This window comes from Brachycentrus maculatus, unplaced genomic scaffold (genome assembly GCF_059751285.1).
Source record: "Brachycentrus maculatus isolate JH-2025_06_01 unplaced genomic scaffold, ASM5975128v1 h1tg001484l, whole genome shotgun sequence".
In the NCBI taxonomy this organism is placed as follows: Eukaryota; Metazoa; Arthropoda; class Insecta; order Trichoptera; family Brachycentridae; genus Brachycentrus; species Brachycentrus maculatus.
The window spans coordinates 10,001-68,249 of record NW_028282121.1 but is presented as its reverse complement, the minus strand read 5'-3'; the positions used below and the strand labels follow the sequence as shown (position 1 = coordinate 68,249).

The 58,249-nt window shown below is 31.3% G+C and overlaps 1 protein-coding gene across 1 annotated transcript; it reads left to right on the top strand.

Moving 5' to 3' along the window:
* Positions 1-23,727: 23,727 nt before the first annotated feature.
* Positions 23,728-49,464, top strand: LOC148298954 (uncharacterized; the record flags this gene model as incomplete). Its single annotated transcript, XM_088276494.1, has 4 exons — positions 23,728-24,638; positions 41,595-41,763; positions 45,563-45,793; positions 49,342-49,464. Coding segments are annotated over 4 exons (1,434 nt in total), but the record flags the coding sequence as incomplete, so codon positions are not given.
* Positions 49,465-58,249: the final 8,785 nt, after the last annotated feature.

The following is a 58,249-nucleotide window of genomic DNA, read 5'->3' as shown; positions in this document are numbered from 1 at the left end:
TTGTAGAGAATGCGAGCAACTGACTTAGGCACTTCTTTGAAAATACTATATTCTCACTTATTATATATATATATATATATATATATATATATATATATATATATATATATATATATAATATATATATATATATATATATATATATATATATATATATATATATATATATATATATATATATATATATATATATATATATATATATATATATATATATATATATATATATATATATATATATATATATATATATATATATATATATACACTTGGTACACGTGCAACACATTCACCACTATACCTATGATTGACAACCACACTATTAAAATACATTGAACTTCTAGAAATATATTAAATAATCTCATGGCAGAGTACATGTGAATTCACAATAGTTTTTTTATATTGGATCGAAGAAAGCTTTTATTAAGCAGAAACAATTTTATTTGTATGCGAGGTCTGAATTCCGGATTATTTTTATGTACTCGGAAATGCCTGAAACTATGTTGAAATATAAAATGTAAATAAACTTCCGAAGTGGAGAAAAAACAGATTTGTGAATAAGTATTTGGACACACTCAAAATGGTCTATTTTGTTTTTAGTCTGGCTTTGCCCTAAAATTTTTAGACGTCATACACATATGATCAACCTCATGACTTTCTATGATTGATTTCACAGCAGATTGATTTTGCAGCCATCAATAACTTTGAATTAAAACGACACAGTTCACTGGTTTTTGTGTCGAATACACAATTTAACATCCGTTTGTAAATACACAGACTCTTTATATCTTTAATATTTTAAAAACATAATTTTTAATTAAAATGACACAATCTAACACATTGTCTGATTGAAACACATAGACACTCTGTCGCTTGTTAAGTCTACTGTTAAGTTGAAATCGTAATCGAAAGTTGAAAGTAAATTGGAAACTGAACGTTGTTGTATGCTACAATATCGTTTATCAGGGATGGTCAAACTTTTGATGGCAACTTGTTTTTTATATTTAAATATTATAAATTATAGGTAACATATACTATCTACAAAACGTTTTATTAAGTAATCTTACAACACATGTAAGTAAGTATTTTAAGTAATTTAGGTTTATATTTTTAAGTATACATACGAGTAGAAACATATTTAGTCAGTTGGACTTTCGTTTAGATACAAAATAAAGATTTCATTAATTGATTTGGCAGTCACTTTGTGGTAAAATCTATACATTTTTTATTTAAGCTTTAGTTAAGTTTTACATAAAAATTAGTACCAAGTAAAATTTCAGTGGAAAATTACTAAACGATGGAAAACTAATAAACGGTGTTTGAAAATGATGCGGAATGCATCGAAACACGTGTCACAGTAGATTTTAAGAAATAGTGGTATTTACTAAGTAAAACACTAATTAAAAATGAAAATTAATAAATATACCACAAAGTGAATTTCGAATCAATTCATGAAAGTATTTTTTATGTTGTATCAGAAACCACTTTGAAAACATGACGTTGGATATTTTTCCCAAACTTTTTATATTATACATATCGTAGTCGTACAGGAGAAAGTGACCAACAATCATAACGTAAAATGTTCAGGAGGGCCATTTAAGTCACTTTTGCTTGGCAAGAAAATAAACACCAATGAAGGTAGTCATTTCTAACAAGTCAATATATTATACTTCCGAGTTTAAAACCATTTGGGATTTTTTCAGGGCAATATTAAGCTAGTAAGATATCACATAGTCAATGATCACGTTTCTGTTAAACAATGCACTTGGTCACTTTCTCCTGTATGACTATGATATACGTATGAGTTGAACAAACGGTCGACGAGGAAAAGCCACTCGGTCCACTAGTCGACCGCGGTTGACGCTTTGACCACCCCTGACGTATGTAGTGTATAATGTAGCCCGAAGTACCAGGCTGGCAACAGAGGGATGGAGGTTGAACGTTGGTACACAAAAGACCGAAGTGTATATGGTATTTCCATTAAACTTCATACTCGACTTGAAATAGTATTGTATCAATAAGTCAAAATAATTTTAGTAACAACCACCTTCTGCCAAAGACACAAAATATTAGTTAAATGTGGACTTTCATATTGTTTTCATCTTCGTTAACATAAATGTGGAATTGTTTAATTGGCTTTATTTTTATTAATGTAACTATTTTTGTGAATGTAATGTTTTGTTTACTATTGTTAATGTAACTTTTGTTTATTATTTACTTTTTTAAATGTAAAGCTGTACAATTCCCTAACAAATAAAATAAAATAAATTTATTAAAAACTTTCCCAAAAGCCTGCTTATAAATATTCTGACGCTACTGTATACTTGACTGTACAAAAAACATTCATTTATTGATTTGACAGTCACTTTGTGGTAAAATCTATCCATTATGAAATTAGGTTTGACTTGGTTAATACCAATATTTCTTACAATCTATTCTGACACATTTTTCGATGCATTTTGCATCAGTTTCAAACACCACATGTGAAGCCTAATCTAATGAGTTTTGTCAAATATAAGAAAAAACATGGATTGACTATTTTTTTTTAATATTCAAGATTTTTCTTTTTTACTTAATTTTTTTAAATATCTCTTTGTGTTCTTAATTTAATTTTTTATGATTATAATATAAAGGGCTTAAAAAATCCGTCGATACGCCCTTTCGCCGCCTCGCCAGCATCTATTTCATTTAAGGTTTACAAAGTTTGCCCCATTATCCGTAAATATGTATTCTTCTCACCCTTAAACGCTTCCGCCGGAAACCATCCCCTGCGAACATCAACACAAACTTCGGATGAGTAATGTGGCCTGTTACCTATATTATTATTTCTTCCCTGACAATAATCTGTCATCTCCGAATTTCCCTGCTCGTCACCCCTCACCCCTCACGAACCACCCCTTGAAACTGACAATCTGACGGATTGGGGCAATTTTTAAGGCGGTATCGAGTGAGCGACATTAAAACTTGTTGTTGGCAGAACTGGGTTAATAGTTCGAGGTAGTTTAATCGAGGGTTGGTACTTATGCAAAACTGATTTCGAAGTTTTATTTTTTTATTTATTTATTGAACGGCTAATGCCTTTAACACAATACATATATCGTAGTCGTACAGAAGAAAGTGACCAACTGACAAAACGAAAAATGTTTAGGAGGGCCGTTCAAGTCACTTTTGCTTGGCAACAAAATAAACATCAAGGCAGTTAGTCATTTTTAACAAGTCAATATATTATACTTCCAAGTTTAAAATCCTTTGGGATGTTTTTCAGGGCAATAATATTAAGTTAGTAAGACATCAAATAGTCAATGATCACGTTCTTGTAAAAAATGCACTTGGTCACTTTCTCCAGCATGACTACGTTATGCAATATATAATATAAAAATACACTAATGAATACACTGATAGAGAAACAAAAAGTCTTTACACTATGTTTAAATTTATCTATTACCTACAACATGGAGAAGAAATGCTTAGAAAGTACAAACTTCAAGGTGGATAACAATATATTAAATAAATATATACTGTCAAATGTTGACAAAAACTTGATTAACCCCAGTTTGGATGTATAAATAGTTCATGCCGCTTCGCTGTAGGTGCAGGCAGAGTGGAAGGAATATATATATATATATATATATATATATATATATATATATATATATATATATATATATATATATATATATATATATATATATATATATATATATATATATATATATATATATATATATATATATATATATATATATATATATATATATATATATATATATATATATATATATATATATATATATATATATATATATATATATATATATATATATATATATATATATATATATATAAGAGGGTTACGTACTGTAATTGGCTGATTTAAGCGATCAATGCATACGCTGAGCAACATTCACCATTCTTGTCATGTTTGACAAACACATAATTTAAGAATTTTAGAGGAGTCTCAGCTTGATGTGAGACATGTATATCTCTTCCCTTTTTTATGAAAGAAGATGGAAGTCTGAGCATCCCAGACTTCCATCTTCTTCCATAAAAATGGGCAGAACGATCAATTTTTCATATCAAATTGAGACGCCTTCAAAATTGACATCTTATCTGTAAGATGAATAATCCAGTGTACGATATAATAAAAAATACCGATATTGTCGAATTTAAGAAAATTATACAAATGAGAAAATTAATGATTAAAGAAAACACTTCGTTTTTTACCACTTGAGTTTTATTATAGACTACATGTTTCAGAAGTTAAACTTCCATCATTCAGGTCTGTATAATATGTTATTATACAGACCTGAATGATGGAAGTTTAACTTCTGAAACATGTAGTCTATAATAAAACTCAAGTGGTAAAAAACGAAGTGTTTTCTTTAATCATTGTAACATGTCTTACCACAAAGTTAATCCCGAAACAATGAATAAAATGAGAAAATTATTTACAATAAAAAAATGTGGAACACATCTTAATTTGTAGGCTTATTGTTACTAAGCAATATCATCCAACCAATTAAAAATACTACCTCTTTAAATAAATCATCAATTTGTCTGTGTTTTTTTGGCAGAGTTTGAATTCAAGCCATTAAAATGTTGAAAAGACACATTTTCACGGAAGTTTTGTTGTTGAAAGTGGCGTGGCTCAGATGGTACACAATAGCAATGATGTGCGCAGACCAGACACTACAAACAGACGTTAGGAGCTTTATAGGATTAATCGCTTTAGTTCGAGACGTTTCGCCTTCTCGAGGAATTCCTTGGAAACAGGATAGAGTACTGTAGACGCTAGTGGAGGCAGGTCTCTCTGGACCAGCAACCAAGATTACAACATAACTCTTAAGATACTTTACTACTACTAATACCATCACGCCGTTTCCCCGCAGGGGCAGGCAGAGAGAATAGAACGCCGCACCATTCTGTCCTTTGCAAATATTCTTCGCCTCTTCCACGTTCATGCATCTCCTCATACATACCCGCCGATTGTTACGACTAATCTGACCACTTTCAAGTATTTGGCATACTTGATCGTGCCATGTTTTTCTCGATCTTCCTCTGCTTCTTTTCCCAATAACATTCACCTCATAAATTTGTTTTACCGTTATTTCTTCACTCATTAGTTCTACATGTCCAAACCATCTCAACACACCTTTCTTGATTTTATCGATAATACTTATCTCAGCTTTGCATTCCTTCCTTATTTCACTATTCACACATCTATCATACATCGTTTTGTCGCACATTCTTCTGAGAAATCGCATTTCGACTGTATTCAGTCTACTTTCATCCTTCTTTTGCCAACTCCATGTTTCATTTCCATACATTAGACAACCTACTACTACCATCACGCCGTTTCCCCGCAGGGGTAGGCAGAGAGGATGGAACACCACACTCTTCTGTTCTGACATACACTCCTCGCCTCCTTCACATCCATACATCTAGTCATACATGCCCTCCGATTACGCAGACTTTTGACACCGCCAGATTTTAGGTTCTGATTGATCTGATCGTGCCAAGTCTTTTTCGGTCGTCCTCTTTCTGTTTTCCCTCTCACATTCGCCACATATATTTTCTTAGTAATTTTCTCGTTATCCATTCGGTCCACATGTCCATATCACCGCAAATAAATTTTTAGGATACTTTATATACATACTACATAACCAGGATATTTTTATACACTTAAATAACTAGGTTATTTTCAAACAAAAAATTAAAGATATATTCCCAAGTCATTGAAATTCATTCAAACCCTCATCCACACCTTATGGTGCATAGGGCACTGCATCATATTAATTTAGTGTTATCTTGATCTTTAAATACAGAAAGAAAAGGTGATCAGCCTTACGCTTCAGGTACCAGTCAAGGGTCAATTTAATAAATATTAGCCTATATTTAACTGAAAAATCACTAATATTTATTTTGACCCTCTTGGGAATTGAACCCGGGACCTCCAGCATGGTAGCCTAATGCACTAACCACTGCACTATAGAGGCGGACAGATAAATTTTGCACTGATTAAAAATGAAGTCTAAAAATAAAGACAGCACAGCCTCCGCGAAAGCCTGAAAACGGCTGAAAATCCTGAAAATTGGCGCGATTCACCACCGTCCCCAATATCCGTCAAATAAAATTCAAAATAGCACCGGAAATGGGTACCTACCCTCTGTTGTCGGCATTAGCGACGTCAGAGCAATGGCGACCAGGGCTGAAATATCGGCCTGAAAATAAAGGGGGACTTTTAAAATTAGACCCACTCAAGGTGCCTTCAGAATTCCACCATTAGCCTCCCGTTCGCAGGTTCTATACATCAAATAAAAAGCTGAGATTCTTAATTTATAGCCTAATTATATTAAGTGTTTTTTTAAGTCATGCCTCGCAGGCGAAACCTCTTGAAGCCCGCCATCGAAATTTTAAGAGTATTTTAATTTTGTTCATTTTCTTTTTTAAAAAAATTATGTGATTTTTAAATTATAAATAAACAATAAAACACTTATTTTTTACTACTTGAGTATTTTACTTTTTATCTATATATATATATATATATATATATATATATATATATATATATATATATATATATATATATATATATATATATATATAAATATATATATATATATATATATGTATATATATATATATATATATATATATATATATATATATATATATATATATACATATATATACATATATATATATATATATATATATATATATATATATATATATATATATATATATATATATATATATATATATATATATATATACATATATATATATATATATATATATGTATATATATATATATATATATACATACATATATATATATATATATATATATATATATATATATATATATATATATATATTTATATATATATATATATATATATATATAATATGTATATATATATATATATATATATATATATATATATATATATATATATATATATATATATATATATATATATATATATATATATATATATATATATAAATATATATATATATATATATATATATATATATATATATATATATATTTATATATATATATATATATATAAATATATATATATTTATATATATATATATATATATATATATATATATATATATATATATATATATATATATATAAAAAATCATAGTTTCAATGTGTTTATAAGATTAACTATTTAGAAAAGCATATTTTCAATTCATGTTTTATCAGATTTTAAATGTTAATGTATTTAAAAAAAAATTATGTTGTTTTCTTGTTCTTCATACTGGACTTAAGAGCTTGAATTGTATGTAAAATATTTAATGTTCACGGTATATAAATGTTATACATATATTTTTTTAACTTCGCGACTCGTCGGTCTGAAGGGATCGCTAAGGAAAACTTAATTTACAAGTCGACATCTGCCCAATAAATAGTGGCCCTTAAAAGCTAAGCACGTTATTTAAGATGGCTCTCACTCTTAACGTTACTCGTCCATTATGTGACCGATAATTTTTATTGTAAGCTTTGAAATATGGGCTTTTGAAAGGAGCTGCATTAATTATTTATTTTGCTTATTATGTATCTGCAAGGTTTATAGGTACTTAGTGGATTTTTGTTTAATTTCATTAATTCGGCAGTCACTTTGTGGAAAAATCTATCCATTTTCACAGTAGATTTTAAGAAATAGTGGTATTTACTAAGTAAAACATTAATTGAAAATGGATTTTTGTTTACCCTAGCTAAAACGTGTTTTTAAAAAAAAAAATATTAGTCTGTGAGATCCGAATCCTGGATTATAATCACATATATGAGATACGCCAGAAAATATCATTTTATTTTTATTATTTAAGCTTATACTTTGACCAGTTAATTTATTTACAACATTTTGAATGTGTCCATGTACACATCGCTCACTCCTTTAAAGAACGTCATAAATCAATAATCGTCAATTTTCAGCTGTGCATGTTTTCGGAATGCCCAGAAATTGTACTTTATCCCAGCAAAAGAGGCATATTTTTAACTTTATATTTACCCGCTACAGGGCAGAAAATGTTGTTTTTACATTTTGAGGAAAAGGTTTTGTGTAATTATTTTTTTAAATAAAATAAATATTTTTCAAATGGAGAAAAAACCTTCAGGTTTTACCTAAAAAGATCCGTTGCATAGAAAATAGTTCAATAAGTGGCTTGATATTTATTTTTAATACATTGTGTTATATTTTTAAACTTTAAAAACGTTCTCCTGAAAAATAAAGTTTTTTTTTATTTATGACTTTCTTGAAATGAGTGAGCGACATGACCATAGACATACTCAAAATGTTCTAAACATCACTTGTATTTATATTGACCCCCCCTGTGAATCGAACCCGGGACCTAAGCATGGTAGCCAAACAATCAATTACATTACTTAAACAAACATCGAGCATATTTTAGTATTATGATTAATCTCTCTCAAGGTGAAACTGCTGTCACTAAATAGATGAATTTAGCAGTCACAAGTCCTGTTTTGATTTATCCTTATAAAAATACCCTTATATAAACGCTTCTCGGTAGATTCAAACTATGAACGAATCTTATTTTACACTATATGCTTAATCCAAAGGTTCTCAAAAGGTGTAGTACTGCTCCCCGATGGGTGGTGAAGGGATCTCGAGAAGCTGGTAATGGTCAGCACGCTTGGCTACCATACTAGAGGTCCCGGGTTCGATTCCGAGGGGCTGTCAAATAAATATAAGTGTAATTAAAATGTTAATTTAAATGTTATTTCTTTTACTACTACTACTACTACCATCACGCCGTTTCCCTGCAGGAGTAGGCAGAAAGGATGGAACGTCACACTCTTCTGTCCTGACACACACTCCTCGCCTCCTTCACATCCATACATCTAGTCATACATGCCCTCCGATAACGCAGACTTTTGACACCGCGTATTTTAGGTTCTGATTGATCTGATCGTGCCAAGTCTTTTTCGGTCGTCCTCGTTCTGTTTTCACTCTCACATTCGCCACAAAGTGCAAACCATGGCAAACTATTTTGTTTTAAAATCACTATAAATATTTTATTATAACTTAAATGTAATGTCTACCGGTTTCGAAACTAACCGCTTCTTTATCAAGATAAATTAATACTAAACCGGAACTGAAAAACACTATTTTTTAATTATAAAATGGAAAAATCACAAAGTTAGTGCTTCAAATACAAATTATATATTTATATAATAGATTTTTCCACTCAAATATCAATTCAGTATTACCCTGCACTGGTACCTGAAGCGGAGGGCTTTCTTTCCTTCATGTGTTAACGATCAAGATAAAATACTGCGTTTATATAAAATATTAAAAAATAATAATAATAATTACATTACCAACAAACATAAACAATAAATAATAAGTGTAAGTCCCTCTCCAAGTACAAGAGCTTAGTCTCTTTATTGCAGAGAACTGCGTTATGAATTTTAAGATTGTAAAAGTAGAAATGTCCAGAAAATTATTTAAAATTATAAATGAACTTTTGTAACCATGAAATAAAATAATATAATAAAATACGATACAGTGCCCTATGCACCATCTGGTGTAGGTGAAGGATTGATTATGACCTATTATAATGATGAATTTCTCCGTTGAAAATTGGTTTGGTGTCACTGTGAGTCGTTTTAAACACTATTTTATGTATTGTATTTTTAATCTTCAATATTAGAATTTTTTATTTTTTATATTAGTTATTGTAACTGCAGACACTTGGTAGAATTCAATTTTAAATTGTTGGGTAGTATATACAAAATCACACGAGTTTATTGCATTTAATTCTGTTTTTATTTACATACGTATGATAATATGTGACACGTTTCGTGTTATTAGAGTGTTCGATAATGTCTTAATAAGACGAAACGAGTCACATATCATCATAAATATGTTCATAAAAGTAGAATTCAATGCAATAACCTTGTTTAATTTTGAATATAGTTCCTAAAAGGTTTATTATTTTTGACATCTCATCAATGTTGAAAAGAATATGAAAGTCTGGGCATGTACGAATTGACAAAATATTCAAGCTGGAGGTGCCTGACTCAGAAAAACTTTGAGAAGCCGCGAGTTGACACTATGCCTCCGCTTTAGAGCAACAATTCATCTTTATAATGTTTCAGCAACACCCTGTGACGTCACTTTGCAACTGGGCGAGCGCAAATCCGAAATAATAACGCCATAAATATCCCATATTTATGCGAAATGTCCGATGTTGATAACCATTGTGTATGACAATGGGAGATTTTCGTCTGGGAACATAAATCTTCGCGCGAATCCGCTCTGGATCATGATTTCATCCGATTTTATCCGTTCGGTCCGTTTAAGTCAGGGGTTGGCAACCTTATGCGTAACGCATTATTATTAATTTTAAATATTATTATTCCAACATTTTGAGTGTGTCCAAATACTTGTTCACAAAATCTGGATTATCTCCAATTACAGGAGTTATTTTCATATTATTTTTTGACATCTCATCAAAGATGAAGAAAAATATGGAAGTCTGGGCATTTACGGGGCTTACGACCGTCATAGGCTGGTTTAAGTGATCACTTTACACACGTGTAACATTCACCAATTCTACCCATTATTGACAACCACACTACTCAAATTCTTGGAAGTTCTATATATATGAACCAATTTAGAAACTTTGTTCTTGAATCACTAGAACTTCACTAGAGACATCTATTGGTGAGATGTAAAGAAGCTTTTTTATTAAGCAGAAACTCTTATATTATTATTCCTTTCATTATTTTTTTACATAATAGATACTAATCACTCATTTCACTCTCATAAATTAACACTATTACAGCTTGTTCCATATAAAGGCCAAATTATGAATTATCTTGAAAATTTAGAAATCCAAAAAAACCTAAATTCTAATTATAATTTATTATATAATATATTGTTTAAAAATTCTTCACCTTTGCTTTCCATTTTTCCTTTGTTTTCAAACTCCGTTCCTTGACTAACCCCTTCCCCTTACTTTCCCCTCTCCTTATTTATAGAACAATTTTATATTTTATATTTTAGTTACTATACAGACCTGAATGATGGAAGTTTAACTTCTGAAACATGTGGTCTATAATAAAACTCAAGTGGTAAAAAACGAAGTGTTTTCTTTAATCATTATTATTCCTTGTTTATTTTTATACGAAATCTTAACATAGGTGTTGAAACATGTGGAGTTCTGTGTATTTACAAGGCTTACGACTTGTTATAGGCTGGTTTATGATATGAGATCACATTATATCCGTGTAACATTCACCATACCCATGATCGACATAAATTAGAATGAATTCATGAAAATTTAAATGTATTCTTTTTCCTGTATGTTAGGATGTCAAAATGAATACACATTTTTAAGTATTTTTAGAAAATATCAAAATTCATGTTCAATACCATTTTTTTTGTATTTATATAATATTATTGTTATATTAAACCATATCCGCTCTCTAGGTGGGGCATATGGAGTCCACAAACTGTCTCCAGGCTTTTCTGTCGGCTGCCAGCTTCCTTGCATCCTTCCAAGTCAGATCCGCGTCCTGAAGTTCTGACGAGAACTGATTTATAAAAAAATTTAATTTATTTTCTCATATTTTAATCCTATTTGTTTACCGTCTTTCTTGATTTGGCATTTTGTAGAATAATAATAAATAATAAAACCCTTACCGCACCCCAATGGTGCATAGGGCACTGCTTCATATAAACGCATTGTTATCTCGATCGATTACACACGAAGGAAAGGTGATCAGCCCTCCACTTCAGGTACCAGTCCAGTGTAATATTGAATAAATATTAGAGTGAAAAAATCACTTACATTTATTAAACCCCCCTGGGAATCGAACCCGGGACCTCCAGAACGGTAAGCGAGCATGCTGACCATTACACTACGGAGGCGGACAATGTGTAGAATAAACATAAAGATTTAACTACAAAAAATAAAACACTCGTAAAGATCACTTTTGAATTTATTAATGTCAACACTACTAGTTTCTAAACCTTGAAACGTTCTCATCAACATATGAAAATATAAACTCAGTTCGAAAACAAAAGCCCTGTTAACGTCCTGACTTCCAAATTCCTCTTCCTCTATATTGAGATATCAATATGACGTTAGATGATCACTCACTACCATAATCGATAACTCGTAAAAACGGTTTACGAAAAACGGTTTGTGACCCCTGACTTTGATTTTGTCAACCGTTCCATTATATACCTTTGTGGCTAGTTACATTAATTTATTGCTCTAGATATTTTACATGTTATTTGATATTAAAACGCAGGTGTTAGCCATGATATTATAAAAGAGACTGGAGAATATACTGGCAGTGATCACTGGAGTCCTGATTCCAACCCTTGTGTATGGAAGTGAAGCATTTAGTAAAAAAGGGTAAAAGTATTTTCATGAATGTTTTTCGCAGATACTTTGTGGCACATTTTATCAACTATAGTTATTTTTTGGAGTTGTTACGTAATGCACATTAAAAATAACATTTAGGAGTTTTTAAATCATATTTTTAAATCATATTTTTTAAATCATATTTTTATATGGTGTACGGAGTGTGTGGATGCTTTTGGTAAGGGATTGTAATTAACTATGAGTATTTAAATGTTTTAAAATTTAGTACATAAACCCTGATGACAAGGTACTTGTTGAAACCGGTTGGATAAAGTATACCAATAAAAATTGGTTAAAACAACGTTGTTTTATTTTATAAAGTTTATAAAATGTGCCACAAAGTATCTGCAAAAAACATTCACGAAACATATAAAGATGGTTTCGAGGATGTATGTTGTACATATGAAAATAAGCTGGCAATGAGTGAGAGTAAGTCAATGGTAAAATAGTATTTGAAACAGAGGAAGATGTAACAAAATGCACAATTTTTATACCTCTGAAGCATGTCTTTAGGGGTTGAAAAAGAAGATAAAGACATGAGATAAATATAATGTAATGAATATAATAAATGGAGCTTTGAACAGAGTGATTGGAAATAAATACGTGTTCATGGAAGCAAGCTCATTTGGAATCATATACATATAAATATAAACATACTTCATGTTGAAAAGTTTAACAGGAAATAAAATGTTTTAGAATTTAATAAACCATGATGATGACAAGGTTATTGTCGAAACCGATTGGTCAATGTGTAGGTACTTATAATAAAAAAGTGGTTAAAACAAAGTAGTTTTGACCATTGCTGACAATTCGTCGGCAGTTCTCGTCAGAACTTCGCGACGCGGATCTGACTTGGGAGGATGCAAGGGAGCTGGCAGCCGACAGAAAAGCCTGGAGACAGTTTGTGGACTCCATATGCTCCACCTAGGGAGCGGATATGGTTATTATTTATTATTATTAGTTTAATTTTATAAAGGATAAAAGTTCACTGAATGCAGCCGTAATGCGATCTTTCAGTGGGTCTAAATCATGTATGATAGATGTTTGAATATTGATAAGGGAAGAATATGAGGTTGAGATAAGCATTATCGGAAAGATAAGTAAAGTGATCACTTATATATACTTGTAATAATCACCATGCTACCTTTGATTGACAGTATAAAAATATTACCAATGAAAATAACTGGGCATGCATTATCGACAAAATTGAGAAAGGTGCGTTGAGATTGTTTAGGCATGTGAATCAATGAGTGAGAAACAAATTTATGATGCAGAGGAAGACCGAAGAAAACATGGCTCATTAAGGTATTTGAAGTAGTAAATGATAAGTATTTAGTATAATTGAGAGTGGTCATGTCAAGAGTCGGGTTACTCGGCGGGTATGTATGAGAAGATGCATGCAAATATTATTTGCAAAAACAGAGTGGTGTGGCGTTTAATCCTCTTTGCCTACCCCTGCGGGAAAACGGTGTGATGATTAACACATTTGATATTAAAATGGTGAGGTTTTACATGAAAATAAATATTTCATTATAAATGACGTCAGAAAAACAAAATAAATACTATTTTTAAACAAATTTATACAGTGAATGTGGTTAGTTATACTAGCAGAGGAAGACCTAGGAAAACTTGGGATGTATTTCAAATGGGCGTGGTTAGGTCAGGAGTCCTAATAATTGGCGGGTATGTATAAGGTGATATATGTCAGACTAAAATAACCCGCTAGGCCGATACAAGTTGACCCGAAGGGCTGTTTATTATTTTGAAGTTCAACCCAAAAGCTAACTATTATTCTTTCACAACCATTCACTCGTAAATAAATAAAACCGAATTTATATGACTACAAACGTTATTTGATTAAAACAGAATTTATATGCCTCGTTCATCCCCCTTCAACTTGCAAGGGTTGAAAGCGAAACATACTTAAAGGGTATTAAATAAATGTCCGCTGTTTTTAATCTAAAACCCACCACGAAAATTTCATTCGGGTTGGAATTAAACAAGAAGATTTGTCATTTATTAAAGAGATATACAACTCGCAAAATAAATATACCAATAAAAATAAATCCCTTATGTTGAATCTTTCCAAATAACACATAAGTATGTATATATATTTCATTCAAACCCTTATCCGCACCCCAATGATGCATAGGGCACTGCATTATATAAACACAATGTTATGTTGATCGTTAACACACGAAGGAAAGGTGATCAGCCCTCCGCTTCAGGTACCAGTCCATTGTAATATTGAATAAATATTAGGGTGAAAAAATCACTTATATTTATTTTACCCCCTTTGGGAATCGAACCCGGGACCTCCAGAACGGTAGCCGAGCGTGCTGACCATAACACTACGGAGGCGGACAGATGTATTTATATATATATGTATAAATATATATATATATATATATATATATATATATATATATATATATATATATATATATATATATATATATATATATATATATATATATATATATATATATATATATATATATATATATATATATATATATATATATATATATATATATATATATATATATATATATATATATATATATATATATATATATATATATATATATATATATATATATATATATATATATATATATATATATATATATTATTATAACCCTTATCCGCAGCTAATGGTGCATAGGGCACTGCATCAAATTGACGCAGTGAAATACTTACATGAAGGCAAGGTGATCACTCTTGCGCTTCAGGAACCAGTCCAGGGTAATATTAAATAAATATACAGTGTTAAATCACTTATATTTATTTTCACCCCCCCCGTGGGAATCCAACCCGGGACCTCCAGCACGGTAGCTAAACACGCTGACCATTACACCACGGAAGTGGACATGGGGTATTCGCGGAAATTCACCACAGAAGCTCTAAAGCTTAGCAAAATAAATACGGATCCTAACCAGGACCTTGGCAGGACACGGCAGACTGAGGAAACAAACACATGACAAAAATTGGACTTCATGACTCCCTAGTATGCTGATTTCACAAAAGACCTAATATGGTCGCAGTGACATAAGGGATGCAAGATCCCTAGACCTCAAAAAAAATCACTTGAACCTCACTACAGACATCTATTGTGAGATGAAAGAAGCCTTCCTTCTATATTATTCTTCATCTATGTTGAGATGTCGAAAAATAATACGAAAAATAACTACTGTATTTTTTAATAGATTTATATTATCCACTGACACTTCGTGATGGAATTGCATTTTTAATTTATTATTAGATTAAAACCAATATTTTTAGCTTTTCCACTTTTTTATTTGACCAGCGACCGGGTTTCGTCGTTACCGAGATCATCAGACTGGTCCAGTCTGATGATGTCGGTAACGACGAAACCCGGTCGCTGGTCAAATAAAAAAGTAGAAAAGCTAAAAATAGTGGTTTTAATCTAATAATAAAATCACTACTGTAATTGGGGATTATCCAGATTTGTGAACAAGTATTTGGACACACTCAAAATGTCATTAATAAAAGAAGAGATGAAAAATATTTTAGTACATTCATATAATTCCATACAGATGTGAGGCAATATTGAAATTTAAGAACGTGCTGAGTATATCTTGAGGAATTTCCTCGTTAGATTAGGTCACGCGTTTGAGTCATCAATAATTCGTTGATTCACTGCCACCTAGACCAATATTTCATCACACTTGATGGAATTTACCGTATCTATAATGTTGTTCATCGATTTATTCATTGCCTTCTATATCATCAAGCAATAAATAATAACCTTTCCCTCACTGTGAACAAATATGGGCCTGCTGTATTTAATACACTTCAATACGCATGTAAATATGAGAGATTTGTATTACATATTTATTTAGAAACTTAACAGAACATTAACAAAAATACATATTGTTCATTGATTCGGCACTAACTTTGTGGAATGACGTGATTTTTTTAAAATTAAACACTTGAATATACGACTTTGAGTTTTATTTTTATTTACGACTAGTTTCGAAAACGACACATGTTTTCATCTTCTGGTACAAATTAAATAATAATAATAATAAAACCCTTATCCGCACCCCAATGGTGCATAGGGCACTGCGTCATATAAACGCAGTGTTATCTTGATCGTTTACACATGAAGGAAAGGTGATCAGCCCTCCGCTTCAGGTACCAGTCCAGGGTAATATTGAATAAATATGACAGTGAAAAAAATCACATATATTTATTTTACCCCCCTTGGGAATCGAACCCGGGACCTCCAGAACGGTAGCCGAGCGTGCTGACCATTACACTACGGAGGCGGACAAATTAAAACATTAGTTAATTTAATTTGTTAGTTTTAATTTGCACCAGAAGATGAAAACATGTGTCGTTTTCGAAACTAGTCGTAAATAAAAATAAAACTCATTAAAGTGGTATATTTTTTTTAATTTTTTTTATTATTTACGACTAGTTTCGAAAACGACACATGTTTTCATCTTCTGGTACAAATTAAAACATTAGTTAATTTAACTTGTTAGTTTTAATTTGTACCAGAAGATGAAAACATGTGTCGTTTTCGAAACTAGTCGTAAATAAAAATAAAACTCATTAAAGTGGTATATTCAAGTGTTTAATTTTAATAAAACAAAAATACATTTACAATAATGAATAACAAATAAAACAGGTAATTGTAATATTCCAATTACAAAATTTCACTAATGTTAAATGAGTTAAAAGTAAACAGCGAGAATAAAATATAGCAAAAGTTAAGAAGATTAATAGGCAGACTTAATTTAGAGCTTAAGTAAAAATAAAAAATAAAAAAAACATAAACAGTTATAGAATGTGGAAGTTGAGAAGAGCAATAAAGTTAAATAAAATAATATAAAAATGCCTATTGGTGTACACTATGGAGTACCTATTCCTATGGAGTCGGAATAATGAGCGGGTATGTATGAGGAGATGCAGAATGTGTAAGAGGCGAAGAACTTTTTAAAACACAGATTGGTATGGAGTTCTATCCTCTCTGCCTACCCCTGCAAGGAAACGACGTTCTGATCAGTAATATTAGGAAAAGTTTGCTTTTAAAAAAGTCAGGTTTTAAATGAATAAAAAACCTCATTAAAAAATCGTCCTTGAAAAAAATAGCGTTAAAAACAATCCAAAAAGTAAAAACTACTTAACCTAAAAGTTTTAAGGTCTTTCATATAACATCATTAAACTGTCGAAAAAATAAATTTAAAAGAAACTAACCTTCAAAATTTTACGTGGTTTAAAATAACGTCATTAAACCGTTGAAAAAGTTAAATTAAAAGCCACTTAACCTTCAAATTTTTAGGTCGTATATCATGTTCTTGTAACACAAATTTCCTGGATGAAAACCCACCCTTATACACAATCTCCACCGGTGACGCAAGGGTTAATTACTGCCTTCAAATAAATCACAACGAAACGTGATTTTTTTCACTAATTAAGGGATGGCGTAATGAATAGTACAAACGGACTATAGAGAGAATTTATGTATTTAGGTCGTAACCCCCTTAAAGAAAATAGCCTATATAGGGTAGGTTTAGTTGTAAATTTTCATATTTCACTAAGTACCGATAACAAATAGTAATTTCATGTTTTTAGAGTATTTTTTGCAGATAAAAGTATCTGCAAAAAATACTGAAAAAACAAATAATAATAATAATAATTAGTATCACAAAGGTGGCACATATTATAAAAAATTTTAAAAAAATAAAAAGTACCCAGGAAAAAGAGTAATTCAATTATTTTATATACTGTAAACATATATGACATACTATGACATATAATAAAAATTTAAAAAATAAAAAAAATACCCAGGAAAAAAAGTAGTTGATTGATTTGTTTCTTGCAGATACTTTGTGGCACATAATATAAAACTTAAAAATTAAATTTAAACTTTGTTTTTAACCGCTTTTATTTTTAGTAGTTCACTTTAACTGGTTTCGACAAGAACCTTGTCATCTTAAGAGATGGGTTAAGTGAGGGTTGAAGAAGTAAGAAGGGAAGTGTTTTTTTTTACTATTTTACAAAAAAATTCTATGACTTAAATAAGCATATATTTTTCTAATTTTCTTTATTCTTTATTTTAAATCTCAAGTGAAGAGTGCAAGCCTGTAAGGTTCATATGGTCAAAAACATTTTATCAAATGCTAATAGTAAAAAAATAAAAACAACAACATTACACGAACACAAATAATATAAAGAAGAAAAAACAATTATTTGAGTCCAAATTCAGAGTAAAAAAAACAAAAACAAAATAAAATCATATGAATATTTTTGAATACACCAAAATTCCATAAGCGAACCCTATTTTGAATACAAAGCAGCTTAATTTTGTGCTTAAACGCCAGATTGGAGGGTGCATTATTTTTGTATTTAAAATTCAAAGTATCCGTGACTTCCCTTAAGCTTTCAACTTTCCACTCAAAGCTTTCGAGCTTTGACGAGTTTAAAATATGAAGGATTAACTTCACCAAGTCGGCGAAAGTTACCGGTTAAAGAGCACTCAGACACTCGTAATATAATAAACTAACCCTTATTTAGGCATTCACCCCTCAAAACCGATTCAGAATACCAGTTTTATAATTTTCAAAGACACCAACTAAACAAATTGGAGTTGCCTCGAGCTTTGAGGACCTTCGGAAATAATTGAATATGCCGTCATTGCAATTACAGCAAACTTTGAGGAGCTCAACTTTCAACTATGCTGGAAGCATATCTGCTCTACCTATGCTCGTTCAAGACATTTTGTGTACCGAATAGAATATATATTTTTTCAATTTCAAACCCTTATTCGCACCCCAATGGTGCATAGGGCACTACATTATATAACACAGTGTTATCTTGATCGTTAACACACGAAGGAAAGGTTAGCCCTCCGATTCAGGTCGTTCTTAGTCGACTATCACTTGAGAGTAATTGTCCTTGTCTTAGGCAGCTCTAAACAGAGTTTTAACCATTCTGATCCACGTCCAATCTCGTTTATTCCGGAGCCAGGAGATCTGTTTTTTTATTATTGAAAAAAGAGAAATATTTGTGTTTTTATTTTTTTTCGTTTCATTCGAACCCTTATCTACACCCCGATGGTAATGTATCATCCCCATGTATCCCCTCATATCACCCCATCATATAAACGCATTGTTATCTAGATCGTTAACACATGAAGTAAAGGTGATCAGCCCTCCACATCAGGTACCAGTTCAGGGTAATATTGAATAAATATTAGAGTGAAAAAATAACTTATATTTATTAGACGCCCCTCTGTTAATCGAACCTGGGACCTCCAGAACGGTAGCCGAGCGCGCTGACCATTACACTATGGGGGCGGACAAAAAAAGAATATACCCAATCAAATATTCATTAGGTTTTTATTTATCATTTTAATTGGATTTCTAGGGGATGATGAAAAGAAATGATAGTCAAACGAATTTGTGAGGCGAATGTGGTCTGTAATAGAAGCAGAGAAAGACCGAAGAAAACATGGCATGATCAAGTATTTCAAATACTTAAAAAAATGGTAAAAAAGATGAAAATGGTAGAAGACAACACCTTGGTCAGGTGAGGCGTCGTAACAATCGGCGGGTATGTATGAGGAGATGCATGAATGTGGAAGGGGCGAAGATGGTATGCAAAGACAGATTGATGTGACGTTCTATTCTCACTGCCTATTCCTGCGGGGAAGCGGCGTGATGCTTAGTTTATTTGTAACCATATAAGTATTTGCATAAAATCTTAGTAATGTTAGTATACCTGTATAACCACACACCGAGATTTTAGTACACCGGTTTCGAGACCCATCTTTTCGTCAAGACAATGACTACACCAGCATGCAAATAATAGTATAATAATAGGTAATCAATAATACACGCCAAATTTTTCTCGGTTTTCATCTGCTTCTATCACCGACTAAATTCACATTTCGTAGTCGTACAGGAGAAAGGGAACAACTAAAAAAAGGTTCAGAAGGGCCATTGAAGTCACTTTTGCTTGGCAAGAAAATAAACATCAATGCAGTTAGTCATTTTTAAGAAGTCAATATATTATATTTCCAAATTTTAAATCGCTTTGGGATTTTTCAGGGCAATGTTAAGCAAGTAAGATATAATTTCAAATAGTCAATGATCACGTTTTTTTTTTTTTAATACACTTGGTCACTTTCTTCTGTATGACTACGATATGATTAGCAGAGTAAAAAATCTTTTGATATTATTTTGTTATTTTGTTATTCAGTACTTGTAATGATGTTCTGAAACCGTTTAGTTGAGGAATCACCTCCCGTGCGTGATTCTTCGCGATCCGACATCTCTGGGGGTCGAACAGATAACGGTCGAGGAATCAACCCCACAGGAAGGGCGGTTCTCTAAGGGCTGTAAAACCGAGAACAAGTTTAGTAGATAAGGGTGGATGCTAAATTCGGGCAGATATCGCAGAGAAATGCCTCGAGATAACTGAATATAGCGAGATAGCGGGGTGGCGCTTCCGGTTAAGGACAATAATGACACAAAACTTTGAAGATGACGTCATGACGTGTAAATGCTACTCCTTTGTGCGTAACGGCCGATTTGCACAGCTCATTAGCGTAAAGTTAAAGAAAGCACATTTTAAACCACTAAGTTTCTTTTCATAATTCAATTTTCATCTCTTTGAAAAAATGGTTTTGGCAACATATCGTTAAAAGTTACCACATTTTTCACGGTTTTCTTAATTTCACTTCCTATATACACTATAAGCTTTCTTTACGTCCATACATCTAGTCATACATTTTCTCTGGTTACGTAGATTTTTGACTTTGTCATATTTTACGTTCACTTTTTCCAAATATACATTATTTGTAAATTATAAATAAAACACTGGTTTTTTACCACTTGAGTGCAATATTTCACTAGTTTTGGAAGTTATGGATGCTTCCATGTTCTGGTATAAATATAAACGTTTTATACTTATACCTGTAGATGGAAGCATGTGTATTTTCCGAAAGTAGTTGTAAAAAAATATTGTATAATTGATAAGAAAAACAAGTGTTTTGTAAATAATTAAATCATGTTTTACCAAAATGTGAATGCCGAAACAATAAATAACTTACAACATTTTGAGTGTGTCCAAATACTTGTTCACAAAATCTGGATTATCTCCAATTACAGGAGTTATTAAAAAAATAATAATAAATAACTTAATTCCTAGCATTGGAAGAATTTAAGAATAAAAAATTAAAATATTTCATAAACTTTATAAAATTAAACAACTTTGTTTTAATAACTTTTTATTTTATTATTAGTACACCTTAACCTACCGGTTTCGACAAGAGTCTTGTCATCATCAGGGTTTATTAAATTCTAAAACATTAAAATACTCATGGTTAATTACATTCCCTTACCAACAACTTCTCACACACTCCGTACACCATATTAAAATATAATTTAAAAAATATGATTTAAAAATATGATTTAAAAAAGTCCTAAATATTATATTTATTGTGCATTGCGCAGCGAATACGTCAACTCTGAATGACAACTTGTGAGCTTCCTATCTTTCCTCATCTCGCCATTCGAACGTCTATTATACAATTATTTTTTGACATCTCATCAAAGATGAAGAAGAATATGGAAGTCTGGGCATTTACGGGGCTGACGACCGTCATAGGCTGGTTTAAGTGATCACTTTACACACGTGTACCATTCACCAATTCTACCCATTATTGACAACCACACTACTCAAATTCTTGGAAGTTCTATATATATGAACCAATTTAGAAACCTTGTTCTTTGAATCACTAGAACTTCACTAGATACATCTATTGGTGAGATGTAAAGAAGTTCTTTACTAAGCAGAAACTCTTATATTAGTATGTGAGGTCCAAATCCTGGATTTCAATCACACACATGAGAAACGCCAGAAAATACCATTTTCATTTTTATTACTTAAGCTTAGTATTTACTACTATTTATTACTATTAGTTAGTTATTTACTTTCTATTAAATAATATCTAAAATAAAATATAAAAAATACTTAATAATGTAAAAAATAACGAGATTTTTGTCCTGAATCATCGTCGTTACCCCGCGTAATGAACAGAGCAGTTCGCTGAAGCGTGAATAGATTTCCAGTCCAAGTTTTTCCCTTATAACTTAGTTTCAATTCCTTGTAAATTGTAGGGTGTAGAGCCTTTACACGGACCACGGTTCCTTGTTTGTTCCCAACCTATCTCCCGTGCTCTCCATACCTCCTCCGAGGATGCGAATACAGGGCATAATTTATGTTTTTCCCCGAATACTTGTTACAAAATTTTACTGCCGCGTCGCTTTTCTTCGGTTCTTTTATTGTAGTTTTATTGTTATTACTGCTTTAACACAACATCCGAGCCATTTACTAGAAAATTATTCAAGTTTTTATCTTCTGCAATCTAGACTTTTGTCTTGTGTCGTGTCGTTTGAACGAAAACTTCCGTGATGACTTTGAATTAAGAAAAAAATAGATTACCTGTCCTAACGTTCATAGATATTTCGCTCCATATTGGACGTTTGACAAACCAAATTTAAAGGGCAAAATGACAAAAAATGAATTAAATTGAATGAATTTATAATAAAGTAATGGTTTTAAGTAGGATTATGTTTTAAGTAATGGATTTTTTAAAGGGAACAATTAAACAACTACAAATGGGACGTTTTAAAAAATCAATTTGAACGCCTAACAAATCAAATTGGACATGTAAAAACTAATTTGTCGTTTTACAAAAAAATTTGGACGTTATTTTTTATATTGTTAAAAAAGTTAGAATATTAAATATCCGACAATTCATATTCTTCTTCTGCAAACCCTAAAATTTTGTAAATTTAACCCTAGATAACTAAACTATATTTGAAGATACATAGTAACTAATCATTCGTCAGGCGGACTACGCAATAAAAAAACGTGAAAATTATCAAAAGTGTTTATTAAAAATAGTAACTGGTTACATGACACATATGTTTGGTTTATTACGAATGAATGTAAGAGACAATAAATCACTTTTCCGTAAACAAAGCCTGGCGGGTGTGGGGTGCAGGGAAGTAAGTGCACTTCACTTTTTCGGAAAAGGACGTCGTCGGTTGGACGAATGTTTAGTTATCAAGGGTAAAAAAATTCACAAAAATTATATATGTAAAAACTTTGATATGGATCACTAGTATGTTTTTGGTTTGTTGAAAGATTGTGCTGCTTAGCAATCAGTCCGCCAATGTAGATTTATTTTGTACAAAATAAATAAGTACCTAATTTGTTTGTTCGTACTTTAAAAATATATCATCATCTTGTTTGTTATAGGTCACACAAATGCTGTGGATGCAGGAGAAAAACCACCTACAGCGCAGCAGAGGACTACACATCCAATAAGAGGAAGCGAAAAAAATAACACAGAATACGTCTACAACATGTTGCCAACAAAAGAAACAAAAATTCAAAATGTTGAAGAAGAAAAAACGTCCATTATAAAATCTTATGATTTTATTAAATATAATATAAGTAAAATAGTTAAAGGCATTCATAAAATTACACCACCAAACAAATCCCTAGATATCAATAATCAAATTTACAAACTAAACTCTAGTGATGTGAGAGACAAACTGAGTGAACAGGTTAGAAAAGTGTTTTTAAATATTAAAAGTGTTAAAAATAGTAGTGTAGAACGTGAAAAACACAGTGAAAAAGTAAAAACATACAGAGATACATTTATCGATAGACTTTTAGAAGAAATGCGGGCGAAGAAAGCTAAAAATAACGCTAAGATTAGTGATAAGATGTCAAATGTCAAAAATGAAAGCATAAATGATGATTTAAAGGTAGAAATAGAAGGAATGCTCGTTGACGATGGTAAAATATTTATACTAACAGGTGAAAGTAAGAATAAAGACGATGCAAGACGAAATGGTTCAAAAATCAATACTACAGAAAGTATCAACCAGGTCAGAAATCAAACAATTCTGGTCAATGTAACAGATTCATCTTTGAAGATTACAGCCGAAGATGGCGTTGGGGATAAGAGTCATTTTAGCGTTTTAAGTGATGTTAACCAAAACGATGTCGATTTGGACTACCAGGGTGACATGCCCTTTGAGAGGCTGCCGAGAATTGAGATTATAACGGACGAAGTGTTATCGGAGTTGAATGTCAAGCAAATATTGGAGTGCAATCTACCGAGCAACGCAACGATGACAGCATGGCATAAAAATGGACAGGTAATATATGTTCAATTTATTTACAATATTTTGAGTGTGTCCAAATACTTGTTCTCAAATCTGGATTATCTCCAATTATAGGAGTTATTTTCATCTCATTTTTTGACATCTCATCAAAGATAAAGAAGAATATGGGAGTCTGGGCAATTCGTGGCTTACGACCGTCAAAGGCTAATTTAAGTGATCACTTTACACACGTTTAAAAAAAAAAATGCAATTGAGTAGACTCATTAGCATTTAATATAAAAAATTATTTATTTATTTATTTTCCAAAACATATAACATACATAAGTCATATATATTATATAATATTCCCGATGGGTATTTTCTATTTCTCATTTTGGGACATGGGATTAAGGTTAACAAGACTGGAACACAAATCGCTCACTCCTTTCAAGAACGTCATAAATCAAAATTCGTCAATTTTCAGTTGTGCATGTTTTCGTGCACTATGATTTCGTACTATGTTTTCGTACACTTGAATGCCTAGAAAATGTACTATATAACAGCAAAAGAGGCATATTTTAAACTTTATATTTACCCGCTCCAGGGCAGAAAGTGTTGTTTTTGCATTTTGAAGAAAAGGTATTGTTTAATTATTTTTTTAAATAAACTAAACATTTTTCAAATGGAGAAAAAACCATCATGTTTTACTTGAAAAGATCTGTTGCACAATAAAAAGTTCAGTGAGTGGCTTGATATTTATTTTTAACACATTGTATAATATTTTTAAACTTCAAAAACGTTCTCCTGAAAAATCAAGTTTTTTGATTTATGACGTTCTTGAAAGGAGTGAGCGAAATAATAAAGTACCTTTTTTTTTAAATAACCAAAAACAATACATGGCAAAATATAAAAACAATAAACAGGTATAATAAATAGGCAAAAGAAGCGTATGTCAAAGGAATAAATGAGAAAATGGAATTCTGCAAACTAAACGCCAAATCTATAAATAAAAGCTTACTTGTATATTTTCCATCTTAAAATATACTTGCTAGCTAATTAAATCCGTATTATTTTACTTCAAATAACTTCTTTCTACATTTAAGATTATCTACAGCATTAATTCAGACCTTTGTTCTAATTACAACTCCCTGAGAATCCTCGAATATTATCAACTCCACTTTTAACCTTCCTACCCCTTCCTAACAACTTTAATCAAATTTTGCGGTTTCACGTCGATTCCCGGCTCTAACCTTAATTCCATTTCTGATCCTAAATCTCGCTAGCCTAATTGTTTTGATTCGCGGGTCTACAAGAATTTCCGACGCAAAATTCCCCACGAAAGGTAATTTTGAATCAAAATCTGAAATCATCCCTCTTGCGAACAAACTATTGGACCTCCCCGGTAATGACGTCAATATTAGGGCATCAATTTTGATTGCCAAAAATTAAGGTTATTTGTAACAGTTTGTTCCCATTCATCAAATTGTATTATCCACTTTGTTTGATGACCTAAGAACATTAGCACCCTCTAATATATCTTCTTCATCTTCTTACCCTTATCCGCATCCAATGGTGCATAGGGCACTGCAAAGTATTAACGCAGTGCTATGTTTTAAAATCACTTTAAAATATATCTTATAGCGATTTTAAAACAAAGTTACATTTGAATTATTAAATGGAAAAACGCAAAGTTAGTGTTTTAAAATAAATTATTATTATAGAGACGTTTGTGTAGGTACCTTTCGTTGAAAACTTAACATAAAATGTATTCATTATTTATATATATAGAATTAGTTAATGGGTTTTTATTTTTTTACATATTTTTTTTACAACTATTTTTATATATTTAATGTATGAGATGTATAATTCCCAAATAAAACAATTTAAATGGAATTCATTTCTAAATATTAACTAGCTACCCAACACGCCGCTACCCCGCAGGGGTAGGCAGAGAGAATTATTCGCCACACCTATCTGGCTTTCCAGACAGTCTTCGCCTTTTCTACATTCATCATCTACTCATACATACCCGCCGATTATTCCGACTCCTGGCCTGACCATGCCAAAGTATTTGAAATGCTTGATAGTGGTAAGTTTTTCTCGGTCTTTTTCTGCTTCTATAATTTTCAGTTCAAAACTTAAATTTTGTTATTTCCTGAATGTTTTAGGGTGATAATTTTTGGCACATTTTATAAAGTAAATTTTATTTTTGGTACCGTTTTCCTACAGATTTCGACAGGCACCTTATCATCTTCAGAGATGGATAAGTACTACGAATCTATCAAACAGGTCATAAAGATCATTTAACATGTATCCATAAAGGAGGATTGATATGTACTACATAAGGACGTACCCATCCCTGAAGATGACAAGGTGCTTGTTGTTGTGAAATCGGATGGAGAAAAGTACAAACAATAAAATAGGTTTAAAAATAAAATTTCAGCTCTATTTTAAAGATTTTATAAATCGTTGACGAAGTTTGTACTAGGCAATAAAATTTTTAATACAAAAAATCGACCTGAGAAGGAATACCAGTCAGACTCAAGCTTTTTGAAAGTGATCATTTTAGATTTGAGAACTGGCTGCTTTCTGCATAAAATTTTTAAAAGCATTATTCATGTTATAATTAAAATGTAACTTTGTTTCAAAATCACTATAAATAATTTATTATAACTTAATTATAATGTCTCCCGGTTTCGAAGCTAACCGCTTCTTTATCAAGACTGATTAATACTAAAACACTTTCTACTTAAACAAAGTTCAAAATATTTTGACGGTTACGGAAAGAAGGTTGGGTAGATCTAAGTGGCATTTTTTGTGTTGATTGGCAGTCACAGTCAAAAGCGATCAGGGATGATGAGTGATGGGAAACATATTTAATAACGGACTTTTAGCAAAATCATTGACTTGTGTATTTATTAGTTGTAAATTATTATTAATTGCCTTTTTAATTTCTAATATTTCTAAGTAATCTAATTTGAGTCCTTTATCACATGTGTGTAATATATTTAGACCTTTATTTAAATCGAATGAGTGATTATTTTCTATTAAGTGATCGGCAAATTCAGAATAATCACATTTTAATTATAAAATGGAAAATCACAATGTTAGTGCTTCAAATATAAATTACATTATTCATATTTTTCAAGGAAATTGAACCACCCACCATTATCAACGAATGAATCGCAAATGTGTTTCTGTATTTTTCATTTATAAAAAAGTACAATTTAATTATTCCATACAAGTTATGAATTATATTTGCTCGAAAATTGAATCTGCTGCAACGAGGAAAAACGGGTTAAATTAATTTTACGTTTGAATTGTACATTTTCGAACCCCACAGTAATCGAATTAGACCAAACGAGTTTTTAAATGCGTTTCGTATGGTAAACATGAAAAGGTTTTTAATTGGGGTAAACTAACTTTTGTATCTTAATTTTAAAAATACATACCATGAATATTGCGATTTTTATCTTTATATGCCTTAATATCAAATAAGCATTAACAAATTTATATTTTAAATTAGAGTTGGCCGAGATTAAGAAGATTTGAGATCTAACATATCGTAAAATCTTAATTCATGTACAATATATGGATTTGTCTTTCTTGATTTTTACTCATTTCCACCAATAATTTACATCTATAAGCCATTTTAATTTTTAATGTCAAATGTTTCATACAACACTTTAACTAACTTCATGATCTTAAAAATTGTAACTACTAGCAAAAATACCCAACGGTCACTTGGTCACTTTTGCTTGGAAAAAAAAAAACATCAATGCAGTTTGTCATTTTTACCAAGATATATGTATATATATAAATATATACATAAATATATATATATATATATATATATATATATATATATATATATATATATATATATATATATATATATATTAATATATATATATATATATATATATATATATATATATATATATATATATATATATATATATATATATATATATATATATATATATATATATATATATATAAATATATATTTGTATATATATATATATATATATATATATATATATATATATATATATATATATATATATATATATATATATATAAATATAAATATATATTTATATATATATAATAATAATAAAACCCTAACCGCACCCCAATGGTGCATAGGGCACTGCTTCATATAAACGCAGTGTTATCTCGATCGATTACACATGAAGGAAAGGTGATCAGCCCTCCACTTCAGGTACCAGTCCAGTGTAATACTGAATAAATATTAGAGTGAAAAAATCACAAATATTTATCATATATTTATCACTTATTATTTATCACTTATATTTATACTTATCTTGGTAAAAATGACTGTGTGTGTATGTGTTATAGAATAAATATTAACTGTCGTTTCATAAGGTAGTAATATTTTGCTTTCAAGTATGAAAAAATAATCTTAAATGTGTTGTTCAGTTATCAAAGAATACACTTGCCGGGTCTAATCCAGGATAGATATCACAGCGACTTGAGCGCCGGATTATTTTTAAATGAATTTTTAATTTTCAATTCTTCCCGTTTTCCCTAGTGACCGTCGAACCTGGAACCGGGTAGTGAGCCTGTCAGGAGAGTTTGCCTCTCTCTGGATTCACAGGGACGTGTTCATTTTACAAAGCGATACAAGGAGGGAATATTATTTTTAAAACATTAATCATAGCGCGAAATTGGATTTTTCAATATTCCATTATGGAGTTATCGAAAAAGAAATATATATACGGCTTTCCCTTTGCAAAAGCTTTTCGAACTGAAGGTACTGGCCTTTTTTGCATTCAACGGTAATAACCATAAGATTTAATATAAAAAAATAAAAAAAACTAAAGATGCAATCAAATAAACAATTTATTGTGGTTAATATTTGAAGCAATAGCTTTGTGGTTTTCCATTTTTTAATTAAAATATAACTTTGTTTTATAGTGATTTTAAAACAAAGTTATATTTAATTTATAAAATAATTTATTATTTATAAATACAGGGTTTTAGATTTAATTGGACTTTTTACCAATCAAATTGGACGTTTAACAAAACAAATCGCTCACTCCTTTCAACAACGTCATACATAAAAAATCATCAATTTTCAATTGTGCATATTTTCGGAATGCCTAGAAATTCTTCTATATCCCAGCGAAAGCGCCATATTTTTTCATGAAATTTACCCGCTACAGGGCAGAAAGTGTTGTTCTTACATCTTGAAGGAAATATATTGTTTAAATTTTTTTTTAAATATACTTAATATTTTTCAAATGTAGAAAAAAACTTTCAGGTTTTACCTAAAAAGATCTGTTGCACAGTAAAAAATTTAAAAAGTGGCTTGATATTTATTTTCAATACATTTGATTATAATCTCAAACTTTTAAAACGATCTCCTGAATAATCAAGTTTTTTGATTTATGATGTTGTTGAAAGGAGTGAGCGAAATGTACTCAAGATTTATATAAAGTATATATTGTATATATTTACAAGTATATATTGACATATTCATATATATATATATATATATATATATATATATATATATATATATATATATATATATATATATATATATATATATATATATGTATATATATATATATATATATATATATATATAAATATATATATATAAATATATATATATATGTATATATATATATGTATATATATATATATATATATATATATATATATATATATATATATATATATATATATATATATATATATATATATATATATATATATATATATATATATATATATATATTTATTTATATATATATATATATATATATATATATATATATATATATATATATATATATATATATATATATATATATATATATATATATATATATATATAAATATAATTATGGCAAAAAGAGTTATGGAAAAAAGGTAGAAGAATCAAGGGAATGATAATATAATGAACTGTTAAGAATCCAAGAAAAGATAGTTATGTGTAATTTTTTTGAAGATCATCATAGATGTCGCATTTTTCTCAATAAGAGGTAATTCATTCACAGCATGTCCCCTTGGACAGAAAATAAATTATAGTTTGGTAAAGGCATCAATTTCTAGATTGCCTCGGAATCCCGGAGGTTCGGGGAATTCACTCAGATTGGTATCTGCGGGCCAGGGGAACGCGAAAAAGTGTAAGAAACTCGATGAAACTAATTAAAACTTTTCGAGAGAAACTTCAGCGCAAACGTATCCAGTAACATTCAATAAAATCAGACCGTAACATATGAAAGTTCCCACATCATAACGCTTTTCTGCAGATATGAAACTTACTTGTAAAAATGCAACAAACCACACAAAAATATAATTTAAATTTGAAGCACTAACTTTGTGATTTTCCATTTTATAATTAAAATGTAACTTTGTTTTAAAATCACTATAAATATTGTATTATAACTGAATTATAATGTCTACCGGTTTCGAAGCTAACCGCTTCTTTATCAAGACTGATTAATACTAAGATAAGATAATATAAGACTGATTTATCAGTATTGATAAAGAAGCGGTTAGCTTCGAAACCGGTAGACATTATAATTAAGTTATAATAAAATATTTAAAGTGATTTTAAAACAAAGATACATTTTAATGACAAAAAAATCATTTCGTGAATGTTTTGTAAACTTTAATATATGTTGTGCCATATTTTATAATTTTTATAAATTAAAACAACTTTGTTTTGACCACTTTTTATTGTTATATTTTTTTCAACCGGTTTCGATAAGAACCTTGTCATCCTTTATGTACTTATTCTAAAACTTTGAATCTCCATAGTTAAAAGTTTATGAAGCTTTTGGTATCGTAAGGGAAAAGTAATTTACTATAACCTTACTATGATTATATCAATGTTTTAGAATTAGTACATAAACTTTGAGGATGACAAGGTTCTTGTCGAAACCGGTTGGAAAAAGTGTACCAATAAAAAATTGTTTCAACAAAGTTAATAACATAATTTTTTTCTTCTGCAAATGTGGCCGTTTTTCCGTAACTTCTGTATTCAACTTATCGAATAATGATGCGTAGTACGCTCCTGTAATAGTTTTTAACCTTTTTTTAGGTAATCTATGAAAATAACTCCTTGACTGTCCCAGAAAACATTCGCCATCACTTTCCCAGCTGGAGGTACAGTTTTGGCCTTTTTGGGGCCGATTCCCCCTTCGCAGTCTACTGTTTGGACTGTATTTTTGTTTTTGGAGTAGCATAGTGTATCCAATTTCATCTACAGTTATCATTTGGTGCCAAAAAGTCTGACCCGTTGCGCCTACAGAGCAGTGCAAACATTCATTCGAACGTGTTTTTGGTCCGGAGTGAGCAAACGCAGCAGCCACCGCGTGGACAGCATTCTCATCCCTAAATCTTGATTAAGTATGCAACAAACTATTTTTCGACATCTTCATAGAGTCTGCTATATTTTTAACCTTAATCTGACGGGTTTCCAACACCGTTTGATAAACTTGAGCGATTTTATGGTCAGTGGTTGCAGTTTTTGGCTTTCCCAAACGTTCATCGTCATTTAGCTGGTACGCCTACGTTTAAATTCTGCTGCCGTAAATTTTACAGTGGTAAATGATGGAGAAGAGTCTCCGTACACAGCGTCTAACTCGCCTTTAATTTGCATAGACGTGTTGCCATTCGAAAACAAATATTTGATGACTGCTCGATACGCAATTTTTTCCATTTTGGAAAAAACGCTCACGGCGACTCACTCGAACGACTGTCAAAAAATAACTGTGCGATCAAAGTGGTGGAAATTTTTATGAGTACCTTTTAAAACATGCCCAAACACATGTTCAAATTTTTATGGACAACGAGTGCCATCTTCATGTTGAGGTCGGAAACTTTTCAGACAGCCCGTGTATATATGCTAAAACAATCCTTACATATGCAATTTAAAATTTCTCCTATAACCTATAACAGATGGTGAGCCTTGTAAATACCTAGACTTTCAAATTCCTCTTCTTCGTCATCTATGTAGAGATATCAATAAAAACCTTGATAAAACAACTCGTAAGTGGGGTAAAATCCTGAATTTGTGAAAAGAAATCTGGGCGTACTCAAAATATTGGAAGGCGTTTAGTTTTCTTGCGAAATGAGTATTCTCTGTTTTTGCCAAGTGTTAAGTATTTGCTTCGTTAATTTGTTAGCACCTTTAAGGTGCCATTTCCTTAGAAAAACATTTACTAAGAACTATGGGGGGCCTATTTTCCAACCTTCTAAGTTGTTCTAGTTGCAAGAAATCGTACACCATATTATCTCGTATAATGCCAGTGCGACGCCAAATTCAAATAACGCCATGCTATGTATTATTATTTTTTCACCGGATGATGTTACATTATAACTAACTAACTTACCATCATGCCGCTTTTACGCAGGGGTGGGCAGAGAGAAAAGAACGCCATACCACTATGTCTTTGCAAACATTCTTCACCTATTTTATATTCACGCATCCGGCGATTATTTCGACTCCTGAACCGGCCGTTTTCATGTATTTGATCATTTATTGTAACTGCAGATAGTTGGCAGAATTCCATATTGAATTGTTGGGTAATATATCCAAAATAAAACAAGGTTTGTTAGATTGATTTCTACATTTATTTATGTATATGTTAATACGTGACGCGTTTCGTCTTCTTTAGCCAGTGTTTGATTATCTCCTAAGAAGACGAAACGCGTCACGTATTAACATATACATAAATAAATAAATGTAGAATTCGATCCAAAAAACCTTGTTTTATTTTGGATATATTACCCAACACTACCTAATCTTGGCAGGTTTTCCTCGATCTTTTTTTGATACTTTTTCCAACTACTTTCCAAACTATATAAAAGGGGTATCGCTATATAAAAGGTAAATCTATTATGACACGTGTTTCGATTTAAGAATTTAAGAAATAGTGATTTTTACTAAGTCAAACTTAAATATCCGCCTCCGTGGTGTAATGGTCAGCACGCTTGGCTACCGTTCTGGAGGTCCCGAGTTCGATTCCCAGGGGGGTCAAACAAATATAAGTGATTTTTTTACTCTAATATTTATTCCATATTACCCTGGACTGGAGCTGAGGGCTTAACACTTTTCCTTCATGTGTTTATGATCAAGATAACACTGCGTTTGTATGATGCAGTGCCCTATGCACCATTGGGTTGCGGATAAGGGTTTGAATTGAATGAAAACTTAAATAAATAATAGTCAGGTTTTACCACAAAGTGACCGCCGAATCAAATTATGAAAAAAGGAATATCTCATAATGGAGGGAATTGCAACGCATGTGATTGAAAATATTCCACACATTCGAAATATTGCAAACAAAAATTATGATAAAGATGTTTCACTCTAGTTTTCAGCTGGCAAGATGGGTGGTATTTTTTTTACTTCATTTTGCATTTCGTCCTAAAGCCGAAGGGTTCGAGCATGGACGCTCGGATTTGTTTGCTCACTCAGTACGTTCTCCACACACTCGTGAGAATCTGAGCGAGTACTCTGTCGGGGAGATTGTTGCCGTAAAGTTGGGACGTGTGTGACACGTAAATTGAAAAGTGACAAACGTGAAAGGGTATGAAAATCAAAGGGTGAACGTCTGAAAAGTTTATTTTTTTTCAAAATATTTAGACTGTGTAAAAATTTACAACATTTTAAGTGTGTTAAAATACTTGTTCAGAAAATCTGGATTATCTCCAATTACAAGGAGTTATTTTCACATTATTTTTTGACAAATTATTATCTGGTCAAATTATAAACTTAAATAATAAAAATTAAATTGATTCTTTCTGGCGTTTCTCATGTGTGTGCTTGTAATCCAGGATTCGGACCTCACATACTAATATAAGAGTTTCTGCTTAGTAAAGAGCTTCTTTACATATCACCAATAGATGTCTCTAGTGATGTTCTAGTGATTCAAGAACAAGGTTTCTAAATTGGTTCATATATACTTATAGAACTTCCAAGAATTTGAGTAGTGTGGTTGTCAATAATGGGTAGAATTGGTGAATGTTACACGTGTGTAAAGTGATCGCTTTAACCAGCCTATGAAGGTCGTAAATATTAAAATCTTAATTATTAAAATAAAATAAAATAAATGTATTTTTATCAATAAAATACAACTTTACAAAAAATCAATGTTTGATTTAGCATTTAATATATAAATTAAAATGGGGTTCTACAAACTAAACGACAAATCTATAAATAAAAGTTTACTTGTATATTTTCCATCTTAAAATATACTTGCTAGCTTATGATATCTGTATTATTTTACTTCAAATAACTTCTTTCTACACTTAAGATTATACGAGTATATAAATTATATATAAGAATATATAAATAAAAATGGAGTTCTACAAATTAAACGCCAAATCTATAAATCCAAATGGTAAGCACTACGCTACGGAAATAATCCAAAATACACAAGCGAAGTCCTCTCAACTGGTCTTTTTTTCAAAGTACTCTTTTCGCAACTCGTTGAGAACTTTCGAACGTGAGTGTACACAGAATTTGAGCGTTGAGTACTCGCATCGTAAATATGGCCAATGCAAAAACGTGACTCAGCTGCAAAGCAAACAGAATCTCTCGTGGAAAATTCCAAGTGGGGTATTATTGGCTCTTGGCTCGCGAATGTCGGAATTAACACGTAAAACTCGACAATTTCGAAATTCTGCAAGGACACGGACTTGCCCTTTTAAGTACGTTGTAGACACATTTAGAAAAAAACGATATTTTTTAATATTTAAAAAAAACTAAATAGTTATCACATTTTTAGTCACTCGACAAAATTCGCTACAGTTTTGTTGGGATGATTGGCATAATCGTTAATAGTAGATAGTTGTTTTATAGTCCATTTTGCTATGTCCGCCTCCGTAGTGTAATGGTCAGCACGCTCGGCTACCGTTCTGGGAACCCGGGTTCGATTCCCAAGGGGGGTAAAATAAATATAAGTGATTTTTTCAGTGCCCTATGCACCATTGGGGTGCGGATAAGGGTTTTATATATATTTATTTATTTGCTATTTCACGTTGTAGACACATTTGGAAAAAAAATTCATGTTTTTCTAAAAAGTAAATAGTTTTTTATCAGATTTTTGGTAACTCCACTAAAATTGCCCGAGCTTTGTTGAAATGTGTGGCAAAATTGTTAACAGTTGACAATTGTTTTGTAGTCCGTTTTGCTGTTTCACTATAAATAGACTGAATGACTATTATGCGCCTCGTAGGTTCAATAAATAGGCCGAATAAAATATTCAGCTTAAACCTCTTTTTCAACGCAATATTTTGTTCACCGAGGAGGCACATTTTTGGTTAAATGGCTATGTCAACAAGCAGAATTGCTAAATTAAGAGTGGAGAAAACCCAGAAACCTTTGTCGAAACGTTCTTACATCTATTAAAAGTCACTGTTTGGTGTGCTTTATGGGCAGGTGGAATCATTGGCCCGTATTTTTTAAAGACTATGCCGGCCAGAATGTTACGGTCATTGGAGAGCGCTACAGCACCATGATAACTGTCTTCTTCGTACCTCAGTTGGATGGCATTAATGTGAAAGAGCTTTGTTTTTAACAAAATGGCGCAACATGCCACACGGCGGGTGCCATCATCAATTTACTGTGGGAAATTTGAATATATATATATATATATATATATATATATATATATATATATATATATATATATATATATATATATATATATATATATATATATATATATATATATATATATATATATATAAATATATAAATATATATATATATATATATATATATATATATATATATATATATATATATATATATATATATATATATATATATATATATATATATATATATATATATATATATATATATATATATAAATATATATATTTATAAATATATATATATGTATATATATATATATATATATATATATATATATATATATATATATATATATATATATATATATATATATATATATATATATAAAAATCATTTATATTTATTTGACCCCCCCTGGGAATCGAACCCGGGACCTCCAGAACGGTAGCCGAGCGTGCTGACCATTACACTACGGAGGCGGACAAATATATATATATATATATATATATATATATATATATATATATATATATATATATATATATATATATATATATATATATATAGAGTGAAAAATCCAGTATCTGATAGGAAAAACAATAAATTAAAATATATACCACGTTTCCATCCCTCAAGGATAACTCGATATAACTTAGATCATGTAATAACAGTTAAAAATAACCGTTACAATAATACTTAACGTTTGTTAAAGTTATTTGAGATTGTTAGATGTTTTTATATCTCCTGAGATAAGAAATAATTCCTGTATTTCTTCCTTCCTCCAATTAACGAGTTGTCTGGGGGCAAACTCGCTTTGTCTCGGGAAAATTCCCTAGTTTATGGTCATATTAAATGTCTTGTGGATATTTTTTTATTATGGGCGTAAATATAATCGCCGAATTGATAGGCCCATTCAGCGTACCTCTGTTTCAGAATGGAGTATTAAAAAAAATGGACAAGTGGGTTTCAGGATCTTTTTCAGGAATGCTTGAGAAAATATTAATTGCGAAGGAAATAAAAAGAGAATAGTTTTTTTTAAAGGAATATCTCGAAAAGTCTCTAAATTTAGAGGCTTATCTGCAGGTAGGATAGTAAGGATAGGGAAGCTAAATGTGATAAATACATCACAAAAACCCATACCAATTGAAAATCAATCTTTCTTGAATTTATTTTGCACTTAGCGGGAATCGAACCCGTGACGCCAGCTTCGCATTCGTGCGTCTACCTAACTACGCCACGGCACCTATTTTTGACATCTCAATATAGGTGAAGAAGAATGTGGAAGTCTGGGTATTTACGGGGCTTACGACCCATCATAAACTGGTTGAGTTATTACACACACGTGTTACATTAATCATTCTACCTATGATTGACATCCACACTATTCAATTTCTTTAAATTCGAAATTCATAAATTTGTTTTTCCGCATCCGTAGTGTAATGGTCAACACGCTTGGTTCGATTTCCAGGGGGATCAAATAAATATAATTGATTTTTTCACTCTTACATTTATTCAATATTACCCTGGACTGGTTCCTGAAGCGGAGGACTGATCACCTTTCCTTCATGTGTTAACAATCAAGATAACACTGCGTTCTTATGATGCAGTGCCCTATGCACCATTGGGGTGCTGATAAGGGTTTGAAATGAAACCAAAAAATCAAACTATTTTTATAAAATACAATAAAAGTTCCAATTTGTTTTGTTAAATGTCCAATTTGATTTGAATATCGTTCGATTTGAAATGAAAAACCCGTGTTTTCACGGAAGCTGGAAATAGTTATCAGAGATATTTATAAATACAAATTTCCGCAGCTTAATTACCCATTGATTTTTGTTCGCCGACTCCCGTTGAGATCGCAGATAAAACAAATAGGACGAACATTTCCGAATATCGTAGCGCTTGTATCAAAATTATTTCGATATCCTTTGTGTATTTGACATCGAGGCATTCCTTCCCGAAATTATTACTGATGTAATTTATATTGTTTATGATTACTTCAAAGGCATCTTCGCCAACTTATATAGTCCTATAACACAATACGCTGCTCTTCATAGTACGTATACTGTATAATATACGTATTCTGAACAATAGTACGCTCAATCAGTCATTACCAATCTGTGGGACGCGATGGGTAAGGTGCGTGAAAATTGCAATTTAAAATGATCTATAAAATAATAAAAATGAAAATGGTATTTTCTGGCGTTTCTTATGTGTATGATTATAATCCAGGATTCGGATCTCACATACTAATATAAGAGTTTCTGCTTAGTAAAAAAGCTTCTTTATATCTCACCAATAGATGTCTCTAGTGAAGTTCCAGTGATTCAAGAACAAGGTTTCTAAATTGGTTCATATATATAGAACTTCCAAGAATTTGAGTAGTGTGGTTGTCAATAATGGGTAGAATTGGTGAATGTTACACGTGTGTAAAGTGATCACTTAAACCAGCCTATGACGGTCGTCAGCCCCGTAAATGCCCAGACTTCCATATTCTTCTTCATCTTTGATGAGATGTCAAAAAATAATATGATCTATAAAATGGTAGCTTACAAGTTGTCATTTGGAGTTGATGTATTCGCTACGCAATGCACAATAAAAACAACATTTAGGAGTTTTTTAAATCACATTTTTTAAATCGTATTTTCATATGGTGAATGGAGTGCGTGGAAGTTTTTGGTAAGGGAAGGGTAATTTACTATGAGTATTTAAATGTTTTAGAATTTAGTACATAAACCCTGATGATGACAAGGTTCTTGGCGAAACCGGTTGGATAAAGTGTACCAATAAAAAGTGGTTTAAACAATGTTGTTTTATTTTATAAAGTTTAAAATGATCTAGACTGAAAAAATAATAATGCAAAGCATTGTTAACTTTGCAGTATGGTAATATAACATTCATCTCTCATTATCATTCATCTTTAATTTTGTGTAATACCACTTTAAAAATCTTTGTGACTACCGGTCTGTCTTCTCTCTTTCAAATTATAGCTATTGGTTCTCTAGTCAGGCTCTTGAGCCTGACACTTATAGCTATTGGTTTCGCTATCAACCGTAACCACTTTTAGCTATTGGTTTCGCTATCAACCATAACCACTTATAGCTATTGGTTTTGGGATCACCTAATTTTTATGGCGTGTGGCCGCGATTCTGTGATCACGTGTTGGTGATCGATTTTGTTAATGTAATGGGTAGTGCACATAATGAATACATTTTAACGCTTTAAGGCTAATAAACAATATTAATATTTGTTACTTACACGCACCCCTACTCGATTTCTTTCAACACCGAATCTCGTCAGTTAGGTCCAGTGTCGTTTGATTCGCAATGTTATGCGCACGGCGTAAAATGGGGGTTGGCATTAAGCGTGCAGAATTTACTTGTTAGTTGATTTTTTATAACGTTGTATACATTTAGTTAACTATACTCGGAGAGATGTTTTTTTCGCGACGAAGAAAAAACAATGGCGCAAAGTGTTTATGAATTAATTTATTAGTAGATTAAAACCAATATTTTTGGCTTTTCCACTTTTTTTATTTGACCAGCGACCAGGTTTCGTCGTTATCGACATCATCAGACTGGTGAGAGGCTATACAAATTGTTATGTTATATATAAAAGAAGGCAGGAGTTGACAACCATGATTTGATATAATTTTATTGAGAAATTAATTTAATTTGAGTGAATTTAAGTATTGTATGATATTGGCTACACATATTGGTTTTAATCTAATAATAAATTAAAAATGCAATTCCATCACGAAGTGTCAGTGGATAATATAAATCTGTTTATGAATTATCAAACACTATTTATTTTCAAATTTATTATAGTTTACAACATTTTGAGTGTGTCCAAATACTTGTTCACAAAATTTCATCTCACCAATAGATGTCTCTAGTGAAGTTCTAGTGATTCAAGAACAATGTTTCAAAATTGGTTCATATATATAGAACTTCCAAGAATTCGAGTAGTGTGGTTGTCAATAATGGGTAGAATTGGTGGATGTTACACGTGTGTAAAGTGATCCCTTAAATCAGCCTATGACGGTCGTCAGCCCCGTAAATGCCCAGACTTCGAAATTCTTCTTCACTTTTGATGAGATGTCAAAAAATAATATAATTATGGTTTAATCGCGGTATTCCTGGTATAGTAACCCCAAAAGTCCTGGTAGCCAAAGGGTTTAAAAAAATAATGTTACGTATTGATAACGCGGTTTTTTGTAGAATCCCTGAAATCACAAAAAGTTTGAGAATCCCCGTTTCAAACCTTTAAATGTTTTGCTCATTTGACGGAAATCCTTATAAATGTATTTTGTAAGATCTTCAAAGAATTAAATTGAACACAAAAGGTCTTTAATATAATAACTGTCGTTCCGAAACAATGGGCTAGTGATCCAAGTGACTTATTGTACCTGACAGGCAATAGCGGAAAACTAATTGTACTGCTGGTTTTAAACTATAACAAGTCGAATATTTGGTGTTTTCAGTTGACTGAAATATTTCAGTGTGGGTTGTGGTTCCGTGGTTAGTTTTGCAGAGTCAGAATCAGAGTTTTTGGGTTCGAATACACTCTACCAAATTTTTTTTGTACCTATTTTTGATAAGTAGCTTTGTAGGTTGACGAAAATAGTATCAAACAAATTTTAAATTATATATATATATATATATTTATATGTATATATATATGTATGTATTTATATATATATATATATATATATATATATATATATATATATATATATATATATATATATATATATATATATATATATATATATATATATATATATATATATATATATATATATATATATATATATATATATATATATATATATATATATATATATATATATATATATATATATATATATATATATTTAAATATATATAATATTCCCGATGAGTAATTTTTATTTCTCATTTTGGGACATGGGATTAAGGTTAACAAGACTGGAACACAAATAATAAAGTTACAATTTTTTTATTTTTAATAACCAAAACTAATACATGGCAAAATATAAAAACAGTAAACAGGTATAAAAAAAGGCATAAGAAGTATATTTAAAAGAAACAAATGAGAAAAACCTAAGATAAGAAGCATATTTAAAATAAACAAATGAGAAAATATAAAAAATGAGAAAATAAAACAAATGAGAAAATATAAAAAAACTTAAGGTAAAAACAAAATAGGAAAATATGACTAATCACTACATATATATCTTTCCATAAAGTACCTTCTCAGATCATTTATTTTGGATCCTCGAATGGGTTTTATACTCATAACCCTTTGACACCAGCTCCTGCAGGTCTTCTATAATACATGAAAGGAGCGCAGCATCGTTATCATACAAAAGACAAACACAGTCACACATACAGCATTTCTTCTTAAATATCCTAATGGCAGATTTCGGTTTCCAGATCATGGAGATGGACCTTGAAGGAGGAGGTGGAAGACTGGCTGTCTCCAAGTCTGGGGAAGCCATCATCGCCAAGGTCAGGAAGGAAGACGATGGAGCTTGGATCTGCCGAGGAGTGGACCCCGAGGGAAACTGGATATCGGCTGAACCAATCAAGCTGATAGTCTTAGGTAAATACCACACTAGAAAAAAAAATCTAGGAATTTTAACATCCGATGTAAAGAACATACACGATGCGTGAATAATAATAATTATTCTCAATTTGCCAATCACTTAATAGAAAATAATATTTTATTTATTCTTTCGGCATTAACTTTGTGGTAAGACATGTTACAATGATTAAAGAAAACACTTCGTTTTTTACCACTTGAGTTTTATTATAGACTACATGTTTCAAAAGTTAAACTTCCATCATTCAGTCATTATTATATTATTTTTTGACATCTCATCAAAGCTGAAGAGGGATATGGAAGTCTGGGCATTTACGGGGCTGACAACCGTCATACGTCTTCTTCAGGTTCTTCTTCATCTTTGATGAGATGTCAAAAAATAATATGAAAATAACTACAGTAATTGGAGATAATCCAGATTGATGGAAGTTTAACTTCTGAAACATGTAGTCTATAGTAAAACTCAAGTGGTAAAAAACGAAGTGTTTTCTTTAATCATAGAAAATAATCACTCTGTTTCTTCCAAAATCTGTGTATTTTTCAGAATAAGTTATGTATTAAAATAGTATTCATAAATGTACGCGAGAGGAAAAAAGAGACGCAGTTTATCGACTTTTATTTTGTTTATAATATTGTCCCCACCACGTAACTCCTTTAAAATCGTATATAAGGGGTGGCGGACTAATTTTTGTGTGCTCAGATTAAATAATATTCAAAACGTGTATACGTCGCGCTCGCTCTGTTTTTATATTGGTATCGCTTTGTTCTTCTCGCCCTTGTGTTTTGTAATTTTCAATATATTTGTGTCCTTGTTTCTTATAGCCTCCATAGCGTAATGGTCAGCACGCTCGGCTACCATTCTGGAGGTCCCGGGTTCGATTCCTAGGGGGGTCAAATAAATATAAGTGATTTTTTCACTGTAATATTTATTCAATATCACCCTGGACTGGTACCTGAAGCGGAGGGCTGATAACCATTCCTTCATGTGTTAACGCTCAAGATAACACTGCGTTTATATGCAGTGCCCTATGCACCACTGAGGTGCGGATAAGGGTTTGTCTGTCTGTCTGTCTGTTTCTTATAACTTTGTGATTTTTTTTATAAATAAACAATTGTCTTCATTCCGTCACAAGTGTTCCAGTACCGTTAGCAGTAACACACACACATTTGATAAAAAAGAAGATCAAAATATATTACACACATGCAATAGTGGACTGAAATTAGATTATTTAGAAATATTAGAAATTAAAAAGGCAATTAATAATAATTTACAGCTAATAAATACACAAGTAAATGATTTTGCTAAAAGTCCGTTATTAAATATGTTTCCAATCACTCATCATCCCTCATTTCTTTTGACTGTGACTGCCAATCAACACAAAAATAAAGCCACTTAAGATCTACCTAAGCTTCTTTCCCTAACCCTCAAAATATTTTGAATATTGTTTAGTAGATAGTGTTTTAGTATTAATCAGTCTTGATAAAGAAGCGGTTAGCTTAATAATCAAGTTAAAATAAAATATTTATAGTGATTTTAAAACAAAGTTACATTTTAATTATAGAAAAAATCTCTTTTTCGGTTATTTATTTATGGGAAACCAAAAGAATGTTTACAATATTTTTTTAAGAAAGGTAGCAAATACGAACGCTTATTTATATTAACAAATATATGAAGAAACAAGTAAACATGAAGAAATCTGTACCTGCACCTTTGGATTTTGTAATCAATAAAATGTAAGACTATCGTCCATGGCGCCGCTGGGGCGCCTAACGAGTGGAATTAATATTTTATGTGGCGCTGTAGTGGCGCCTCTCAAGTAACAAGGGTTAATTAAAACAGATCTTTGATTTAAAAAATTTAAAAAACCTTTGAAAAAGAACTCCACCGACAAGACATTAAGGTGGCTTGGTGGGTTTCTGCAAAAAACAAAATAACGTGTTAATTATGTTTAAAAAACATAAATTAATATGTTGATCTGTATGTATCCATACATGTTTAATAAATACATAAGTGAAATAAACAATAATGAGTTCACAACATTTTGAGTGTGTCCAAATACTTGTTCACAAATCTGGATTATCTCTAATTACTGTAGTTATTTTCATATTATTTTTTGACATCTCATCAAAGATGAAGAAGAACCTGAAGAAGACCTATGACGGTCGTCAGCCCCGTAAATGCCCAGACTTCCATATTCCTCTTCAGCTTTGATGAGATGTCAAAAAATAATATAATAATGACTTCTTTTCAAGTGGTTATTTTATTCAGTATTTTTTAATTTGATGGCTCCTTTGTACTAAGAATCTTTTAAAATTAACCTACCATGAGTAGCAATTTATTTTGAAGTTTACGACTGTTTGATGGTATTTGAAATAGTTAATCTTTTGAGCGTTGATATTTATCGGGAATATAAATTTATGTAGGTAAAAGAAAAATATAAAACGCAAACCCTTATAGATAATAAAGTCAGAAACTTTTTAATGGCTTTCCTAGGTAGAGATGGATACTAAAAAGTTGCTCAAAGTCGTTATTGGATCAAACAGGAGAAGAAGATGTAAGAAAGAGGGTAGAGAAATGGATAGGAAGAATAACGAAAAAAAAGATTAACAACATTTTGAGTGTGTCCAAATTCTTGTTCACAAATTTGCATTATCTCTAATTATAAGCGTATTTTTCATATTATTTTTTAACATCTAATCTAGATGTAGAAGAATATAAAAAGCTTCTTTTCATCTCACCAATAGATGTCTCTAGTGAAGTTCTAGTGGTTCAAGAACAATGTTTCAAAATTGGTTCATATTTTGATATGATATTTAGAACGTCTAAGAATTTGAGTAGGGTGGTTGTCAATAATGGGTAGAATTGGTGAATGTTACACGTGTGTAAAGTAAACACTTAAACCAGCTTATGACGGTCGTCATCACCGTTAATGCCCAGACTTCCATATTCTTCTTCATCTTTGATGAGATGTCAAAAAATAATATGAGAAATAAGATATTCAAAATTTTACTTTGAATGTGTCCAAATATTTGTTTACAAATCTGGGTTTTGTCCGCTTGGAAGCTAAATAAATATATATATATATATATATATTTTTTTGTATATTGATTGATATCCTAACCAAGGTGAAAAATAATACAACATTTTGAGTATTATTATCTCCAATTACATGAGTTATTTTCATATAATTTTTTTGACATCTCACCAAAGATGAAGAAGAATATGGTAAGATATGTTAAAAGTAGAAATGTCCAGCAAATTAATTAAAATTATTAAAACTATTGTAACCATATTAAATGATAAAAAGTAAAAAAAGAATTAGAATATACTTTTGGTATTACTTTGCCAGGAATACCGCGATTAAACCATGATTTTATAATTTTGTGACATCTCATCAAAGATGAAGAAGAATATGGAAGTCTGGGCATTTACGGGGCTGACGACCGTCATAGTCTAGTTTAAGTGATCACTTTACACACGTGTAACATTCACCAATTCTACCCATTATTGACAACCACACAACTTAATAATATGAAAATAACTCCCGTATTTGGAGATAATCCAGATTTTGTGAACAAGTATTTGGACACACTCAAAATGTTGTATTATAATTACAAGTTCAAAAAAATATTAATACAAAATAAATCCCACAAAGGCATAACCCGTGTGTGAGTAAACATTTTATTTTAGGTCATAATAAAAGGAACTGGCAATAGTACTATAGATATCAGACACAGTACCCTTTGCACCATTGGAATGGATTAGAAACAAGATTTAACCTTTGATTCCTCTTTCCAGAGAAGCCTTCGGACCCGCTGCTGCTCGTTTCCGGTAGACCCGTGAACTCCGGAAGCAGATCCGTTTCCGTTAAGGAAGGATCGGAACTGAACGCAACCTGCGCTGTAGTCGGCGGAAGGCCTAGACCCAAACTGTCATGGCTTCTCAAGAAACCAGTTTCCGCTATTATTGGGGAATTCGACAAGGAATCTGTCGAGGACATGGTGCTAGATGACGAGGAAACGGAAGCAGGTAACAAATAATTATTTTTAAAAAATATTCAGAAGAAGACCGAAAAAAACTTGGCATGATCAAGTATTTTAAATCTTTGAAAGTGGTCAGGACAGGAGTCGGAATAATCGGATGTCCGAATGGTAAAATAAGGAAAAAATGCATGGCTGTGATAAGCATAAATGATAAAATTGAGAAATGTATGTATTAAATGTTAAATCAATCACTGATTTTTTGTAATATTTCGAGAAATAAAAATACTTTGTGTTTTGATCCACTCACATTTTTATTAACCAACTAGTTTCGGCAACAACCTGTTGCCCTCTTCAGTGTTTAATTGATGACTATTTTTACTATTATTATTATGACTAGGCAAAAAGTATTTTTATTTCTCGAAAAAATATATCAATATGATCCACAAAGTTAATGCTTTCAGTATTTAAAACTGAGTTTTTGAGTCTAAGTTGTATTTTACTGTTACAAGAAAAACAAATAAAAATCAATTTTGTGACATTTTCAAACAAAATTCTTCTTACATATTTTTTTATTACATTAATTCAATTTAAATTCATTTTATCAGGAAATTATACAAAATCATGGTATTCAACTCCTGCTTTTTTGTTTATATAACAAAGAAATTTATATGGCCTCACACCAGTCTGACGATGTCGGTTTCGACGAAAACGGTTGCTGGGCAAATAAAATTCACGTGGAATAAATTACATAGTTCTTATTTTATTAAATAAAATACAACTTAGCAGACTCAAAAAACAGTGTTAACATTTAATTACAAAATTAAATGGAGTTATACAAATTTAACGCCAAATCTATTAATAAAATTAAGAAGGGTGCATTGAGATAATTTGGGCATGAGAATCGGATGAGTGAAGAAAGAAGAGTAAAAAAGATTTATGTGGTGAATGTAGTGGGAAATGGAGCAGAGTAAGACCGACGAAAACATGGCATAATCAAGTATTGCAAATACTGGAATGTGACCATATGTCACATGTATGTATGTATGAGGAGATGCATGAATTTGGAAGAGGCGAATATTGTTTGCAATGACAGATTGGTTTGACGTTCTATTCTATCTTTATCTCTGAGTAGAAGCAGCGTAATGGTTAGTTAGTTAAGTAAGTTAGTTAGTTAGTTAGTTTGTATGAATTGTACTTATTTTTTTTTAATGCAAGGTTTGTGTTTTGTGTTTATAAATATTAAGGAAGAAGAAAGGCAATTAAGATAGTATGGGCACATAAGATGCATAGAACCTGAACATATTGTAAACTAGGCGATCGCCATGGATCTTCCTCGAAAGACATCTAGAGGACCAAAAACATAAAGGATGCTACAGATAGATAACATGATTCGAAGGCATGGCCTAGGTGAAGTTGTCCATGATAGAAGGACCTACAACCTGAGGACGAGGAGAGCTGGCCCCACTAGTCTAAAAAGACGATAACTTTGGATGGAGCCAGGAAGAAGAAGAAAATAACATTTTATTTTAAAATAATATTTTTTTTAATTATCAAGAGTCAAGATCGAAGTCATTTACAATCCAACTTTATTTTATCTACTGAGGTTTGAAGTTGAGGAATTTTGTAATATTAGATTAGAGTATATAAGGAACAGATATTTCGACAAGAAAGAAGGGGAAACGATGAAAATATAAATTAAATTAAATTCCCTGACAAATCCGAAAATTAGGTAAATATTTACGCGAAGTAATTATTTAAGAAAATTCCATCAGAAGCTTTGAGGAACGATCGACTAACGATCAAAATGTGCGTCAAAATTCCCTCTGAAATATTACTCTCCCGCGTAAAATAGGGAATTGTATAATATTTTAATTTTAACGATCTGATGAATGTTGCATAGGAAAAGATGAAAGAAAGAATGGCATTATAAATGTGGAGGTTATAAATCATACTTGAATTCAATAAGAAATCAAACATTATAATTGAAATATTCATTTAGATCAAAGGGTGGCCAACCGGCGGTCCGCGGGCCGCATGCGGCAAATGACACATTTTTTCCTTTAATGTACACAAAACCACCAAAAGAACATTCCATCGTGCGTAGTTCGTATCATATCCCATATATGGGAGTATTTCACTATCCTGACAATTTCAAGACCCATAATGGCGTCAAGTAGTAAAAACGTTGGACTAAAGAAGAATAGACTAACAAAAGAACTGAGAAGTTTTAAAGACGATGGACTATGAACTATATATGCAATGATTCTGTGCCTATCTTGAAAAAGTATAACGCGAAACGGCAAACGGCATTACGAGGCTAAAAATAATAAACAACACAAGAATAAAATCACAAATCAGCATTCCTACAATCGTCAAAATTAAGAATTTGTTAAATGAAAATAAAATAATAATAAAAAATACAATGTTATTCAAAAGAATGATGAATGTTAAAAACAACACTATAATTAAATAAGAAATCATATTGAAATTCAAATAAAATTATTAATTTTGACGATTGTCTAAACTAAGTGTTAAATAATAAAAATAAAAATGAAAATAAATTATGAAGAATCCATGTCTCCATAAAGTCGTCGAATTTACAAAAGAATATAAGAAAATCTTTTCAAGTTTTCGCCGAGATTGTGAATTATGTCGTCTCTTGGAGCATGCATACAACTGTCCAAAATTTGAATAATGTGGTTGTCAATCATGGGTAGAATGATGAATGTTACATAGTGTAGTGATCACTGAAATAAAATTCTCAATGAACTTATTTCTCTATTTTTTAAATTGATTTATTTATTTAAATTTTGTATATACATAAGTCACATACATAATATTTCCGATGAATAATATTTTAAGTATTTAATTAAGTTTTTGTTCACAAATCGCTCACTCCTTTCAACAGCGTCATATTAAAAAAAAATCTTTAATTTTCAGTTGTGAATGTTTTCAGAATGCCCATAAAATGTACTATATCCCAGCAAAAGCGGCATATTTTTAAATTAATATTTACAGAAAGTGTAGTTTTTGCTTTTTGAAGAAAGGGTATTCTTTATTTTATTTTAAATACACAAAAAAAAAATAGAAAAAAAGCATTCAGGTTTTACCTCAAAACATCTGTTGCACAGTTAAAAGTTCAATAAGTGCTTGATATTTATTTTTAATATATTTTATAATATATTTTAACTTTAAAAACGATATCCTGAAAAATCAAGTTTTTTTATGTATGATGTTGTTGAAAGGTGTGAGCGACTTTTACTCTGAACATTAATGAAGAAGTCCATATTTCCATCTATATTCTCCAATTTCCAAATTTCTTTATCTTCGCTAAATATCAATAAAATATTATCATTGATGAAAAATCCAACAAATTATAATTTATTATAAGTGTGGTTATTAATATTGAGTAGAAAATCAATGTTTCACGTACCTATATTAAGTGATCAATTAGGTAATTAAACCAACCTATAACTTTTTGTAAGCCCTGTTAGTACCCAGACTTCCATATTCTTCTTTATCAATGTTGAGATGACAAAATGTGGATGATTGGACTTATATATTGATTGCTTATGGACTTATGTATTTTTTCAGGCCTTATTTCAAACGTTCGCCTCAGCGTCCAGAGGTCCTATCACAACTCCACCCTTAGTTGTGTCATGACTCACCCTACTCTGGCCGTATCTCTGCACACCACAGTCAAGATCATGATACACTGTAAGTCGAGCCTATTTTATTTTATGTAATGATATATGATTATATGTATATATATTCTTCTTCTTCTCACCCTTATCCGCACCCAATGGTTCTAAGGGCACTGCATCGTATTGATGCAATGTTATCTTGATCGTTAATTATATTATATAAAGGCAAGGTGATCACTCCTGCACTTCAGGGACCAAAGTAATATTTAATTAATATTAGAGTGTGAAATCACTAATATTTATTCTCACCCCATCTCGGAATCGAACCTGGGACCTACAGCTAAAGATAACATTGCGTCAATACGATGCAGTGCCCTATGCACTGGTTAGAATAATAAATCTTTGTCGTGGGTCGCCTAAGTAAGCCTTTAAGCTCCAATATAATGAAGTTAGTTTCGAAATTATATCTCGTTTTGTAAAATAATCACACTAATCGAACCTTGCCGAATCCCGCTGAAAGGATTATGTACCAGTAATCCTATTAACCGAATAATTAACCGAAATTAATTAGCTTTGTTCAGCTGATTAAATCAAATATTTCAACAAAGTCATAACCGATTAAATTAATTAATCAATATTCAACGTGGATTCGGATTCGATACATTTTATCAGAATGGTCAGCAAATTTTTGCATATTTATTTAAAGTCTGCTTGCATTTGAATCGATAATAATATATGTTTCGAATATGAACCAGTATTAATCTACCGTAATCCCTCGATATAACGGACTAATTATGGGGAGGAGTGTCCGATAATGTCGAAAATCCGTTTTGTAAAAATAGGTTTAAAATATTTTTTTTAAAAAACTTCGTTTTAGATATGAACACTGTATTTATTTATTGATTCGGCATTAACTTTGTGGAATGACATGTTGATTATTAAAAAAAAAAATCACTTGTAACAAACCACTTAGTGAGTTTTATTTTACTAACATGTGCAGTAATAGATATACTGATCAAACTCGAAAAACATATATATTTCTTTATATTTGACCCAATTTTAGATCGTTATATCACAACATTCGTTAAATAGAGGTCCGTTATATTGAGATTTTATTGAACCAATATTTCTTTAAATCAATTGTAACACGTGTTTCGATGCATTCCACATCATTTTCAAACACCGTACGGTGTTTGAAAGTGACGTTGTATGGATCGAAACATGGGTAACAAAAGATTTTGAGAAAAAGTGGTATCTATAGTAGGTCTAATTTTTACTTTTTTCATAAATTTAATATTATTTCGCATGTACAGATGTCGCCATCAAAGTTGGGATGGCTGTGTGTGTGACGTAACAGCGAATTTCACGAAATTTTCTGAACTGTTTAATATATTTTGTGCAAGACGTGTGGAGGGATCGTAGCGGTAAGTATATCCCGTACGCCTGAAATATAAAAATGTCAAATGCCATACAATTTTATTGCCTCAGATAAGAAGCAACCGTTTATCATGTCGGAAAAATTACATCTCTTCGAGTAAAGTGTCCCCAGAACGCTTCCCTTACGAAACAGGGTAAAAACAACCCTACCTTATAAATAAATTTATTTATTTTTATTTCACTATCCACTTAATTACAAATTATTATTTGTAAGAACGCTGAGAAAGACCAAGAAAAACTTGGTACGATCGGGTATGCTAAATACTTGAAAGCGGTCAGGTTAGGAGTCGAAACAATCGGCGGGTACGTATGAGGAAATGCATGAACGTGGAAGAGGTGAAGAATATTTGCAAATACAGAGTGGTGTGGCGTTCTATTCTCTCTGCCTACCCCTGCGGAGAAACGGCGTGATGGTTAGTTAGTTAGTTAGTTAGTTAGAACGCAGAAAACCTGATCATATTGTCACTTGACCATAAAAGAAGCAATACCATTTTTTATAAAACATATTACATACATAAGCCATACATATAATATTCCCGATGAGTAATTTCCATTGCTCATTTTGGGATATGGACTGAAAAACAAATAACGAAGTTACAAGTAAGAAGATGTAAAATATAAAGCAATAAAAGGTACAGTAAATAGGCATATAAAAAGAATAAGTTAAGAATCATGTTTAAAGGAAACATATGAGAAAATATTACTAATCACTAAAGCAAATATTTTTTCATTAAGTATTTTTTTGGTTCATTCATTTTGAATCCCTGACTGGGTTCTATTTTACAAACATTGTCAGGCAGCTTGTAAAAATCATGGTTTCAGGTGGGTCTCAAAAATGTGAATACAATATGATTCAGGACGCGAGATTGTTCATTTTATCTAGAAGTTCCTGAAAAAAAGGAGTAGTGTGGTTTGCAATCGTGAGTAGAATTGGAATGTTACACGTGTGTTAAGTGATCACATATCCAAGCCTATGAAGCCCTGTAAACGCCCAGATTATTCTTAATCTATGTTGAGATGTCGAAAATGAGTGAATTTAAGTTGTAAGTTAGTATTTTCTTGAATGTTTTTCGCAGAGACTTTGTGGCACATTTTATAAACTTTATAAAATAAAACAAGTTTGTTTTTAACCATATTTTTATTGGTACATTTTGTCTCCAACCGGTTTCGACAAGAACCTTGTGATCATCAGCGATAAGTACATGTTTAACCCTCATGATGACAAGGTTCTTGTTGAAACCGGTTGGAGAAAGAATGTACCAATAAAAAAGTAGTTTTAAAAGGACGTTGTTTTATTTTATAAAGTAAGTTAGAAAGTTATTTAGTTATTGAGTTATTAATTTAGTAAGTAAGTTAGTTTTAATACGATTCTGCGTTTTGATACCAACTTCACTGGAAACAAAGATTTTTTCGCGTTATTATTGTATTTTCCCGATAATATAAAAGTTGGAGAAAGCGGAATAGAAATTTATGAGTCGGCACAGCATGTGAGGACCAAGTAGGACAAACTCTGCTACAAAATAGGTTTATTTCAGGAATAATGAAGGAAGGGGCAGAAATATATAGGGTGGAACGAAAATACAGCGTACATTTTTATTGCGTTTTTTCACAATCTTCGCAGGCAGTTCAATTCCGGAATTATCAGCAATCATTCATTGTAATGTGTGGTAATGGTAAAAAAAACTTTTTTTTAAACATATCGCTCACTCCTTTCAAGAACGTCATAAATCAAAAATCGTCAATTTTCAGTTGTGTATGTTTTCGGAGTTGTGTATGCCCAGAAAATGTACTATATCCCACCAAAAAAGGCATATTTTTAACTTAATATTTACCCACTACAGGGCAAAAAGTGTTGTTTTTGCATTTGAAGAAAATGTTTTGTTTAATTATTTTTTTAAATATATTAAATAATTTTGAAATGGAGAAAAAACCTTCAGGTTTTACCTAAAATAATATGTTGCATAGTAAAAAGTTTAATAAGTGGCTTGATATTTATTTTTAATACATTGTATTATATTTTTAAACATTAAAAACGTTCTCCTGAAAAATCAAGTTTTTGATTTATGACGTTCTTGAAAGGAGTGAGCGATATATGTATGTTTTTGTCGTTGTTTTTTGCTTAAAAACATATTGAGAGAAGCAAAAACTATGATCTATAGATGAAAAACTGAAAGAAAGGAATTTCAACATATGTAGATGAAGTAGAATATGGAAGTCTGGGCAAAGACAAAGGCTGTCTTAAAATTTTAAAATAGGATTTTTACGGAGTGTGTGAAAGTTTTTGGTGAGAATATTTTAATGTTTTTGAATTAAAATAAACCCTGATGATGACAAGGTTCTTGTCAAAACCAGTAGGTTAAATTGTATTAATAAAAAAAGTGGTGAAAACAAAGTTAATTAATTTTATGAAGCTTATAAAATGTGCCACAAAGTCTAAATATATTTTTATCACTTAAACCAGCCAACGACGGTCGTAGGCCCCGTAAATGCCCAGATTTCTATATTTTTCTTCACCTTTTTTGAGATGTAAAAAAACTAATAATAAAGGAACGTTTTACGAGAATTTAATTTAATAGAGGTTCATTATATCGAGGTTTTACTATGCTTTCAGTAGATTGAATCAGTCAATAATACAAAAAACAGCCACTTGGAATTACAACCCAAACTCTATAATCGTTCAATTTTAGAATTTTCGTAAAACAGGCAGTTTAAAGTTAAATTAAATCTTATGAAAGAAGTTTTTTCATTCAAAACCAGTAGACTGTATAATTAATTAAGCTACAATAAGATATTAATACTTATTCCTCGTTCTACTTCAGCATCTAAAGCCCCAATAAAAAAATAATGTTTTTTTTTTAAAGTAAGCTTTGAAATCTGCCTAAATTATATAAAAGTCCATTTTTTTGACATATCAACGTAGCTGAAAAATTATATAGAACTCTCGGTATTAACACGACTTATTACCTGTCAAAGGCTGGTTAAGTGATCACTTTACACGCGTGCTACATTTACCAATCTACCCCTAGATTTATGGTATGATTAATTTCATGAGACAGTACAAATGAGTTCACAAGAGCCATCGATGTTGGATTGAGAAAGCTTTTATTTAGCAGAAACACTTTTATTTAGATGATTACAAGATCCGAATACCGGATTATTTTTACAGACTGAGAACTGCCTGAAAACATGATTTTCAGTTTTTAACGCAGCTTAAAATTAGCTCAGTTATTTTATTCACAACATTTTGAGTGTATCAAAGTAATTCATTACATTCAAATACCTACTTAAGTGGAGAAACCCGGATTTAAATACAAGTATTTGGATTGAAAAATAAATTTGTATAAAGTAAAGATTTTTTTTTCATGTTTTTTCATAACAATCATTTTTTATAATTTCATTTAGACATTTTTTTTAGAGTTTATTGACGTAAACACGACTACTTTTGAGAACTATGTATAATATCGAGAATTATAATGGTCAGCACACTCGGTTACCGTTCTGGAGGTCTCGGGTTCGATTACCAAGGGGGTTAAAATAAATATAAGCGATTTTTTTACTGCAATATTTATTCAATATTATCTTGGACTGGTACCTGAAGTGGATAGCTGATCACCTTTCCTTCATGTGTAATCGATCAAGATAACACTGCGTTTGTATGACGTTTATATGACACAGTGCCTTATGCACCATTGGGATGCGGATAAGTGTTTTATTATTATTTTATTTGTATACATATATTAGAAAAATATAAGATATCCAAAAATAAAATTATTTTACGCTAGGTGGGTATTCTTTCACAGTTTCTTATGATAAATCTTTTTGTAATATAATTTTCAAAGTCGTCTGATATAGATTTCTGCAAAATAGCCAATAAATTTGACAAATGTTCAGGTACATTTTACACATTTTCGTTTTAAGGGTTGATAACCATTTTGTAAAGAGTCTCTCCAGAGCTTGCCGATTTAGAGATGTGCTGTCCATGTAGACAAGGGTTCATGTACAACGTAGGTACATTCAACCTACAAGAATATTGTAGGTTCAGCTTTTCACTTAAAATTGAACAAATCGAAATTGACGTTAAAAATCAAATTGGACGTTTTCAACTCTAATGTATGGGAAGTGAATCATGGAAGTGCAGTTTGCAAAAGAAGGATGAAAGTTGACTGGATGCAGTCGAAATTCAATATCTTAGATAAATGTGCAGCAAATGTGTCGGGTTGTGGTCCCGTGGTTAGTGTCGTGGACTCTCAAGTCAGAGTTTCTTGGTTCAAACCCATTCTACCACAATTAGATACCTTTATATAATAATAAAAAAAATCTCGACTTCGAACCTCCGAAACGAAGGCTCTCCGATCCATAACCGGAAACACATTGCGAGACCGAGTAAGAAATACCGACATCAACTGAAAATAGATGATTTTTGATTTATGACGTTCTTGAAAGGAGTGAGCCATATGTTTATGAACAATTTTAAATTATTTCATTCTGAATTTTGTGCAACATATTTGTGGGGGCAAATTTTCCTCTACTAAGGGAACGTTTTACAACACTTTGAAAGTGGTCAGGTCTGGAGTCCAAATAATTGGCGGGTATGTATGAGGAGATGCATGAATTTGGAAGTTTGCAAACACATAATGATGTGGCGTTCTATTCTCTCTGTCTACCCCTACTGTAAAGCGGCGTGACGATTAGTCAGTTAGTCAGTTAAGTTTGTAGGTACATCATTATTTGTAGCTTGTACATTTAACCCGTGTGAAGAACATCTCTAGTTCCAACGTGTGGCACCCACCCTTTGAATAAATTGCGTTCCCGGTACATATCCTTATAAGACGTATAAATCTTCCATTTTCTGGCGTGCAGAACAGATGTGCTGAATATTCTTTATATCCCCAAGGAAGGCATCTTTAGCCAGGAGGAAACGGAACTTTACAACTTACGATTTTGTATTTCAAATGCCGAAAACGAGTGACGGAAGTATTATATGTGGAGGTCCTCACCAAGAAGTTACATTTCCAATTTGGCACAAAAAATCCTTTAAATGCAAATCTGTTCTGTTTACTGTATTCTATGGAAATCTTAATTTAAATTGCGACAAAACGTGATCAACCCTGTGTTAAACCAATATGAAATTATTAACCCTTTCAATGCCGGAAGGTATTAATATGGCCATACCCAGCAGGCCGTTATTTTTTCAACAAAAATAATAATAATAAAAATAAAACCCTTATCCGCACCCCAATGGTGCATAGGGCACTGCTTCATATGAACACAGTGTTATCTTGATCGTTTACACACGAAGGAAAGGTGATCAGCCCTCCGCTTCAGGTACCAGTCCAGGGTAATATTGAATAAATATTACAGTGAAAAAATCACTTATATTTATTTGACCCCCCTGGGAATCGAACCCGGGACCTCCAGAACGGTAGCCGAGCGTGCTGACCATTACACTAAGTTAGTTAGTTAGTTAGTTAGTTAGAAATGTAACGTTTCAGTGAGGACCTCCACATTTATTTCAAATTTCTCTGAATTTATTTTGATATTTTTTTGAGAAGCGTTGAATTAATTCGCCTCAGACGACTCGGCTGGCGGATTTAGTTTGAATAATTTTTAATAGTTGGAAATTTTACAAGTTATAATGTGTTTTCTTGCTACTATTTTGCGCTGTGATTTATTCGTTTTAAAATAATTTTGTTTATTTAATTCGTTATTCCAAACTTTGAGGTGGAGTTTTCAAGTCTTGGTTTTTCCATTTTTTTCAAGTATTTTTTTTTACTAGGAGCAAACTTAAATCAACAATAGATATTGCCGCGAGCTCACACATAAAGTGCCTTAAGAATCATTTCATATAAACATATATATATAACCATATCCGCTCCCTAGGTGGAGCATATTGAGTCCACGAACTGTCTCCAGGCTTTTCTGTCGGCTGCCAGCTCCCTTGCATCCTCCCAAGTCAGATCCGCGTCCCGAAGTTCTGACGAGAACTGCCGACGAATTGTCAGCAGTGGTCGTCCTGGGCGGCGCGAACCTGATGCCTTGTAAAAGAGGCAAGCTTGATTAAATTGACATATAAACATATGTATATGAATTATTTTTATGAGTTTCAAAAACGTGAAAAGTGTAGTTGCCGATCATAAGTAAAATGGTAAATGTTACACGTGTATAAAGCGATCACTTAAATCAGCCTCTATGACAGGTTGTAAGCACTGTAAATACTCAAATTTCCACATTCTTCTTTATCTATTTTGAGATGTCTAAAAGTCAGGTCAGAAGTCGGGTTGATTAGTATGCCAACTACTTGAAAGCGATCAGGTTAGGATTCGTAATGATCGGCGTGTATGTATGAAGAGATGTTTGAATGTGGAATAGGCGAAGTTTGTCTGCAAAGACAAAGCGGTGTGGCGTTCTATTCTCTCTCCCCACTCCTGCCGAGTGGCGTAATATTAAATTTGTTAGTCTAGAATTAATTTTTAACTGTTTTTTAAAATTGGGTAAATAAATTTGAATATAAAACTGATACATAGTGAAGATAGTATCGATCAGTCGTAATATGAGAAGTCACTATCTTGAAAGGGTCTTGATGGATATATATATATATAAGGAATATGGGAGTCGTATTCTCAAGCTATTCGCTTTCAAACATGTGTTTAAAATTTAATGACATTCGTTTTTCAAGACTCGAGTCCTGGTACCACTCAACCCATATTAAGCAATTATAAGCCATAAAAATGCATCACTCAAGAAAGCATCTCCCAGCAATGCACATAAATCACAATAAACACACGTTATGGTAACGTTTCTAGAACTATACCAACCAAAACAAGAAAAAACATTTTTTAAAGTTAAAATACCCTTTTTATAATTAAATAAATTTGATAGATATTTCATAAAGAGTTTCTGCTTCTTTACATCTCACCAATAGATGTCTCTAGTGAAGTTTTTGTGATTCAAGAATAAGGTATCTAAATTGGTTCAAATATATAGAACTTCCAAGAATTTTAGTAGTGTGGTTGTCAATAATGGGTAGAATTGGTGAATGTTACACGTGTGTAAAGTGATAACTTAAACCAGCCTATGACGGTCGTCAGCCCCATAAATGCCCAGATTTCCATGTTCTTCTTCATCTTTGATGAGATGGCAAAAAATAACAAAAATAATAACGTCGCAACAGCCCCTGTCTATAATATAAACAATAATATTTATTTTTTATTTGGCCTTTTTTGTGCCTAGCGAGATTTCGTCGATATTCCAGATCGTCACATTGTCGATCGAGTTCAGGCCTACGTGTCTGACCTTCTAACATGTCGGCTGGCGTGGTATCGTAATGTATGTAAAACATGTCTTCTGTATGGTAATGCCGTCCTGCGCATGAAGGGGTTATCGCAAGGGTAGTTCCTGAATATTTTGATTAGAGAAAACCC